This window comes from Diospyros lotus, chromosome 10 (genome assembly GCF_014633365.1).
Source record: "Diospyros lotus cultivar Yz01 chromosome 10, ASM1463336v1, whole genome shotgun sequence".
Classification (NCBI taxonomy): domain Eukaryota; kingdom Viridiplantae; phylum Streptophyta; class Magnoliopsida; order Ericales; family Ebenaceae; genus Diospyros; species Diospyros lotus.
In genome coordinates, this window is record NC_068347.1 from 17,499,364 (window position 1) to 17,571,452 (window position 72,089).

The 72,089-nt window shown below is 39.2% G+C and overlaps 1 protein-coding gene across 2 annotated transcripts; it reads right to left on the reverse strand.

Moving 5' to 3' along the window:
* Nucleotides 1-14,450: 14,450 nt before the first annotated feature.
* On the reverse strand, nt 14,451-57,829 carry LOC127812033 (proton pump-interactor 1-like). Of its 2 annotated transcripts, XM_052352296.1 has the most exons (8): nt 57,569-57,828; nt 56,403-56,828; nt 55,420-55,614; nt 55,106-55,285; nt 54,809-55,003; nt 15,790-15,888; nt 15,139-15,694; nt 14,451-15,046 (listed from the first exon to the last, which is right to left on the reverse strand). In XM_052352296.1, the coding sequence occupies exons 2-8, from the start codon at nt 56,787-56,789 to the stop codon at nt 14,721-14,723; spliced, it is 1,938 nt and encodes a 645-aa protein (XP_052208256.1). In that variant the 5' UTR covers nt 56,790-56,828; nt 57,569-57,828; the 3' UTR covers nt 14,451-14,720. The 2 variants fall into 2 exon arrangements, with proteins under 2 accessions (XP_052208256.1, XP_052208255.1); XM_052352295.1 differs by having other exon boundaries at nt 14,451-15,694; nt 57,357-57,829.
* Between the last annotated feature and the right edge of the window lie 14,260 nt (nt 57,830-72,089).

Here is a 72,089-nt window from a genome sequence, read left to right on the forward strand (position 1 = left end):
CTAGATTCCATCTCACACAACATAAAAAATAGTTAAGTGAGGCATAGGGAACTTGGCATACCTTAGTCAGTTAATTGTAAACGATCTGAGTTTGAGCTCAAAAAAGCTCTACTTGTTAAAGGTCGTGAACATGTTTGATTAGAAGTTTGTGGTTATTGATATTAATAGATTCGATTAAAGACTCGTAAACATGCTTGATTAGAAGTTTAAGAATAGCTCGTGAACAAGGTCATTTATAAATGCATTAATATATTTATTTATAATTTTATAAATATATTATTTAACATAAAGTTATAAAACTTTAAATTATTATAATAATATAATTAATTTGAATATATTTAAAATTATTATATATATTAATTTAATCATATAATATAATATAATATAATATAATATAATATAATATAATATAATATATGTATACATAATAAAGTAAAATATCAAATTAGGTTTAAGTAAAATAATAGATTCTGGCGAGCTCGACCTCAAGCTCGAGCTCGTGCTAGCCAGCAGGCGTTTGACTCCTGGCTTGAGCTCGACTCGTTAACCTTTTGATGAGCTGAGCCCGAATCGAGCTCGAGCTTGGTTTACATTAATTGAGCTCAAGCTCGAGCCGAGCTTTAAGACTCGAGTCGAGTTTGAGCTTAGAAACTAACTCGTTAGCTTAGCCTAAGCTTAGTAAAGCTTGGCTTGGCTTGGTTCGATTACAACCCTATCAATCATGGGTATTGGAAACTTGCCTATCAAGGTTTAAGCATTAAGAGCTTGGTAGTCCACATAAAAACGTGAAGTGCCATCATGTTTTTTTTAACCAAGAGTATAAGAGATGAGAACTGTGACTGGTGACTGCACTCTCACCCTGCAATTAAAACACAATAAAAACAAATCATAATAAAACTTTTATATATTTTTTATTTTAGTGAGAGGTTTATACTCGCCAGTGTACGAGTGCAGTTGTAGTCCAAATTTAAATTTATATTTTCTGGATGAATCCAGGTCGTCCACTGAGAGATTTATTTATGGCAAAAGAAAAAGAATGTCACACACACGCACACGCATTTGGACAAATTGGCAACAAGGTTTTTTATGGGTTTTTTTTAGACAACAGATACTAGAAAATAAAGTAAGGCAGAAATTGAAATAAACATTAAACGTAAAAATATGAATTTGGATAGTGCTTGAGTTAAGACAATTTCAGTGCCAACCCGTTGATTCCCAAATTTTAGCATAAAAGATTAGCAACATTAATTTAATTTCAGATATGAGGGTTTGTTATTAAATGCAATTAGAGATAATGATAGTTCTAGGTTAAGCAATCCCCATACATGATATGCGGGATTCTAATTTAAGCAACCACCATAAATTCAATTGCAATTAATACACAAAACAACTAAATTAATCATCCGGGTTTGGGTATGATAGCGTTTCCAGTTCTAGTAACTCTCATACATGGCATGAAAGCTCTAAGTTAGGCTTACGCTCCAATCCAAACCTAGTGATTTCTCAATAATTAAGATACACTCATACTGAAATTTAAATTAATGTTACTTATTTAAAGCGCAGCTTTCTTTGGGAATCATTGGCGTTGGACATTGTTCTTGCCTTAACCCAAGATTAGATTTAGCTACTCATTTCCATTTAAAAGTTGATTGACATGAATTTAAACGATGTAATTTAAATAACAGAATTTAAATGACAAGAAATTTAAAGGCACAAACTAACGGTCCATTTAGGCGGTGAATAATTAAATGACAAGAATTAAAATTGCAGAAATTTAAAGGCACAAATTAACCGACCATTTAGGCGGTGAATAATAAAGTAATAATAAATGACATAAGAATTTAAAAGAAGAAAGGAAAGAAGTAAGATCACAAGAGAGAATACTAAAGAAAAGGGGAAAGAACAAGAACAATTCTCAAAGAGAGAATTATAAGGAAACAACTAAACTTTGATTCAAGAATAATAATCACCCTTACAAATGCAATCAAGTGATCTATTTATAGGCCACAAGATGCAATACAAACCACACAATTTCAATTATTCAACTAGACATAATTATATCTAATGGGCACTCACACACTTAAAGTTAAATGGATTTTAGCTATAATACACACCTAATATTAAATGGATTTTAGCTAAAATACATACCTAATAAAGCACTCATAAAGTTAAATGGATTTTAGCTATAATATCCACCTAATAGTTAAATGGATTTTAGCTAAAAAACACACCTAATAAACCTCTCACATAAAAAATAAAAATAGATTTCTATAAATTGGTTTTTAATCTTTATTAGGATTAAAAATAATCCTTGGGCCTTCTCCAAATAATATCTTCCATGGGTTGCTCAAATTGGGCCTTAATTCTTCATGGGCTTGAATTCTTCATGGACTTTAATTTTTCATGGGTTTGATTTCTTCATGGATTTGAATTCTTCATGGACTTGATTTCTTCATGGATTTGAATTCTTCATAGGCTTGAATTCTTCATGCCTAAAAAAAAATAAAAATAATTTAATGTTATTAATAAATTATATATTATATATATGTATTACACATGGCACATATATATATTAGATTATATTATATATATATATATTACATGCATGCATATAATGATGTATATGTATTATATATAATTTTATATATTATTATTATTTACTTTAGAACTTCATTTCATTCATCTTTCAATTTAAACTTGCATATAACCATAAAATATATATTAATATCTAATTTAAACCATTTTTAAGATCAAAAGAAGGGTATAATTATAACAAATTTTTTATAAAATTAACCACTAATCAACTGGCTGGGCTAAATAATCCCTTGTTTCAACATGAGCTAACACTGTCATGAAATTTCTTCCTTTTGCAAATACGTATACCCATATGGTAGCACAACTAACGACTTTATTCCAAGAAGTAAGTTGATGCGGTGATGCAACGAACATAGGTTCGAGGTGGTGGTAACCCATGGGGTTTAATGAAAAGGTCTGTTTACTCCACCAATAATCTGTCAACCATGTTACCTTCCAATCCAAGGTGGCCCATAGCCTTACAAACAACCCCATCCGAAACTAAATCCACTAATCCCTATAACCACACAATTTGGTCCCTTTAGTGAAATACCATGGTTATGTGCTTGAAATCCCATTAAATCTTACCTAGCGTGCTCATGCAATCCACCTTTAAAACCACATTAAACCCTTATAACTAGAGGACAAACAAATCAACTTGAAAGGTTCACTGTCCCACTATAAACTCAACTTTTTTGCACAACCTGGTGCTTTGCACCTCTTTGTCATTAGCCACCATGATTGAAAATTCATGTTTGCCATCCATGAATGCAATCAAGTGTGTTGCTAATGTGAGACTCACAAACTATGGATACTACTTGAATCGATTAGGATAAAGACTGGAATTCCTATTACCTTTTCCCTGACCTGTATAGTTTTGGACATCCTGATGTTTGCAATTGCATGTAAGGATATGGCAGGTTCTGGTAAAAAGTCCCCTTCCTCCTCCACAACCAAATCAATACAAAACAACTACTTACCATAATAGGTTGGTGTAAATACCTCATTGCAATTAAAGTACATGCCTTTGGAGTGACATGATGCTATTTTTGCTCACATCAACCTCATCCAAGAAGGGGTTTTTGATCAGGTGCCACCAACTAGTTACTTGGTTGTGGTCTCCCTAGTGGATACTCGATAACCAATTTGGATTAAACATTCTTTTGTTCATAAATCTTGGACAATCACATCTCCATTTCGAAACTCTAAGGCTCCTGTACTTTGACATTCGATTGTATGGATCCATGCAAGCTACTAACATACAATTCGACCTCTTGGGTTTTGGTCATCTTCTTCATTCGTGCTAACAATTGCTCAAATCTCTTATGATAATTTGCTATTGATCCAATTTATTTCAATTTTGATAATTCCCCAAATCTACTTCCTTGAATTAGGAGACATAAATGATCACGATAAAGTTTCTTGAACTCAACCCAAGTTAGTGTTGAGGCCTTATCTTCAAAGTTTAGGAACCAAATTTGTGTCTCTCTTTCCATGTGAAAGGTCGCTAAGCTTACTTTTTCTTCTTTTGCAATTTGCTGGTATCAGAGAAGTGCCCATATCGATTAAGCTAGGGTAGCGGATCTATCTCACCATTATAACAAGAAAAATTTGGTTTCGTGTAATGGCCCACGAATTCTTTTCTTGCTCTAATGCCCCAAATAGGTTATTGCTGCTATTGTCTTAGTTGGTGCACACTTTAATTCCATACACCTGACGTTGTAGAACCCCCTTAATGGCTTCCACATCATGCATAAGAGTTTGGATCTGAGCTGACATGCACTTTCGTTTTACTATATCAATCGCTTGGTACTCTTCTTACCTCTGTACGTTCTTTCCATACTTCTTCATAAAGTCCTCAAAAGTTTGTCAAAAACTATTGTTACCCATGGCTAGGTCTAATACCAATTTGTTAATGGATCAAGTCCATGAGCAATTAGCTAAATTTACAGCTAATTCCTTCAAAGACTTTTGTCCTTGTTGACCTATGTTGAAGTTAGGGCTCGTTAGAGAGAACCCTTCAATCTCTTACAAACAAAGTATGAAAAAAAAGGTTAATTATTTTGATAACCCTTCATTTCTTATAAGAGAATATTTATAAGCAATCCCTAGAAGACTTCTACTAGAACACCGCTAGTAATCAATTTGAAGTATGATGTGATGTCTCCGGCAAGATCACCGGTGTGCCATTAGCATCGGTGAAGCATGTTGGCACGAGGGGGGCGTGTCAAGGCGGGATGCTGGTGGCAGATGGTTCAAGTGTTGGATGGCACATGGCTACCATGCCAATGGGGATAGCAAGCATGTGGGAGAATAGGCCACGAGAGCTGAGGCACTCGCAGACAAGTTAGTGTCTGACATGGCTATGGTGCACAGATGCGACCAAGTATGGACGAATGGTCGAGGAATGCAAAAGCCATGAGGTAGGCCGCGTAGGTCAAGAAACACGGGACATGGAGGCTAGTTAAGTAGGTTGACACGTGTGGGACACGGGGGAAATCTGGGTAGCCTTGACGGGGTCAAAGGCAGCAGGCGAGGACGATTGTAGTACCTATTAGGGTGCAACCTATGCAGTCTCGTAATATATAGTGCAGGTCCCCACGATGCGCCTCCATGAAGCCCATGCGCGTGCATGGTCGAGGTAGTTAGGCCAGGTGGCGGCCTGGCAAGCCATGTGACCCACAATGATAATTTTCGCAAGAGATGTATGCTGTCCAACTGAGTCTGATGCGAAGGTTATGTGTGATAACCTCTTATATTTTTGTAGCCTATATATATATGGCTAGAGGGGCATTTTTAGTAGCTTAGAGAGCATAACCCAAGACATTATATTTGTATTCTTGGATCTAAATATAAAGTTGGGAATTTTCTCGTATTTCCTTGTGTGTGCTTCCGTTTTTACTATGCTGAACCCCGTAGGGTTGTTAACTGACCTATGGAGAGAACTTAGGGCCATCACAAGTTGACCAGCTGGATTTAGGGAAGGATAGTCTTGTGACAAGTTAGTATCAGAGCACAAGGTTGGATGTTGTGCAAAGAAGCAGGTAAAACAAATAGTTGGAGGAAACAAAATTGTTCCTGATCGTGTCTCTCTTCTGGAAGCTTGTGGGGGAGAGGGACCCCACTGATGAAGTCTCGTTGACCTAGAAGGTGATAGAAGCATCCTCATCTATAAAGGATCTGTAGGCCCTTATGGATGATTTGTGCACTTCCTTGAAGAACAAGGGCATGGCCTAGGAGGAGACGTTTGCGGCCAAGATGATTGAGCTTGAGGCAGACTTGAGCTTGTAGGTAGAGGTACGCAAGGTAGCCTTAAAGGATCAGATTACCTCGTTGGAAGGTGGCATTGCCTTGCTCAAGCGCGCCATGCTGAGTGCACCCTTTGGTGGGGGTGAAACGGGCCGAAAGTTGAAGGTGCTTGAGCCCAAGGCCTTCATAGGAGTGCGTGAATTGAAGACCTTCAAGAATTTCTTATGAGATATGGAGCAGTATTTCAAGATTGCTCGCATTCCTAATGGCGAGAAGGTGGATCTCGCAAGTATGTTCCTTACTGGGGATGCCAAGTTATGGTGGCGCACCAGAGTGTTTCCAGATGATAAGGATAAGATCTAGACGTGGGAAGAACTAAAAGAAGAATTGAAGGCTCAATTCTTTCCTTCACACAGCTCATGGTTGGCTTGTGAGGCACTGAAACGGTTGAGGCAAACTTGGTCAGTGCGGGACTACGTCAAGCAGTTTAGCTCATTGATGCTAGATATTGAGAAAATGAATGAGAAGGATCACCTCTTCAACTTCATGTCGGGTCTCTAAGCTTGGGCCCAAATAGAGCTTAGAAGGTAAGAGGTGAAGGATCTTCCATCTGTTATGGCTGCTGCGGACACCCTAGTAGACCTTCTGGCCTTGAAGGCCACTGATGGTGCTGGTAGTAAGGCGAATGACAAGGGGAAAAGAAGCGACGACCACAAGTTTGAGTAAAGAGGTAGCTATAAAGGGAAGGGTAAGGCTGTAATGGGCAACTCAAGTAAACCCAAGACAGGGGTTGCTTCATCTGTGATGGGCCACACAAGGCACGTGATTACCTAAGGAGGGAACGACTGAATGCCTTAGTTGCTGGTGAAAAATAGGGCCCTGATGGTAAGGGTGAGGAGGAGCAGGTTCGAGTGAACCCCTTCTAAGTGTTAGTTGGTGCAATACAAGCCTCTGCTCTTGTCGGGGGCTTGATCTGTGTACAAATAGTTGTTAATAGAGAAGACTACTGTGCGTTGGTGAACAGTGGAGCCTCGCACAACTTCATGGCAAGACGAATGGTGGTGGCACTGGGGTTGCAAGTTGAGTTGTGCTAGAACCACACAAAAGTAGTGAACTCTGTGGCTTAGAGTGTGCTGGGTGTGGCCTCACATGTTGCTGTCTCTATTGGTCCATGGAGGGAGATGTTACCCTTCATGGTGGTGCAACTGGACGATTTTGATGTCATCCTTGGTGTGGACTTTTTGATGAGAGCTAAGGCAGCATCGATGATACATCTGGGAGGTATTTTCATTTTTTATGAAGGAGAAACCAAGTTTTGTTAGAGAGACTGTGTTTAGCAAGTTGCAGGACAAAGGCAAGGGCAACATGTTCTCTACCATACAAGTGGAGCAAGGCCTTAAGCGGGGTGAGTCGACTTATTTGGAAACACTGGTCGAGATGAAGCCAAACCAGTAGGTGGAAGTCCCAAATGTGGTGGCAAATGTGCTGGCTGAGTTTGTAGACATGATGTTGCCCGAGCTGCCAAGGGCCTTATCGCTTAGATGCGTGATTGATTATCACATCGAGTTACAGCTTGGTGCACAAGCCTAGTGAAGGCCCCTTATAGGATGACATCGCCCAGGTTGGCAGAGTTGAGGAAACAGTTAACTAAGCTACTAGATGCAGGATTGATCTAGCCATCGAAGACATCATATAGAGCATCAATGCTTTTTCAGAATAAGCAAGATGGGTCCCTTTGAATGTGTGTTGACTACAGTGCCCTAAACAAAGTGACCATCAAGAACAAGTGCTCGATTCCATTGATTGCAGACCTATTTGATAAGGTCTTGCCACCTACTTCACCAAGCTGGATTTGAGTTCAGGGTATTGGCAGGTTAGGATTGCTGAGGGGGATGAGGGGAAAACCACATGTGTAACTAGGTATGGGGCTTATGAGTTTTTAGTGATGCCATTCAGCTTAACTAATGCCCCTACTACATTTTGTAACCTAATGAATGATGTTTTAAATGAATACATCAATCAGTTCATTGTTGTGTATCTTGATGATATTGTGATCTATAGTAATACCTCGAAAGACCATTTGGTGGACTTGAGAAAGGTGTTCTCTCGATTAAAAGAGCACTAGCTCTTTGTAAAGAAGGAGAAATGCAAGTTTTCCCGTGAAAAGATCATGTTCTTGGGGGCATCGTATTAGCTAAGGGCGAGTTCGAACGGATGAGAAGAAGGTGAATTCGATAATCAATTGGTCTGCTCTTATGAAGGTTTCGGAACTTAGATCATTCCTTGGATTGGCGAACTACTACCGAAAGTTCATCCAAGGCTACTCGAAGAAGGTTGGTTCCTTGACTGATCTGTTAAAGGACAAGGCATGGCAGTGGACTGCCGAATGTCCAGAAGAGTTTGACGAGTTGGAGGTAGCAATTTCTTCAGAACCTGTGCTGAAATTGCATGACTTTGAACGGCCATTCGAGGTACATACTGATGCTTCTGACAGGGTTATTGATGGCTTCTTGATGTAGGATAGGCATCTTATGGTATTTGAGAGTTGATAATTAAATAAAACTGAGTAGCGGTACTCAACTAAAGAGAAGGAAATGTTGGCTATAGTGCATTGGCTGCAACTGTGGCGGGTATATTTGCTGGGGACAACGTTTATGGTATGCACTGATAACGTGGCTAATACATACTTCTCAACACATAAAAATTTGACAGCTAAGCAGGCGCGTTGGCAACAACTGTTGTCCAAGTATGTATTGGTGTGGCAGCACAAGGCAGGGGCCATCAATCGGGTAGCTAATTCTTTGAGTAGGAAGCATGCGCAGATTGTTGTGGCAGCCATTAGCAAAATCCATACTCAGTTCTTGGACTGGGTTCGAGAATAGGTGAAGGTTGACAATCACTATCAAAAACTGGTGCAACAAGTAGTTGAGGGCGTAGCGCGGTGCTATTGGCTTAGTGAAGACTTGTTGTGTGTCAAAGGAGACTAACTGTATCTATCTTGTGGCGTAGGTTTGCGATATATGCTATTGCGTAAGACCCATAACATGGTATGGGTTGGCCATCCGAGGATAGCACGAATGAAGGCATTGCTTGCATGGTGTTCCAGTAGGATAAAGTCGAAAGGAGAAGGGAATTAGGTTTATTGTATCCTCTTTCAACCCCTGAGAGACCGTGGGTGTCAATTTTGATGGATTTCATAACAGGTTTTTCTAAGATGGTGATGGTAGTAGATCGGTTCTCCAAGTATGCAGTGTTTGTGGCTACACAGAAGGCATGCAAGACCGAGACCACTATCGAATTATTTCTCAAGCACGTGGTAAAGTATTTTGGGCTGCCTGAAGACATTGTCAGTGATCAGGATGCGAGATTTACAAGCCGATTTTGGATTTCGTTGTTCAACATGATGTGCTCTAAGCTGAAGTTTTCAACAACAAACCATCCTCAAACTGATGGTCAGACAGAGAGGGTGAATGCATTGTTGGAAGAGTATCTTAGGCATTATGTGATAGCAAGCCAGAGGAATTGGATATATATCTTGGACATCGCTCGGTTTTGCTATTATTTTTTCATAAGTCTTCAGTAAAGGGTCGGAGTCTATCGACCCTTGGAGTTTGAAGTGGGAGATAAGGTGTGGTTGAAGCTTACTACTCAAATTTGAAAGCAAATCGCCAATAAAATGATGCATTGTGGGTTGATTTCGAGATTTGATGGACCCTTTGAGGTACTGCAGTGAGTTGGTGCTATGGCATATAAATTGCAATTGCCTAAACAATTGAAAATTCATCCAACTTTCCATGTGAGTTTCTTAAAGCCTTACTAATGAGGACAATACACTTGGTTAGATATAGGCCAAGAAGGCTCCCTCCACTATTCGAGTACAACATGATTGTGAGATTGAGGCAATCTTGGACCATCACACATTGGGGGCAAGCAAGAAGAACAGGTGTATTCAATATTTGGTAAGATGGAAGGGAGCTCCAAAGGGGGAAGAAAGTTGGGAGAGGGCTACAACTCTATGGCAGTTTGAAGACATCATACAACAGTATTTATCTTCACTTCCAATGGGTTTGTCAAAACCTTCTAGTGGGGGTGGTTTGTGATGTCTCCGTCAAGCTCATCGGTGCAGGAGAAGCATGTTAGCACGAAGAGGGCGTGTCAAGGCAGGATGCTAGTGGCAGATGGCTCAAGTGTTGGATGACACAAGGCTGCCATGCTAATGGGGCAACAAGCATGTGGGAGAATGGGCCACGAGAGCTGAGGCATTTGCAGACAAGTCAGTGTTTGGGATGGCTATAGCCCACAGATGTGGCCAGGAGTGGGCGGATGGCCGAGGAATGCGAAAGCCATGGGGTAGACTACGTAGGCCAAGATATGTGGGACATGGAAGTGAGCTAAGTAGGTTGACATGTGTAGGACATGAGGGCAATCCGTGTAGCCTTGATGGGGTCAAGGGTAGCAGGTGGGAATGGTTGTATCACCTACGTGGGCGTAGCCCACGCACTCTCGCAATGTGTGGCGCATGTCCGCACTATGCTCGCCCACGAAGCCCATGCGCATGCACAACGGAGACAGTTAAGCCAGGTGGTGGCCTGACGAGCCATGTGACCCACAAAGATAGTTTTCCCACGAGATGTATGCGGCCTAATTGAGTTTGATGCAACGATTATGTATGATATCCGCTTGTATTTTTGTTGCCTATATATATGTGGCTAGAGGGGCATGCTTCTGTTTTTACTGTGCTTAACCCCGTAAGGTTGTTGGTTGACCTAAGGAGAGAACTTAGGGCCATCACAAGTTTGCCAATCGGATTTAGGGAAAGATAGTCTTGTGACATATCCTATAATACAAGGACTCCTAGTAGTAATGAAAAATTGACAAAATAGGAATAAGAATAACTCTAATCAAAACCTGAATAGGAATAAGCCTATTTAGTTTTGGGCTTAGTGGTCTTACGCATATAAATTTTATGAATTTGGGGTATAGGAGTCTTGGTCATAACAATTTACCTCATGAAAACCAAAGGGGAAACACTTATTCTCTTCGATAATTTTGTCAAAATGGTTAAAACCCAATTCAATAAACCAAGTGTAGGAAGTTAGATTAGATAATGTAGCCGAGTTTCTCTCCAAAAGCTTCCAAAAATTCATCTTAGGACAAAGGTATGCTCCACCAAACTTCTTGCCCACAACTGTAATATCCAGTATTTAATATCAAGAGTATTTTCAAAAATTATGGGTCAAAATGGAATTTACTATAGTTTTGGGCCAATGTGTAATATCCAAAACTTTAACAAAAAGGAAAGCGACCAAACAAAGACGAAACTTGGAGGGTAAAAATGTTCAAAGAGTCATGGGATGTCAAAAACAAGAGATTTACAAAGGTTTTGGGTCAAAATTACGCGATTAGGGGCATTCGGGCCAAAGTGCAGAATCTAGAAATTAACGGAGGGTGGTCAAAATGAGGTTTTTTTTTCTAGATTTTCAAGGGTGTAGTGACACATCCTAAACTTGAGGGTTTTAATAGTATTAATGAAAAACTAAGGGTTTGAGTGAAATGGGCAGAATCTTGAAATATCAAAGTTTGGGGGGGAGAAAGTGTAAATTCTGAAAATCAGGTGTGAAACCTGCAAACCATCGGCCAACTTTGCAGCCTTCATCGAAACTACCAAAGGGCATCAGAATGATCTCCAGGCCATGATGGTTCGATTGAACCTAGCCATAGGTCGAGATCTACGGTATGTCAACGGGAATTGATTTTTAAAGAAATTTGAATCTGGCTGAAAATTTCGAAGCAATTTGTTCGTCATTTAGCTTGATTTTGAGGCTTGTAATGATCATATTCAAGGCTTAGGAGGTAGGAAAGCTTCTGATTGGTTGAAGAACCGGTCGAAATCGAGTATAAATAAGGCTTTTGAGGTCGAGGGTTTCAAAACAAATCGAAGTAGATTGGTTGTGTTTAAGCAAGAATCGAGCCTTAAGAATAAGGGGCTTTTGTTCCTTGAGTGCTAGGGAATGTTTCTGGAAAATTTGGGAGCATTTGGTATAGGTTTCAAAAGGTTTTGAGAGTTGGCTGGAAAATCGAGCCTCGCCGGAGCCGAGACCTGCAACTACCCGTTTAAGGCTTTTTTGGTGGCTTTTTCTGACAATTGAAGGTACCCCTAGGATCGCCTTTTCAAGTACTTCAAGACCCTGTAGCTTGTTTGGCTGTTGGAGGTCGTTGCCGATGGCCATTGTCGGAGAAGACGATCGAAAAAGACAGGGTGCGTGTGCTCACCTGTGGACTTCACTCCTAGCCACTCTCTTGGCGCGTGAAGGCGTGTGAGGTACAGGAAAAATCCAAAATTAATTTTATTGTTTTGGTAAAACTATTTTATGAATATTTATGTAAAAATATTTGGAGAAACTAGGTGTTTGATATTTATTATGGATTTCCGAAGGAAAGAAAGGTTTGGAAAAATAGAGAAAAATAAGAAAAATTAAGGAAATTATGGGAAAAATAAAAAAATTGATTTTTATAATCATAATGGTAATTAGGAGACGACTTGACTGTTAGAAGGAATGATTACACGATTTTCAAGAGGTGACATGTTTTTCGAGGCAAAAATCAAATTTTTCCGAATTAAAGTGAGAGGTTCGAATCCAGTCTTACCGTTGTTTTGAAAGTGTCTTGATGTGTGTGTAGTGAGTTTAGGTGAACGGTTATACCCTCCAGAACTTGAGATATATCGTATAGGTGTTTTACTTATGTACTTGTGGCATCATATGCATATTGTTTATTTGGAATATTGCATCAACTATTTTATTTATGAAAAATCGATGCATGGTATGCATTTTTCTTATATCATCAGGGTCTTGATTTTGTGTTGTTGTTATCGGGGTGGGGTCTTCTTGAGAATGAGGCAAGGTTAATCCCAGTGATCGGGTGACAAAGTAGGGCACTCGGGGATTAAGTATGTCGCGACAAGGTTAACTGCAAAGGTGTGTGGAATAAATTTTCCACGGGAGGTTGAGTATGCCAGGGAGATTTCCCAGGTTAGACGTGTTGCATGTGGTATTTGTTTATATATGTCATGTTTATGCATTCAGTAAATTGTATCATGCCATCACTTAGATATTTTATCATCTAATCTAAGTTATACCCCTGAACATTCAACGTTCCAGCCAGGGACTGCTGCAAGGGTAGGAACGTGGCCGATTGAGGGCCAATAGAGTTTGGTGTGATAGCTGATGTATCGTTTTGGGTCATTAGTATTTATTTTGATATATGTGTGGATGGGCGCATGATAGCGTTATTATCATTTTGTAGCATTGTAATACGTATCTTGCTATGTATGAACCTCGTGGTAGGCCACGGTAATTGATGTTATGATATTATTTTTCGTTGCGTATGTTATGACTCGTTTAGTTTGAGACTATGGATCTTATTAGCTAAATGAGCAAGATTGGGGTTTTCGAGATTTTATCTGCATGTGAAGATTATTCTTGAAACCACCGTGGGTGTTGGCCTGTGTAAGCATGTGAGATTGTTTGTTGGACCGTAGTATGTGTCAGGCATGTTGAAGGTTGTTTTTGCTGCACCACGAGTGATAATCAGGAAAAAAAAATTTTTCTCAAGAATTCTCTTATAGTAGCACGTCTGACGAGGCAAGATGTTACAACAACATTGCAGCAAAATAACATAGTAGAGAGAAAACACAATTACCTTCTTGAAATAGCGCGTGCAGTTAGGTTCTAGTCCAATTTACCTCTAAGATATTAGAGTGAATGCATCTTAATAGTAGCCTATCTTATTAATTTGCTCCCAATCCCTAGGTTAAACGGAAAGTCCCCCTAAAGGTCATGTTCAAAGAAAAACCTATTGGCTATACCTAACTATGGGCTTTTACACATTTTTGGATCCCTATGTCATGTCTTCACCAAACCTAAACCCTTGGACAAGTTTTGCTAGGCCTAGAAGGTGCGCTTTTCTTGAGGCATAGCATGGGAAAGAGAGGGTATATGGTGTTAAAAATGGAAAGTAGGAGAATATATGAATCCAGGGACGTGCTATTCTATGAAGACATCTTTCCATTTCAAGAACAAAAGCATGGATGACAGAGGAGAGAGCCGAATATTAGAACAGCTGTGCCAATGGAACAAAGAATGTAGGATCAACCCATTAACGATGATTTGAATGGCAATGAGAATGGAATTTAGATAGGAATTGAGGAAGATTCTGATTAGGAGATGGTTTTGGAAAGCAATGAACCTGAAGATATTGTAGGGCATGAAATCTGTAAAGAAATGGTTGAAGAATCAAGCATCGATCAAGGGAAAGAAGAATTCCCAAGAGATTTGATGCCTATGTCTTGAATCATGACAACATAATCTCGGCTCCCATCCGCAAGAAAACCCACCCTCCAGTCGATGACACTGGTACTGAATTCACATCTGAAAAGGTATTATACTCACAAAATCGATGGGTTCCCGACGTTTTCCATCTCGAATCACCGACCGACGTTTATTGAAAATGCTGGAAAGGACCCGTTTCTTGCAGTGAAAAAAGTCAAAATTTGCATAACTTAAGAAAATCAGAATAAGAATAGGTAAGAGGAGCATGATTTATCAATTATGATTTGGTGCTGAGTATTCAAGCAAACATCAAAACATTTATTTGTGTAGTTTGTCTAAAATTACCAAAAGAACATCTTGTAGAGACAAAGGTTCTCAAGCCTTCAATTCACTCAGGAAAAAGTTCGAGTTTGAAGCTAAACCACCGGACGCCGGAGCAAAAGCAAAATGTAATGCAAGTATCTAGGACTGCCTGTTTCTACCAACAATATGATTTTTTGAGAGAATGAAAAAAATAAATAGAACAAACGAATAAACGCGCTGGCTTAGTTGTTGTACTTCTTCTTCTTAATTACTTGAGGAAAAATGCTTGTATCCGATCACTAAGAGCATCAGAAGTAGAGACAGACCAGCAGGAGCAGCCCATGTCCAGTAGTTAGTTGTTTTTTTCCGCTTGAGTATAAGTTTGGCAACTGAATCGGGGGCTTTTGTTCGATTCCTGTACCTGATTCCATTCTCTTTCCGATCCTTATTTTTTGATGGAACTGGGGCTTCAACATCTTCATCACCCTCCTTTTCTGGTTCGTTAGCCTCCGCTTCTGCTTCAGTTGGTTGTTCCACGTCTTCAGAAGCGGCTGCAGAAGCTGCAGCCTTCTTCTTTGCCGTCTTCTTCTCACGTTCCTGTGGATTGAAAACAAATCCTATCCATTAGTTGAACATTTTCCAACCCCTACAAAATATGAAATATGAAGATACTCGAGAATAATTTCCTTCATTTTCTTTTCAGCCTCCTTCTGAGCTTTGATCGCTGCTTTTGCAGCCGCTTTCTCTGCCAATCTCTTCTTCCTCTCCAAGGCCTGCTTCGCTTTTGCAATCTGCTCTTCTCTTTTCATCTCCTTCAGCTTTGCTTCATCCACTTTATTCTGATTAGAGTTCAAATCTTTCTGGGTTTTTTCAGACTCCGAGGTTCTCCCTTTGCCTTCCGAGTCAGCAGGCTCCAAAATGGTTCCCGAATCTGTTGGATTATTCTTTGCTTCTTTCTGGGGTTTACTTTTTGTTTCTTTCTGGACCTTATCGGCAAGTGCAGTATCATGTTTTAGAGAAGAAATAGAATTTTCTTTCGGTTGCTTTACATTGATTTTTGTGACAGTCCCAGTTTCAGAGAAAGTTGTTGGCTCTGGTAATACCAATGGCTTCTCATCCGGGTTCCTCATCCGTCCATCCCTGCTCAACTGCCGAATGTCCAATGATGGCAAAATTCTTTGCTCATAATCATGTCTAAAAGCCTTGTTACTGTTCCAAAGGGACAGAAATTTCTCAACCTATCAATATAAGATAAGAGGATAAGTAAATAGGTTACTAAAACAACAGAATGGCAATCTTATAAATTCCCGAGGACAGCTAGGTTCCAACTAACCTCCACATTTCTGATTTCTTCAAGGGCTTCAATATCCTTCTTTGTGGCAAGTTCTCTGACCCGGTTCAAGAGTGCACGATTTTGATAATAGCAAGAATTCTGAGAAAAAAAGAAGCAACACAGTAAATAAAAGATCAGAACTAATTCAAGGTTTTGGATAATGATCTCGTGAAGAAGCAAACTTGAATCTTAAATTGTGAAGTGCAGAGATGGAATAGAATAAACTGGGAAACCACCGAATAGATTCAAATTATGACAGGAGTCACAGGACTGACAATAGTCAACCAAATGAACCTTCTGCTTTACAAGTTCATGGTCTTAAGCAACACAATGCTAAATGCCAGTTGTTATGGAATCTGATAAAAATCACAAAAGAATTGGTTTTCGTATCAGAGATGATGGTGCACAGTGATTCAATAATTGAAACTTCTCTTTCAAAATTTATTTCCACTACTGTATACTACGGTTATAATCTTGAAATTTATTGTCTCTAAACAAGTAGGCAACCCACGGGACTAATAAATATTTACAAATCAAATGTTAATTGAATTATTCCTTCCAGAACTAGAAAAACATCTGTTAATTGAAATAGCTAAACTGCGCAAGTGACCTCTCTCTGAATGAAAGGATGTTGGAAATGCATTCAAATTGATCATAAATCATTTGGTATATCAAAGAGAATTTATTGTTGGTGCTGGAACATAACAGAGGCATCAGACATCAATTCTGTTTCCTATTATCTGAAATTCTTTGGTGTACAACTCCTTGGTAGCCATTTCTGGATTTATATGGGGTACTAATGAACAATACTCTTAGTAGGCATTTTGAGAGGGTTTTGAGATTAAAAGCCTCTTCAATTAAGGGGAAAATCTTCATTACTCTTATAGAAGGGAGGGAACAAGGATTTTCATCTGATTATCTTAGTTAGGAGCATTTACAAAATTCTGCTAAGTTTTTATCTAGGAATTAAGATTGGTAATTCGGTCTTTGAACTCCAAAATGTATTTCTGCTAGGTGGCCAAAATTCTTGTCTCTACATTGATATCTAACAAGCATTGGACTCCCGCAAGATGCATAATATTGCGAGTGCAATTTACAAGTTGGATATTGAAAGGCTTTATGACCATGTTATTAATCCTTACTTTATATTATGGAGGGAATGGTTTGCAATCAGTGTAGGTCATGGATCTAAGTCGTGTTTCCTTTGTTAGATTCTCTGTGCTTGTCAAAGGTGTCCCTGGAAGTTAGTATTCTTTTTCCTTTTTTAATACTTTTAGAGGTTTAAGACATGAGACCCCTCCCTTCCTTCTTGTTTATCTTGCTTATTTAAGGCTGAGTATAGATTAGATTAGTGTTTTCAAACCTTGAAATAAAGCACATTCCATCACTAGGGTGTCCTTACCATATCATTAACCTTTTGTGAGCTTGATGTTAGGGTTTTGAGGTTTTTTAAGAGTATCCTTACATGTTTGAGCAAGTGTATGATTTAGGATTAAATGTGCATGAGCAAAAATTATCCCTTCACAGTTTACCTGAGGTCCTCGGGCACAAGGTAGGTCCTTACCAACCATGTATGTTGGTCTCCTACTTTTATCTACTTAACAAAGCCAAAGAGCTCTAAGATGGGCGATTCCAAACGTGTGTCCTAGTATCATGGAAAATTTATTTCAATAAAATTGGAGGGTTACCTGTATTAAAAGCACTATTCTTGTATCACAATTATGTCCCTTTTCAGATCCCCACTCCTGTGGTGAATAGATTGGAAAAATTGCAGAGAGAGTTCGTTCACGATGGCCTCAACTCAATAATAAATTCTAGTACCCTTTGGTGTGAGTTGGAACAAGGTGTGTCTTCCCAAGGGTTTTCATTTATTTCGGAACTTTAGAGAATTACAAATGTTAAGCATAAAAGCTTTTGTTTACTAAATCTATTTGGATTCTTAATTTGGTAGGGTTATGAGAGTATTAAACACCTCACAAGTGTTAGGATTATTTAGATGTGTATTATTGCTTTGGATACAAAGATTTTGGTTTCTTTGGCACTTTCTTCTCCTTTCATGTTCTTCCTTTCTTTCTTCTCCTCTTGGTCCTTCATCGTAGGTGGTGGTATAGGAATTAGAAAGTCAAGGTTGTTCTACAAAGCCCTCTTAGGAAAATGGTTATAGAGGTTTGTGACTGTTAGAAATTGTTTTTGGAAGGAGGTTATTTTGTGTAGTATAGGTTTGTCAGGACCCTAGCCCTAACTTGATGTTTCCTTTTAAGATAGAATTAGAATGGAGGGAGAAAATTGACAGAAATTCAGGAGAACAGACAAAACAATAGGGAGAACAAACATAAATGAGGGAGGGAAATCGAACATAAATTAGGGAGAAGTCGAGAGAAATGGGAGAGGAAATAGATAGAATTGAGGGAGAATAGAGAGACATTAATAATCTTCTTGATAATTCATATATAATGCCTCAACAATGTGGGTTTAGATTTATATATCAGCTATCCACAGATTCTACAAGATAGTTACCACTATACCACTCCTAGTAACTGCTCTTAAATCACTTCCACCACTTCCCCACTATTCCATATCCGTTACTTAACTGTTCTTAGAATATAACTGCAAATAACAATTAAATAAAGATATAACAACTAAGATAAAAAATAACTTCCTAATTCTAGTAGTCGTGACATTCCCTCACCCTTAAAAGATTTCTTGTCCCCATGAAATCATGGTAACTAGCTACTCCATCATCCAATCCCCGAAGCATCTTTTTCTTCCAATCCCTTCACCTACTTCAATTTCTTCATAAATTTCTTGCATATCAAAATAAAGGGGCTGACTTTCATGAGTTTCCATTGTGGCCAAGTTGGTACACTCTAGGCAGAACTTCCAACCATCTTCTAGGGCAACAAATATTGTTTCCCTAGGTTCCATTCACTCACAGTTGCAACAACAAGGAGTCCCATCAAATTCATGAAAAGGGCAGCACTTCTGGACCCAAATAGGATACTCTACATATTCAATTAACCCAGCTGCATTTGTCGGCAAGGAATGCTTGCAGACATCACATTTTGGGTGATAAAGCTCCTTGTAGCAAGACTCATGATAAGGATCAGTCCCAAGCATAGAAAACTCCTCATCACAAATTGGTTGATTGCAGGCATAACATCAGAAACATTCTAGATGCCAAACTGCACCCTAGCAGTTCAAGCTTTCATAGCCTATTTTAGTGTTGCAGCCCGCACATACCCTGAACCCTTGTATAGCTTTGGCTCGTTGTTCATCTCATTCCCATGGACACTCATTGTCTTCCAAAATTTGTTCCTCCTCCTCCTCTGACAAAAAGTCCTCCTACAAGTTGACTTGTGGAGTGCTAGGAATCAAGTCATTTCTTAGCAGGAATGGTTCATCGTCACAAGAACCAGACTATTTTGTTGAATACTAGAATTGAGTTACTCCAAAGAAAGTAATTCCGTTGGAAGACTAACCCGATACCTTTTCGCCATCAAGATCATGAGTTCGTCCAATTTCCTTTCAAATCTATCCATAGAAGCTCCAATCATCTGGTAACCTTCGGCCATGGAGAAAAATCCAAAAAGCTAGATTTGAGGCTGAGAATTGCTGCTCTAATACCAAATGTTAGGACCCTAGCCCTAACTTGATGTTTCCTTTGAAGATAGAATTGGAATAGAGGGAGAAAACTGACAGAAATGTGGGAGAACAGATAGAAATGAGGGGGGAAATCTGGTAAAAAGTAGGGAAAAATCGAGAGAAATGAGAGAGGAAATATATAGAATTGAGGAAGAACATAGAGACTTCTATAATCTTCTTAACAATTCATTCATAATGCCTCAGCAATGTGGGTTTAGCTTTATATATAAGCCATCCACAGATTCTACAACGCAGTTACCACCACTCTTCCACTACCGATGGCAACTCTTAAATCACTTTTACTACCTCCCCACTACTCCATATCTATTACTTACCTATTCCTAGAACATAATTGTAAATAAAAATTAAATAAAGATATAACAAGGGAAATGAAAAATAAATTCCTAATTCTAGGGGTCATGACATTCTAGTGGAGGGTTGGTCTATCAGCCTTGTTATGTCCTAGGGTTACGAAGAGGATTATGAAAATCTGGGTGATCTTTCAAGTCGTTTTGTTCTAAGGCAGAGAATGGGGCTACAGGTAAATTTTGGCTTCAAAATTGGTGTGGTCATAGATTGTTGTGTGATTCATTTCTCACCCTTTTCTAGATCAGTAGAGAAAGGAAAATGTTGTGATTAAGTGTTTTCCTCCTTGGTAACATTATTTGGTCACCGTAATTCAGGCACAATCTCCACAATTTGGCCCTTATGAGCTTATCTTGATATGATTCATGCTCATTTAAGTATGGGGAAGAGATAGGATAGATGGGTTTGTCATTTGTCAGGTTTGCTTGTTCCACAAAGCCTTGTGTGACAAAGTAAGAGTTCTCTTTCCTTGAAAAATGTTTGAGGAGGTTTTGAAACTTCACCTAAGGTTACCTTTGTGATAAAGCCCTAATAACAACAACAACAACATATCCAACCTTTATCCCACTATGTGGGGTCGGCTACATGAATTCTAGACTTCCATGTATTTCTGTCTTTTGTCATATCTTCATTTAGGCCCATACACTATATCAAACTTTAATGTCTCTCCCAAAGTCTTATTGGGTCTGCCTCTACCTCTTTTCTTGACTAATTGTTCCATTTCATCAACTCTTCTCACAGAAGCGTCTCTTGCTCTTCTTCTCACATGACTAAACCATCTTAGTCTCGTATCTCTCATCTCCTCCTTGATTGCCACTATTCTTACCTTATTACGAATAACCTCATTTCTAATTTTATCTTTTTTTGTATGGCCACACATCCATCTTAGCATCCTCATCTCCGCTATGCTCGTCTTTTGTTCATGCTGGTATTTGACTGCTCAGCATTCTGAGCCATACAACAAAACTGGTCTTATAACTGTCCTATAGAATTTTTCTTTCAGTTTTAATGGGATTTTACCATCACATAACACCCCGATGCATTTCTCTATTTTAGCCAACCTGCCTTAATTCTATGCTTCACATCCTCGTGAATTTCTCCATCTTTTTGAATCACTGATACCAAATATCGAAAATGATTTTTTCTTTGTATGATTTGGTATTTCAATTTTATTATAACATCATTCATTCTTGCATTCTTACTAAATTTACATTCCATATATTCCGTTTTCCTTCTACTTAATTAAATCCCTTAGATTCTAAATTGTTTCTCCACAACTCAAGTTTAGTGTTCACTCCCTCTTTTGTTTCATCCACCAACACTATGTCATTTGCAAATAGCATGTACCATGGCACCTCTGTCTAAATATGTTTAGTGAGTTCATCAATTACTAAAACAAATAAGTATGGACTTAGTGCAGAACCTTGATGCAGTCCCATTGTAATTTTAAACGGTTCAGTATCCTCTCCGCATGTCCTGACCCTTGTCTCTGTTCTTAAGGGCTTTTATATCGACTATTCAGACTCATTTCTTCTCTAAAACCCTCCATAATACTTCAATAGGGACCATGTCATAGGCCTTTTCTAGATCTATAAACACAATATGCAAGTCCTTCTGATGATCTCGATACCTTTCCATTAAGTGCCTCAGTAGGTATATAGATTCCATTGTTAATCTACCAGGCATGAAACCAAACTGATTTTTCGAGACGTCTGTTTCTTTTCTAAGCCTCTGCTCTATTACTCTCTCCCAGAGTTTCATGGTATGGCTCATTAACTCCTTTGTAATTTTCACAGTTTTGAACATCTCCTTTGTTCTTGTATATAAGAACCAAAGTACTTTTCCTCCACTCATTTGGCATCTTTTTTTATTTAAGGATTGCGTTAAGTAATTTCGTTAGCCAGAAGATGCCATCTTCTCCAATGCATTTCCATGCTTCTATTGGTATATTATTTGGTCTCACCGCCTTATGATTTTTCATCTTTTTTAATGCTTGTCTTATTTCTTTTGAACTTATGTGTCGATAAAATGTATAGCTTACGTTCCCTTCAAAGTTATTAAGATATCCCAACCTAACTCTTGTGTCCCCACCATCATTGAATAATTTTATGAAATACTGCTTCTATCTCTCCTTAATCACTCCCTCATTCACTAATATATTTTAGTTTTCATCTTTTATGCATTTCACTTAGTTTAGATCCCTTGTTTTTCTTTCTATAGCTAATTTATATATATCTCTTTCTCCATCTTTTGTATCAACTCATTTATATAGATTCTCATATGCTTTTGACTTTGCTTCACTAACAGCTATTTTTGCTGTCTTTTTCGCTTATTTATAATTTTTTAGGTTTTTTTTATCACTGCACTGATATATAGCCTTATAGCAAGTTTTCTTATTTCTAATTTTCAATTGTACCTCTTCATTCCACCACCAAGACTCTTTAACGTTTGGGGCTCTACCATTTGTCTCTCCAAGGACTACCTTTGACGTGCTTCTCAGGGCAGTAGCCATTTCCCTCCACATTTGGTTTGCATGTCCTTCTCCATTCCATTCTCTTCTACCCCTTAATTTTTAAATCCCACCACTTAATTCTTGGATTTTGTTTTATGTGATTTTTTTCTCTTCCAATTTCTTACTTGGACGTTAAATACCAAAAGTCTATGTTGAGTAATCAAACACTCCCCCGGTATCACCTTACAATCCCTACAACATAACCGATCCTCTTGTCTCGTGAGGAAATAATCTATTTGGGTGCTTGATGTGACATTTTTATATGTGATTAAGTGTTTGTCCCGCTATTATTGGTTATGATGAGCCCATATGCCATAGCAAAATCTAGAATATACTTACCCTCTTTATTAATTTCCCCGAATCCATACCTTCCATGTACCTCTCTATAGCCGTTTCCGTCTCTACCCATATGACCATTTAAGTCACTTCCTATAATCACTTTCTCTCATTTTGGTATCATTTGTATGAGTCCCTCTAGGTCCCCCCAGAATTTTGCTTTTATCTTCTCACCTAACCCCGCTTGTGGTGCATATGTACTAAAGATATTCATAGTCATTCTTCCTAGACCAACCTTCACCATAATAATCCTATCCCCTATTCTCTTTACATCCACTACCTCATCTACTAAGCTTTTATCCATAATAATCCCCACTCCATTTTTCGCTCAATCATTTCCTGTGTACCATATTTTATATCCAGTTTCTGATAAAGTTTTTGCTTTTTTCCCTACCCATCTCGTCTCTTGAAGGCACATAATATTAATCTTTCTCCTAATCATCACATCTACCACTTCCATAGCTTTGCTTGTTAATGTTCCTGTGTTCCATGATCCAATTCTTAATCTATGATTTTGATTTTTGTTTTGACTTTGAATTTGATTTTGTTTTTTATTTTGGTTTTGATTTTGGACTAGTTTCTTTACTTGCATCCGTCCAAGCAAATGCGAAGACCCTTGCTCATTTGTCACTACATTCGGGTGCCGATGCAACGGCCCTAGCTCACTTGACACTACACGTGGGCAGTGTAGCGCGTCGCTATGAAGGGTTATTTTTCCTTGATTAACAAAAATTAATGACCATGTTTCAAAAATATGTTCTTCTACAATTAATTGGATAAATAATAGAGTACATGTGTTATTTCATTAAACATCTACAACAATATATTAAAGCCTTAATCCCACTATTTTTTTACCATTTTCCACGCACAACAGGTGATGCATTTCTATAATTATTTTTCTAGGCACAAGTGCAATTCCTTATATGTAAGTGACATGTTTGGCATGAGAAATATAAGACTTTTGGGGGTGTAGATATTCTTTTTTGTGTTTGTGTGTGTGTGTGGGGGGGGGGGGGGGGGGGGGGTGTCTTAAAGGAATCCCATTTTCCTTGTTTTGTGGTTTGGGGTGAAATTCTCTTTCTTTCCTAAACATTTTTGCATTTTGTTGATGAGCTCTCTATATAAGTAGGTTTTAGTTGTCTTTGCTGAAAAAATTGGACTGGTGCCTATGGAAAATTAGAGATTTGAATATGTGAGAAGAAACCACCCTTGAGAAGAGTGGATGGAGTGGACAAAGTTTGAAATAGAAGAGATACAAAGAAAGATTGAAAAAAGGCTAGGTGGGAAACTCTTTAGCATGGCAAGGAATATAATAGTCTTACACAAGATATGGTCTTCCATAGAGGATGATTGGTGAGTTTAATACTCTATTTAACCAACCCCACCTCATAAGATTAAGATTTGGTGGTGGCATTGTATTATGCTAATTCCACTTGCTTTTAGTGGTTTCACTATATATATAATAATTCATTCCTTCTAAATATCAGTTCACTTATCATTTTTGTTTCAGTTGGATGTTTTTAAAATCCTATGGGAAAATTACTGGCAATAAGACTTATTTCAGAAAGAATGAACCGTTCCTTAAAGTTGAATGTAAATAACCCATAGCCTTGAAGTCTGAAGTCCTCGCTTCATTAAGTATTGTAAAGAAGCTAGTTTTATTCAAAGTTAACTTTATCTTCCATTTGTGTGATGAAAACAGCAATAGGGTAATGCCCAACAAAATAATCAAAATAGGCAATAAGCCCACAAGACTGGCCAAACATTTCCATGATGGTCAACCAATCAAAATCTATGGATGGATCAATGATTATGATTTAAAGTGAATAAAATTATACAAATGAGGTCTTCAGTAGTAGCATGTCAGACATGAAGTACTTACAGCTATACAATGAAGTTGATAATGCATGAAGTATACTCTTATAAAGTCTAATGTGCAGAGAGAGAGAGAGAGATCTGCACGTGTTTATTGCTCAACGGGAAAGAGATGTTAAGTACTTCTTTCTTGCATCAGTGTAGTGATCCCATGGTAATATGAGATTAAAGACACGCAGTCCATTCCAAAAGCTATGCCCTGCTTTTTTGGCCAGTGGGAATTGGAATATCAACTTCTCTGTCACAGTTGAGTGTATGAGTGTGCCAATGGTATTTTTCTAAAGAAAGTGTGCAGAGGTATCCTAACACAAACTGCCTGCTCCCCAAAATATATATAGCATTCTGATGATCATTAGTATCAATTGTTAGTGCATAGGATTCTGAACAAAAGACAAAAACCTTCACTTAACCTTATTAAATGTGAGGCTTTCAAGTTGATGCCTCCCCACAAGTAGGCATTTTATTAGCCTTCACAACAGTCCTTATCTAAATGCTTTTTTCCAAAAAGTAAAAAGAAAAAAAATATATATATTGAAGAAGAGCACAAAAAGTGAAATTCCATAAAATAACAATCCATTGCAGGTTTATCAACTAACTTTCTTATTAGTTGAAAAAACCAGAAAAACAATAAATAAAGGCATAAAATTACTTAAAAATAGGGACAGTTTTTGGTTGAAATAAGACTCAGCCATGTGGTAATAGTAACAATTATGGTCGGACTTCTTATTGCATCAAAAACGTCTCCTAAACCCCCAAAATCTTGAAGTTTAAGTCCAAAAATTTTCTTAGATAACAGTCATTTCAAGTGGCTGGCATACTGGTAAGTCCTATCCTTTCACCCTACTGATTTTTGGTGAATCTAGGAAAGAAAACACAAAAGCGTGAAGGGAAACCCCTCAGGGTAGCGCAAATGGTCCATCGCACATGTTTGGGAGCTTGGGTTACCGTAAGGTTGTGGGTTCGAGTTTGTCTCTATGCGGTTGTCGATAATCTATTCTATTTGAGGGGCCAAGCCTGGGGCTTTGGCTCACAACTCACTTATTTGTTTGCTCAGGCCGAGGGTGTGGCAGGCTGTGGGTTTTAGAGAGGGTGGGACATTGTATATTGATCAGGAACCCCTCGAGTTTCTCACGCTAAAAAAAAGAAAAAAAAAATCATGAAGGGAAACCTGTTAAGGCATTACACCAGTGCAGGGGGCCTGCATTTTCTTCTTCTTTTTTTTTTTTGACACATAAAGGGTTGTAAAAACTAAAGATTGCCTTGAGGAGGTGACTCATCTACAAAGGAAGCAAAAGAGAAAATACAAAAAGATGAGTTCTCTTCAGATCACAGAAAGAAAAAAAAAAACGAACTCTTCAAAAGATGTAAAGAGATATTCTGATCTTCAAAGGCTCTATTGTTTCTTTCTCTCCAAATGCAGTACATAACATAAAAAGGCACCATGTTGCTCGTCAAGTACAAGCTACTTTTTTTTACCAACCCTTCATCCAGACCAAAAATCATTTCACCATGGATTTGAAGTGACCAATTAATAAAAAATAAAGAAAGATTAAATACCCACAGCTGGTGGGCGACTGGACAATGTAATAGGAGCTGGTCCACTGTTTTCTCACTTTTTTTGCACGTGCAACACCCGATGCTACAACCTGCCTTTTTTTTCATCAAGTTATCATGGTGAGATAGAGCTGTGAGAATCTGTCCAAGCATAGAAATATACTTTGCGAAGCACTTTACCGCACTTTACCCCTCCAAATGGCTTTGCAACAAAAGTTGGTCACTATCTCTGCCTCAAGTGCTTAGCAGAAAGACTTGACAATAAAAGTTCCTCTCTTCAATGGGTGCCACAGCCACACCCAGCTTTCTTACTCCAAACCAAAAATGGGATGGCCAGTGAACAAACTAAAGAAGGCAGACACAAGAGCCAAGTTCCCAATCTTGAATCTTGGAGGTTTTGCAAAAACCACCATGACAGGGCCAACCCTGCCTGAAAGAGAGGTGGTCCTTTGCAGAAGCATCTCCGTATCACGAGGTAACTGAAAGGTCTATGGTGCACCAACTACAAAACTCCACTGCAGATTCAGAAACCAATTAGATGTGATGTTTCTGAAAACGGATCCCACTCTTGGACATGCCCCTCCAAACAATGGCATTAGAGTTGGTATTGCTTGTGAGCCAACTGCCCCCCCCCCCCCCCCCCCCAACTGCCCCGCGCCCCCCCCCCCCCCCCCCCCCCCCCCCAACCACCCTCCTCCAAGGTAGTCGAATTTGGCAGCAAATCTCCACAACAATGTTCCTGGTAACTCTTTAATGAAAAGGCCCAGGTTCCTAATCGGTATTCAACCACCTCTAGGGGTTGACCAACTTTTCCCCAATTTACTAAATGGTACTAAAATTTGTCATCTATTCCAGCCCATAGGAAACTTCTTTGGATTCTTTTGAGCCTTTTGGTAATCAAACCTGCTACAAGGATGGACACAGTTAACTCAGGCTACTAGCAAGGTACTCTTAATTAAGGTTAGCCTACCCAATTTGAAAGATATTTCCTCTTTTGTGCAGCAAGTTTTTTCTCATACTTAGTCATGCCAACCCAAACAACCTTATATTTAAACTTGAAATCTGTTGGAACCCCTAAATAGACAGGCAGAAAATATCAAATGCTACAATCCCAGAAGTATTCCAATTCTCCCACATTATTACAACAACAACAACATATCTAGCCTTTATCCCACTATGTGGGGTCGGCTACATGAATTCTAGACTTCCATGTATTTCTATCTTTTGTCAATTCTCCCACATTATTAACCCACAAAATTGTAATAAGCTTCTTGTTGCTAAGCCCCAAAACAGCCTTAAAGAAAAGCAACACGCACCTTAATAAACTCAATAGGATGACATTGGTGCCACAGAACAAGATGGTATCATAAGTGAACTAGAAGTGTGAAAACCTGCACCACCCCAACTGCGCTTCCAACTGAGGATTCTAGCCCATCCTAAGCACTCAACTCTCCTTACTATCAGGCTACGGTCTTCCATGACCGAGATAAAAATGGACAGAGTAGATCCCCTTGATGCAATCCTCTAGATGCCTCAAAGAAACCTTTGTGCTCGACATTCACCAAGATGTGAAACTTAACCTTAGAGATGGAAAAAATATCCATTCTCTGAACCTCAACACAAAACCCATTCTTTCTAAAACTATTGGCAACTAGGTCCCTTGGTAATAGGTGACGGCAGCTAGGGTTTGGTTCCTAACTTGGGAAAGACGTTGGCTAGTATTGATGGAAGGTTTCAATCAGTGTTAATTGATTGGTTGTATATACTTTCAAAAAGTAGAATTATATCTTCTAGATTAGTATATGTTTCCTAATTTGGTTGCATCTTAAAATTGTATAGTTCCTAATCTAGATTTAGAATTCTTTCTTAAGCTAATTTCAGTAACTTCCTAATCTTGTAAAGAGTCTTGTATAAATCAAGCTCTACCCATGAGTAAGAAATAAGACGGAAGGATTATTTTTTCCTAATTCTTGACATGGTATCAGAGCCCCAAGGATTGTTTTTCCACAACTTCCTTGGGACATATGGAGCCTATCCTTACCAGTCTTCCCCACCTTTTCTTTGATGTCCAAACCTTGGTTTAAAAATGTCCTCCATCTAAGATCCTACACTCGATACAGCAGACTCTAGCCATACCTCAGAAGTTTCGGTTGCTAGAACTCAAAATGGGGCCTCGAAAGGAGAATTACAGAATCTCCAAGCAGCCTACCGTTTGAACGGCAAGAATTACCTAAAGTGGTCACAGCTAATCCGAACCTTTTTTAAAGGAAAGGGGAAGCTTAGCCACTTGTTAGGAACAAGCCCAAAGGAGGACGACCTGGCATTTGCAGCATGGGACGAGAAAGATTCCTTGATGATGTTCTAGCTTTGGAATTTCATGGTTCCAAAAATCAGTGACATTGTCATGTTTTTTACCATAACCAAGGATATTTGGGAGGCCATAAACTTGACTTATTCAAAGGTTAAAGATGTAGCTCAAATTTATGAAATACGGGTAAGGGTGGCAGCAACCAAACAAGGCTTGAAGACCATCATAGAGTATGCAAATATGTTGCAAACTCTATGGCAGGAGCTGGACCACTACCAGTGCTTGAAGATGAAGTGTAGCGAGGATGCTGCACTCCATAAGAGGTTTGTTGAAAAGGAGCAGATATATGATTTCTTGGTTGGTCTCAACATAGAATTTGATACAGTCAAAGTGCAGATTCTTGGTAAGGAAGATTTGCCTTCCTTAAATGAGGTAATCTCTTTAATAAGAGAAGAAGAAGGGAGAAGGGGTGTAATGCTAGAATCTATCCCTGGTGAGAGTTTTGCCCTAGTGTCTTTGAAAGCTCATTATCAAAACTAAGACATAAGGGATGAAAATAAACCAGTGTATAGGGAGTCTCTATGGTATACCTTTTGTAAAAGACCTAGGCACACCATAGAGAAGTGTTGGAAGCTCCATGGAAAGCCACCCAAAGGAGAACCATCAAGGAGTCAAGTGCATGTGGTAGTCAGTGGCCAATAGTCTAAACTGAGAGATTCAATGCATGGAGGAAAGCCCCTTGAGCTCAACAGTGCAGAGATTGAAAGACTCAAGAACTTTCTAGGATCTCCAGAAAAAAAAGTAGAGAAAGGTACCTGCTCTCTTGCTCCCACAGGTAATTCTTCCTTCTCTTTTTCCCTACATGTTTCAGAAACTTTACACCAAAATTGTTGGATCCTAGACTCAGGTGCTTCTGACCACATGACCTCCAACCCACACTTGTTTATTTCCTATAATCCTTGTCCTAGCTCAAGAAAAATCACAATGGCAAATGGCTCACTCATTACCGTTGCGGGCCAAGGAGATATTCTCCTCAATGATCACCTAACCCTGAAGAATGTCCTTCATGTCCCCAAGTTATTTGCTAATCTTATATCTATCCAAAAACTTATTGAGGATACTAATTGCAGTGTATCTTTCTATTCTAATGTTTGTGAGATACAGGAGTAGGGTAAGAAGAGGATGATTGGACTTGCTAGGGCTAGAGAGGGACTTTATTACCTCGAGGAACCAAGAGGACAGGACAAGAAGGAATTTTCTCCCCTCGTGTCATGCCTAGCCTAATCCAACGAGGACAAGATGTGGTTACAGCATTATAGAATGGGCCATCCCTCTTTTCTTACTCTCAAATTAATGTTTTCTAATCTAGCCAAAGGTCTTGATTTTAGTCACTTTCATTGTGTTGTTTGTGAACTTGCCAAATATAAAAGAATGTCTTTCCCTCCTCCTAATAAAAGGACTGATTTTCCTTTCTCTTTAATTCATGGTGACATCATTTGGGGTCCATCAAGTGTTCCCAATATTTCTAGGGCAAGATGGTTTGTTTTATTTGTTGATGATTATACTAGGGTGGTTTGGATATATTTATTGAAAAAAAAGTTAGAAGTAAGCCATGTGTTTCCTAATTTTTACAACATGGTTATGTTGTTTTCATGTGTTTTGTCTTATGTGATTCTTTCCTGCCTCATGTGTTTGAGGTGGTGTTTTTCGTCCTTATTTTTGCCTTGCGTTGGCTTGTGATGTAGTTATGTTCTCTGCTCGGGGTATGCCCCAACTGTGTTTGTAGTCGCTCTTGCGCTTGTTGTTTGTTCTTTATAATTCATATTTACAGAAAAAAAAAAGAATATAAAGCAATTTAGGTATGACAATACTAGAGATTTTTTTAATCAATCTCTATCTATTTTCTTTCAACAAAAAGGATTTATTCATGATACTTCTTGTCCCTACACTCCTCAACAGAATGGGGTGGCCGAGAGGAAAAATGGTCATCTTCTGGCTGTTATTTGAGCGCTTCTTTTTCACCATAATGTCCCTCAACATCATTGGGGAGAAACAACTCTAACAACCACCTTTCTTATCAACAGATTGCCATCTAAAACACTAGAATATCATAGTCCTATTCAACTATTGATAAGTCATTTTCCTGACTTTCATGTGGCTAGTAATTGGCAGCCCAAGATATTTGAGTGCACGGCCTATGTTCATGTTCCAACAACCAATAAAGGGAAGCTAGATCCTCCTACCTTAAAGTGTGTTTATTGGATATTCACCTACATAAAAAGGTTATCAATGTTATCACCCTCCTTCAAAGAAATTTTTTGCATCTACCGATGTTACCTTTGCTGAAAATGAATCCTACTTTAGATCATCAAATATTCAAGAACAAAATCAAACCTTAGCTAACAGGGATTCTTCTTTTATTCTTTCTGACCCTAATCTGTTATCCTTGAACCCATCTTATAAATGGAAGGACTAGGCAAGCATGACACCTGAGGAAGTTTCACCATCTACTCCTTGGCCTCTACAGGTATACTCAAGGAGAAAGAAACTCGAATCTGACCTTATGCAAGCCCCAACATCCACTACAAGTCCCATAAGTCCTAAAGTCTCTACAGGTAACACTGACAATTCTGCCACCATTTCAGAGCCATCACTAGGTATCTCCTCAACCAACTCTCTTGATATGAGCCCTATAAAACCTACTAAACCCACCGTTCAGTTAGATACCTATGATCTTGATTGGCCCATTGCACTTAGAAAAGAAACCAGAACTTGTACCAAACATCCGTTACACCTATTTCTTTCCTTTTCTAAGCTATCACCTACCCATAAAGCCTTTCGTACCAGCTTGCATACTATTCCTATTCAATTTTTTTTTTCTAAAACCATAGGGAATAAGAATTGGAAGGATGCCATGGAAACTGAGATGGCAGCCCTAGAAAAAAACCAGACTTGGGATTTGGTAAAATTGCCTAAAGGAAAGCATCCAATGGGTTGTAAATGAGTTTATACTGTGAAATATAAGTTTGATGGATCTCTAGATCGGTACAAAGCAAGGTTGCTGTCATAGACCAAGGGTATAGCTGTAATTAGAAGGTATAATGGCAGAATTGTAATAATCCAGTAGGGGATCATTCAAATGGTGCGCGCCTGGTTTCCTAACTGCTGCGCCAAGCTGTGTAATCCTTCTATAAATACAGATAAGTTGAGGATGGGGAGGCATGTGAGGATTATTCCATGGTTTCCTTTCCCTCTCATTTCTCCATTCACACTTCTCTCGCCCAATTCTTAATCTCTCTCTCTCAATCTCTCCCTCTAAATTCTTCCCGCCTAAACCATTCCCTTCCAAAATTACGGAAGGCAACCCCTCTTTAGATCTGAGCCTGACAATTGGTATCAGAGTCAGCGACCTGGCAGTAGTGATGATCGACGGAACGCGAGCGAAGCAGATGGAAATTAGACTGGACGCAATCGAGTTGGGATTGCAACAACACCAAGAGCAAGTGGATGATAGATTGGAGACGATGGAGTTAGGAATTTGGAACACTCAGGAAGAGATCCACCGAAGTAGATCAAAATACACGACCGCCTTAGATCGTGCCATGAATGAAATTCGAGAAGAATTCTCCAGACTCAGTCAGCAACTGACGGCAGCTTTGAGCATGTTTGCTTGGCAGCCGAATGTCAGTTTACCAACGGATTTTCCCCCAAGGTCAACGTCGGCACCAATCCTGACTGCACCGGTGACTAGATTGCGACCTCAAGAACCAACGGAAGTGGAAGAGGGTGCACATTAGAGGTGTTATGGGGGTATCAATTCAGCTCAACCGAGTTTGAGGATGGAGATTTCGGCCTTCGATCGGGACAGACCGAGGTGGTGGATACGCCGATGTGAACGTGTGTTTTATCAACATCGAATCGCAGAAGGTGATAAGGTATGTATGGCTACTTCCTGCTTAGATGATGTGGCGGATGCGTGGTTCCAAAATTGGAGTCATGGAAGGTTGGATTTGAGTTGGCCGGAGTTTGTTAACCAATTGTGCAGAAGGTTTGGAGAGAAGACCAGATCTGATGTAATTGAGGAGTTTAACAAATTGAAACAGAATGGAACAGTAGAGGAATACCAAACCAGATTTGAAGAATTGAGGTCCTTACTCTCATTGTCTCAACCTTACCTAGATGAGGAGTATTTTGTTTCGAGTTTTATCAGTGGGCTAGAAGAGTTAATTAGACCGACTGTTAAGATGTTGTACCCCACCACGGTGGCACAAGCAGCTGAACAAGCTCGATTACATGAGCTATCGATGGAAACTTTTGCTAGGAGACATAGGTTGTCGTCCAAAAATAGCAGGGAGGATCACACCTACAGGGGGTATCACAGGGGAAATAATTTCCAAGGGCCGAGAGGAGGACCTACCAATAAAGTTCCCCAACCTATGGTACAACCAAGAAACCTAATGGTGGACTAAAAGCGACAATTAGGCCTATGTTTTTGTTGTGGTGAAAAGTATGGACAAGGTCACCAGTGTAAGAAACTCCTCCTTACTATGGAAGGTCAGGAGGAAGTAGAGGAGGAGGAAGCTGGTATTGGCGGAAATGAAGATGTGCCTGAGGAAAACAAAGGGGGTGAGATCTCAATGCATGCCTTGCAGGGCCAAGCAGCGGGAAAGGTCATTAAGGTGAAAGGGGTGGCCCGGAAAAGGAAGATAGTAGTGTTGATAGACAATGGCAACACACATAGTTTCCTAGATGAGACAACAGCCCACAATCTACAGTGCGACCTACAAGAGACTCCCCCTCTGTCAGTCCTAATAGCTGATGGGACCAAAATGGTAAGCCAACTCAGATGTTTGGGTTTCAAGTGGCTAATGAGTGGGCGAGAATTCTTGGCAGATTTGAGAATACTCAAGTTGGGAGGGTGCCATGTTGTGTTGGGGGTAGACTGGATGAAGACAACAAGCCCCTTAGTGTTGATTTTAATACTCTGGAAGTGACCTTTAACTTGGAGGGCCAACAAGTTACTCTACATGGAAGTCAAGAAACGGGGGAGTGTAGGGTTGTTTCAGGGAAACGAATTCAGAAGTTGCTGGAACAGGGAAGTACCACCATGGGACAGTTGCACTCAATTTATGCTATGGACGTGGGGTTAATGACAAGTGGAGAATAGAAGTTTGCTGCACCGAGGAACACTTCCTTGGTAATAAAGGACAGTAAGGTACACCTTCCTTTACCCATTCACAATTTGCCAATGGAATTTGAGGATCTGTTCGCCACCCCCCAAACCCTGCCACCCCATTAAATCCTTGATCATTCCATTCACCTTAAACCCAACAGTGAACCAGTCAATTTAAAGGCCTATCGATATTCTCCTATACAAAAGGCAGAAATAGAAAAACTTATAAGAGAAATGTTGTCCAAAAACTTGATACAACCAAGCCAAAGCCCATATGCCTCACCAGTCCTCCTAGTAAAAAAAAAAGATGGCACTTGGAGGTTTTGTGTGGATTATAGGCAACTCAACTCACTAACCATCAAGAACCAATTCCCTATACCCATTATTAAAGACCTCTTAGATGAATTAACAGGCGCATCCATTTTTTCTAAGCTTGACTTGACCTTCGGATACCATCAAATCCGAATGAACCCAGCCGATTGCCCTAAAACCGCTTTTAGAACCCATCAAGGGCATTATGAATTCTTGGTAATGCCCTTTGGCCTCACCAATGCGCCTGCAACCTTCCAAGTATTGATGAACCACATTTTTGCTCCCTATTTGCACAAATTCGTTTTGGTTTTTTTCAATGACATCCTCATTTATAGTACTACCTTAGACCAGCATTTATCCCACCTCAAACTGGCATTTCAGATCCTTAGATTCCATAAGCTGTATGTGAAAAGGTCTAAATGCTCATTCGCAGAAGGGAAGGTTGAATACTTGGGTCATATCATATCTGGCCAAGGAGTTAGTACTGATCCTCACAAAATTAAAGCTATGAAGGCCTGGCCCCGGCCAAAAACCCTAAAGGAACTAAGAGGCTTTCTAGGCCTTATTGGGTATTATAGGCGCTTCATAAAAGGGTATGGTATGATTAGCAAGCCAATGACCACGCTGCTTAAGAAAAATAATTTCGGTTGGGGACCGGGAGCAGAGGAAGCGTTTGAATCCCTTAAAGCAGCCATGTCGCAAGACCCAACACTGGCTCCACCCGATTTTTCCAAGGAGTTTATTCTGGAAACGGATGCGTGTGACACTGGTATAGGGGCAGTGCTTAGCCAAGAAGGGCGACCAGTGGCCTATCTAAGTCAAACATTGGCCCCCAGACACCTGGGCCTAAGTATATATGACAACGAGTTGTTGGCAATTTTAATGGCTGTGGAGAAATGGAGATATTACTTAGAGGGTAAGAAATTCACCATTAAGACAGACCATGAGAGTCTCAAATTCTTATCCCAACAAAGGGTACATAACCAGTTACAGAGAAAGGGGATTACCAAACTCGTGGGATTTGACTTCATCATTTTATACCGCCAAGGGAAGGAAAACAGGGCAGTCGATGCTCTGTCACGGAGAGATGTGCCAGCCGCTTGTCAGGCCATTTCGGCCTTGGTTTCAGATTGGGTGTAAGACATTACCCACAGCTATGACCAGACTCCTTAGATCGAAGAGCTACTCACCAAGCTTTCTGTACAGGCCACTAATGATCCTAACTACCAATTAAAAGGGGGATTATTGAGGTTCCAAAACAGAGAGGTGATTAGGGAAGACGAACTGTTGAAAAAGAAGATACTTCAAAGCTTGCATGACTCCCCCATCGGTGGGCATTCAGGGCTTAATGTGACCTATCGGCGGGTACAACAACTTTTTTACTGGAAGGGGTTAAAAAAGGATGTAACCAAATTTGTCATGGAATGCACTACCTGTCAAAGGTGCAAACATGAGAAAATTCCTTATCCAAGCCTCCTTCAACCTTTGGAAATACCTTCACAAGCCTGGGAACTGATTTCAATGGACTTTATTGAAGACTTACCAAAATTTGAAGGTGTTGACACTCTTTTGGTGGTAGTAGACAAGTTGACTAAATTCAGCTACTTCCTCATGTTGGCTCACCCGTTCACAGCCACTGAAGTCACGAGGAAACTAATGGATTCAGTATTCAAAATACATGGGTTGCCTAAGGCGGTAATTTCTGATCGTGATAAGGTATTTACAAGCCAGTTTTGGAAGTCATTATTTCAAGGGCTCGGCATTAAGCTTCATCTCTCTTCTGCCTACCATCCTGAGACAGATGGACAGACCAAAAGAGTCAACTAATGTCTCGAGACTTATCTTAGATGCTTGTGTGTTTCCAAACCAAGAAGTTGGAGTCGATGGGTAGCTCTTGCCCAATGGTGGTATAACACCAACTACCATACAGCACATAAAAGAACTCCTTTCGAAGCTTTGTTTGGGTATCTGCCACCCATCATTCTTGCTGTAATGCACTATTCTCCTCAGGAAACATCCGCCAATCAGTACCTAAAGGACAAACAAGAAGCCCTACTAACTATTAAGCAGGAATTGACCCTAGCCAAACAACAGATGAAATAGTTGGCGGATAAGCATCGAACAGAGAGACAATTTGAGGAAGGAACTGAGGTCTACTTAAAGGTAAAACGGTTCCAACAACACCTTTTCCACAAGGGACCAATCTCTAAACTCAGTCCTAAATTCTATGGGCCATTCAAGATTGTGGCAAAGGTGGGTCCTGTCGCCTATCGTCTCCAGTTGCCTGAGGGCGTGGGCCTTCATCCAGTGTTCCACGTTTCCCTTCTGAAGAGATCCATTGGACCAGCTGACAGCTCCAGCAGTACACTGCCCACTCCCCTTGAAGACATCGAGACTGAAAGAAAACCAGTGGCAGTGCTGGACAAACAAGTGGTTTACCATGACAAGGCTCCATTGACTCAAGTCCTAGTGCAATGGTCTCACCTACATCCGGATAACGCCTCATGAGAATATCTCCCTGAACTTCTGCAACGTTTTCCTAGAATGACAAGTCTACTGTAATTTCTTGGGGACAAGAAAGGTTTTAAGGGGAGGGAATTGTCATAGACCAAAGGTATAGCTGTAATTAGAAGGTATAATGGTAGAATTGTAATAATCCGGTAGGGGATAATTCAAATGGTGCGCGCATGGGCTGGTTTCCTAACTGTCACGCCAAGCTGTGTAATCCTTCTATAAATACAGATAAGTTGAGGATGAGGAGGCATGTGAGGATTATTCCACGGTTTCCTTTCCCTCTCATTTCTCCATTCACACTTCTCTCGCCCAATTCTTAATCTCTCCCTCTAAATTCTTCCCGCCTAAACCATTCCCTTCCAGAATTATGGAAGGCAACCCCTCTTCAGATCCGAGCCTGACAGTTGCTTGCCAAGGGATATACACAAGTGTATGGGGTAGACTATTTGGACACATTTGCATCGGTGGCTAAACTAAATACCGTTAGAGTCCTCCTTTTTTTGGCTGCTAACCTAGGTTGGCCATTGCACCAATTTGACAAAAAAAAATGCATTTTTGCATGGTAGCCTAGAGGAAGAGGTATATATGGAAAAGTCATTAAGTTATGGGACAGCCACACAAGGGTCGGTTGTATGCAAACTAAAAAAAGCCCCGTATGGATTGAAATAGTCCCTATGGGCTTGGTTTGGGAGATTTACGAGTGTTATGTTTGGCATGGGGTATAGACAAAGCCAAGGAGACCATACACTTTTTATTCAACACTTGGCCACAGGGGGAGTAACTATATTAATTGTGTATGTAGATGATATTGTTGTTATTGGCAAAAATAAAGAAGGTATGGCTCAATTAAAAGAGTGTCTGTTAAAGGAGTTCGAAATCAAAGATTTGAGGAGATTAAAATATTTCTTGGGAATAGAGGTGGCTCATTCTAAAGAAGGCATATTCATATCCCAGCAAAAATATGTGGTGGATCTCTTAAAAGAAATTGGATTGCTAGGCTGCAAAGTAAGTGACACACCCATTTAACTAAATCATAAATTGGGAGAAGCACTAGAAGAAAATATGGTTGACAAGGCAGCTTATCAGAGGCTGGTTGGGAAGCTAATATATCTAGCCCATACTTTGCCAGATATAGCCCATGTTGTAGGAGTGGTTAGTCAATTTATGCACAACCCAATAGAAGTCCATCTTAAAGTTGTGTATCAGATACTCCATTATCTAAAAGGGGCACCTGGGAGAGGTATTTTGTTCAAAAAGGGAGAAGCTATGACCCTTGAAGCCCATGCAGATGTTGACTATGCAGGCTCTGTTGTAGATAAAAGATCCACTTCTGGCTATTGTACTATGTTGGGAGGCAATTTGGTGACATAGAGGAACAAAAAGCAAAACATTGTGGCTAGGTCAAGTGCCGAGCCATAATTTCGATCCATAGCTCTAAGTGTGTGTGATTTGTTATGGCTAAAAATTCTTCTAAATGATCTCAGGATTGAGTGGACCATGCCTATGAAGCTCTATTGTGACAAGAAGTCAGAAATCAAAATCACTCATAACCCTGTTCAACACAATAGGACAAAGCACATTGAAGTAGATAGGCACTTTATCAAGGAGAAATTGGACAGCGGGCTAATATGCACACTACCATACATCTCATCACAAGATTAGTTAGCAGATATGCTAACTAAGGGCCTGCCTACACTAGTGTTTAACTAGATGATGAGCAAGATTGGGATGCAAGACATACACGCCTAATCTTGAGGGGGAGTGTTGGCAACTAGGATTTCCCTTGGTAACAGGTGATGACAGCTAGGGTTTGGTTCCTAACTTGGGAAAGATGACGGCTGGTATTGATGGAAGGTTTCAATCAGTGTTAATTGATTGACGATTAATTGATTGTATATACTTTCTAAAAGTAGAATTGTATCTTCTAGATTAGTATATGTTTCCTAATTTGGTTGTATCCTAAAATTGTATAGTTCCTAATCTAGATTTAGAATTCTTTCCAAAGCTAATTTTAGTAACTTCCTAATCTTGTAAAGAGTCTTGTATAAATCAAGCTTTACCCATGTATCCTAAAAGGGTTGTAGTATCCCAGGCTTAGCTTAGTTATTTGTTCATCTGTCATGGCCTTAATCTGAGAGGGTCTGAGCTTTAGGTACACTTTTTCTCCCATTGAAAACTCCCTTTCACTCCTTCCCTTGTCCGCCTGTTGCTTCATTTTGTTCTGCTCCATGGCCAGATCTCTTTTTAGTTGTTGGAGAACCTCCTGCCTTTGCTGGAGGTGGTCATCCATTGCTACAACATTAGTAAACTCCTGGGGCACTGGTAGTAGGGGGGTTTTGTATCCAAAGAGGGCCTCAAACAGTGACATCCGGATGGAGCTGTGGTGGTTGGAGTTGTACCACCACTGGGCTAAAGCCAACCACTTATGCCAATTCTTAGGTTGTTGGAAACTTAGGCACCTTAGGTAATTCTCTAGGCATTGGTTAACTCTCTTGGTCTGCCCATCTGTTTAAGGGTGGTAGGCAAACGACATGCTAAGCTTGGTCCTACAGACTTCTGTAATGTCTACCAAAAAAGACTGGTGAATACCTTGTCTCGGTCTAAGATGATAGTTCTAGGAACCCCATGCAGCTTGATCAAGGAACACCCTAGCAACCTCCTGGGTGGTGTAAGGATGAGATAGGCCGAGGAAGTGGGCAAACTTCGTGAACCTATCGACCACCACCAATATGCAGTCTCTACCCTCTAACTTGGGCATCCCTTTAATAAATCCATGGACACACTCTCCCAAGCTTGTCCTGGAATGCCTAAGGGTTGTAATAACCCAGGTGCGACCATAGTTTCAAACTTGCACCTTCTGCAAGTGTCACAAGTCATTACAAATTTGATCACTGCCTCCTTCAATTTGGGCCAAAAGAAGAGTTGCCTTACCTTGTGGTAAGTATTTTGAATCCTCGAGTGTCCTCCCAAGGGAAACCCATGTAGGGCCTGGAGGATCTTCTCCTTAGCCTACGGGCAGTCTCCAATCACTATCCTCCCCTTATACCGTAGCACCCCATTCTATAGTGTGTATCCCCTTTTGCTATTAGGATCTAACACCAACTGCTCCAGAGTCCCTCTGATCTGCTCATCTGAGTCATAACTACTGGCCACCTCTTGGTACCACTCTGGTATTAATGCAGTAATGGATGCTACCTCTCCTTTTCCTGAAACCGAGATAGGGCATCTGCCACCACATTGTCCTTCTCTTTCTTATATTGTATAATGTAATCAAGACCCATCAACTTAGCCATACCTTTCTTTTGTAGTTGTGTTTGGAGTTTCTATTACAGTAGGTACTTTAAACTCTGGTGGTCAGTCTCGATCACGAATTGGCCACCCTCTAGATAGTGTCTCCACTTCTCTACCGCCATTAAGAGTACCACAAACTCCTTCTCATAGATAAAAAATCCCTCATGCCTTGGAGCCAATGCTTGGCTAAGGAAGGTTATGGGCCTACCTTCCTGTGTTAATACACCCCCCACACCATTATCACACGTATCAGTCTCTACCACAAAAGTCTTGTTGAAGTCTGGTTGCCCCAAAACCGAGGCCTCGCTCATGGCTTGCTTCAACTGCCCAAAGGCTACCTCAGCTTCCAGTTCCCATCTAAACCCTTCCTTCTTCAACAACTGTGTTAGTGGCCTACTTATCACTCCATATCCCTTCACAAACCTCATGTAGTACTATGTCAAGCCTAGGAATCCCCTTAAGGCTTTGAGAGTGGTAGGTCTTGGCCATGCCTGCATGGCTGCCACTTTGTTTGGGTCAGTGCTAACCCCTACACTAGAGATAACATATCCTAGGTATTCGACATGCCTTTGAGCAAATGAACACTTTGACTTCTTAATGTACAACTAGTTGACTCTAAGGATCACAAAAGTAGCCTTTAAGTGTGTAAGGTGTTGGTCAAAAGTGCGGCTATACACCAGTATGTCATCAAAAAACACAAGGATAAAGCTTCTTAGGTGCGGTTCAAATATTTGGTTCATTAGGAATTGGAAAGTGGCTGGGGCGTTGGTAAGGCCCAAGGGCATTACTAAGAATTCGTAATGACCTTGGTGGGTTTGAAATGTAGTCTTATGGATGTCTTGTGGGCTCATTCTAATCTGGTGATAGCCTGCTTTGAGATCGAGTTTGGAAAAGATAGTAGCATCCCTTAGTTCATCTAGGAGATCTTCAATGAAGGGAATAGGAAATTTTTCTTTGACAGTCATGGCATTCAACTGTCAGTAATCCACACTGAAGCGCCATGAGCCGTCCTTCTTTTTGACTAATAGCACAAGGGATGCAAAGGGGCTGTGGCTGGGCTGAATTAGAGAGTGTTACAACATTTCTTTGACCATCCTCTCTATTTCTATTTTCTGTGTTGGGGGGTAACAATAGGCTCGGGCATTACAAGGTTCAGATTGAGGCTTTAGGCTAATGGAGTGGTGTGGGATCAGGGTGGAGGTAAGGTTTTAGGCTTTTTAAATAGATCATCATATTCAACCAAGAGTAAATTGAGCAAGTCAAGTTGGTTTACCTCCCATGTCTACTAGGGTGGACTGCTGACAACCAGCATCAGCTCACTCCTTACTCCTCCTCTTCTTCTTCCAATGCTTGGATAGAGAAGAGCTGGGCCACCATGTTCATCTTTTGCTTGAGGATCCTCTATAGCCGTCTCCTGTAATCATCTTACACATTCCCACTTCCTTGTTGCCCACCAATGCCATCCTTCTCCCTTCCTTTCCAAATGTCACCTCCATTCTATTGAAATCAAAGCATATGGGACTCACATGCTTCATCCAATTCATGCCCAAAACTATATCACATCCCCCCAAGTTGAGCAGCTTGAGATTTGCCTTGAAGTTTTCTCCCTGTATTGCCTAACAGCAGGCCGATTTACTCACCACTTTGCTTTTGTTTGCCACAGTCACCGTGAGAGGTTGTGTGTTGATCAGGGGACACTTCAACCTCTTGGCAATCCCTTCATCTAAAAAACTATGGGTGATCCTACTATCTATGAGGATTATCAACTTGTATTCCTCCACTCTCCCTTCCACCTTAATAATCTTATTATTGTCTAACCCTCTCAAAGCATGCAATGAAATCTCACCATTATCTTCCTCTCCTTCTTCAGGTGCCTCAATTATTTCTTCCTCCTCCACATTCTCCTCTTCACATTCCAGTAGAAGTAATTACTTCTTACATTGGTGCCCGGGGAAATACCTATCCCCACATTTGAAGCAAAGGTTAGCCAGCCTCCTATGCTCTATCAACCTATCCCCATGTGTTTTAGGGGCCGGGAGGGGTAAGCTCTTCATCCCCTACACTCCTCTGAAAACCTCCCTTCCTTGATTCTTCCAAATGGGGTCAACACATTGTGTGTTCCTCCTCTGTTCATCAGCCTCTGCTTCTTCATAAGCGCTTCCACTATTAGCTCATGTAACCTTACACTGTCGGTGGCATGCTTGAGGGTCTTTGGTTGTAGGACTTTCACCATAGGCCTTAACTCTTCATTCAGTTCACTTATAAAGCTAGAGATAAAATAAGCCTCCGTGAGGTAAGGATTATGGCTGAGCATCAATGCCTTTAACTCCTCAAACCTTCTCTGATAATCTGCCATTGATCCCCCTTGTCAAATCTTGTTAAACTCTTCCACAACATCGGCCATCCCTCTTTCTCCAAACCTCTCACATAATTCCTCTGCGAACTCAGCCCAATGGCATTCCTCCTTCACCTTGGCCCATCCTTGGTACCAATCATCCCCGACATCATTGAGATAAGCTACAGCTAGAGCCACCGTTTGCTACTCAAGAACCCCATACCACTCAAGGGCTCTCTCACACCTCCTAATCCACCATCTAGGGGTGTTACCATCAAGCATGAGGATATCCAATTTTGGCATAGGAATCCCCGAGTGGCCTTGGCCTCCAATTACCCCCTGCCTCCTTCCTACTGCATTTTCTCCCATTTCCACCGGCTCCTCTTCAATTTTAGAGGCCCTCGGCCTCCTTTGACTCATCCCCTGTCCAGGAAGAATCAGATCCACCCTTTCTCTAGGAGGGAAGTCTAGGGATAGACTTACCGAATGTTACCTAGCAAACATTACCATAAACCCCTGCACCTGCTCCCTAATCTGCACTCCCACTTCATCATGTATGTGAGTAACCTCTTCTCGAATCTAATTGACCGCTCCATCCAACTTGCGATCAATGGAGATGATTGCCTTGTGATTGCGATTGGATCCGAGATCCAATTGATCCACTCTCGCTTGCAGCTCCTACACCATAGAACCAAATTGTTGTAGTTGCATCTCCATGTTCTTCATCCGCGTACCTCCGCTATCTTTCAGAATTCACCATGATCGGAATTGGCCAGGACCAGCTCTGATACCAAATTGTTAGAGCTTAATGATTTGACGTAGGAATTCTCAAGATTTTCTTGAGAGTTATGGGAAATAGAACGGAGAGCAAGAGATAGAATTAGGGGGAAAGAACGAGAGAATTGAGGGGGAGAGATAACAAAGAATTGGAGGGAGAGAATTCCAAATTGGAAGTGATTTCATTCATGCCTCTCATCAGGTGAGATCAGTCTTATTTATACTGATCTCCCCACAATCAAATGGGAAATCTCCCACCCAAATGAACAACTTGCATCCTAACTACCCAGCGCCACTTGCAACAAGCATGTGTGCGTTTCCCTTTTCCCTCCTAATTTCTCAAATTACAATCAATTATTTAGGTAGTACATGACATAAACCTGTAAGGAATTAGATGATGAAGCTTGTAAATGATCAAAACTATAGGTTCTGAATTCACATTAATCTTCTCATAAACTTGATTAAGCAGATGGTTTGAGAAAATGTCCCAACCACTAAATGATGAAGTATCAAAGATTCTTGTTAAAACTAAAGCACTGTCGGTACCCAATAACTCACTCAAATACTCACCGAATCAACCACAATATATACACAAATTAAAAAGTAAAAGAAAGATAGAATTGAAATAAAAAAGATTAAACCACAAGTCTTGCACACCAATTTTACCCTGGTTCATGCCACGAAAATGGCACTACATCCAACAACTCCACAGAGAGAACAATCCCCTAAGAATGAAAGAAATCAGTACAATGAATCACTCGCCCTCTTTTACAACCCGAGTACAATTCTCTCAAAAGACTCCAAGAACTATCCTTCTCACAGCTCTCTCTCTTTATCACAGCACTCGTACAAGAGAATGAAATGATTTCTGATTGATGATCACAACTAATCCCTTGCCCTCATATTTATAAACTATGGGGCGGACCAACCTAGGGACATAATCGACTCTACAAAGTCTAAACTATTCCTAGTATATTTAGTTAATTACAAAAACATCTTGCACATTAATTGCCACTCAATCATCATCATAAACTCCTCTAATTTCTTCCGAGCTTCCAGCACACTTAACTCAAGCAAAACATCAACAAATCTCCACCATTTTGCCTCGAGTAAAACCTGGAACTTTTTCATTCTTGTTTTGCTCTCCCTGGAAACTTGAAAAATGATCAATCAAACAACATAAAATTGTAACAACCTTAAACAATGATACAGTTTGTACATGGGAACAACTTTAGTGAATATGTCAGGTGTATTATCATTACCTGCAACTTTAATCAGATCAATCTCCTTCTTCTCAAGAATTTCTCTTATAAAATGGTACCTAATGTCAATATGTTTAGTCCTCTCATGGTGGCTTTGATTTTTAGCCATGTGTATAGCACTTTGATTGTCACACTTTAGAATAACCTTCACATTATTTCCTAGGAGCTCACTAACTAAACCTTTCAACCACAATGACTCTTTAATAGCCTTGATCACTGCTGTATACTCTGATTCAGTAGTTGAAAGTGCCACAACTGGTTGAAGATTAGTCTTCCAACTAATTGTTGAGTTCTGTGAAACTTAATTAAATTCATTGACTATACACCTATATATATATATATATACAAATACAATGGGCCATGGGCCATGGGCTCTAACATAGGATTAACCCTAGACTATAACCACATAACTCAACACTCCCCCTCAAGCTGGAGCATATATATCATATGCACCAAGTTTGCTACAAATATACTCAATTCAAGGACCCTTGAGAGACTTAGTGAAGACATCTGCTAACTGATCATTGGAATTGACAAAATCTGTGGTAATACAGCCAGATAAAATCTTCTCTCGAATAAAGTGACAATCTATCTCGATATGTTTGGTCCTCTCATGAAAGACTGGATTGGAAGCAATATGTAATGCAGCTTGATTGTTGCAAATTAATCTCATCTGTGATATCTCCCTAAACTTGAGCTCCTGAAGCAATTGTTTTAACCAAATAAATTCACACGTTGCCAAAGCCATAGCACGATATTCTACTTTTGCACTCGACCTAGCAACAACCTCCTGCTTCTTACTTTTCCAAGATACTAGGTTTCTTCCAACCAGAACACAATATCCTGAAGTAGACCGTTTATCAAAAAGAGAAATTACCCAATCAGCATCAGAATATCCGACCACTTGAGTATGACCTTGTCCTCATACAATAGTCCTCTACCTAGAGCTCCCTTAATATACCTGAGAATCCGGACTACCGCATCCCAGTGGCTATCGCAAGGAGACTGTAAAAATTGACTGACAACACTGACTGAGAAAGAAATATCTGGGCGAGTGATAGTGAGATAATTAAGTTTTTCGACTAGCTTGCGGTATCTTCCAGGATCAGCAAGAGGCTCCCCCTGTCCTGGTAAGAGCTTTACATCAGGGTCCATAGGAGAATCTATAGGTTTACAATCAAGCATCCCAGTTTCTTCCAAAATGTCAAACACATACTTTTGTTGAGAGATAACAATACCAGAACTGGACCGAGTAACTTCTATGCCAAGAAAGTATTTAAGTAACCCCAAGTCCTTAGTCTGAAAATGATGGAAAAGATGTTTCTTCAACTAAATAATACCATCCTGATCATCACCTGTAATAACAATATCATCCACATAGACAACCAAGTATATACACCTCCCTTGTGATGTGTGTTTATAAAAAACCGAATGATCAGACTCACAACGAGTCATACCAAAGTCTTGAATGACAGCACTGAAACGACCAAACCAGGCTTGAGGAGACTACTTCAACCCATATAGTGAGCGACAAGTTTACAAAACTGCCCAGACTCCCCCTGAGCAACAAACCCAGGAGGTTGCTCCATATAAATCTCTTCCTGAAGCTCATCATGTAAGAAGGCATTCTTAATGCCCAATTGATACAACGGCTAGTGGCGCATAGCTGCTATAGAGAGAAACAAACGCATAGAGGACATCTTAGCAAGAGGGGAAAAAATGTCACCATAGTCAAGACTATAAACTTGAGTATACCCTTTGGCAACCATACGAGCCTTAAGGCGATTAACCTGCCCATCAGGACCCACCTTGACAGTATAGATCCACCGACATCCGACAAGAGATTTCCCTAGGGGTAAAGGAACCAAATCCCAAATACCATTGGAATGCAAAGAAGTCATCTCATCCACCATTGCTTATCGCCACCCTATATCAGAAAGTGCCTCACTAACAGTCTTAGGTACTGAAACAGATGATAAGGAAGACACAAAAGCACAAACAAGCGACGAGAGACGGTGATAGCTAAGAAAATTATAAATGAAGTGAGGATTGCGAGAAGAACAAGTACCTTTCCGAAGGGCAATAGGAAGCAGATCCTTAGAAGGCAGGATCACAACAGGTGGAGAGACTGGAGCAGGATGTGAGGCAGCAGGAGTCGCTGAAGTAGTAGGAGATATGGGAGAAGGCACAAGAACAACATCTCCACCGGGAGGAGACTGAAGCTGATGACGCCGATGATAAACCTGCAACGGGGTAGAAGAAGGAACAGGGAGAATAGGAGCAGGAGGACTCGCGGGAAGAGGGATTGCCTCAGAAATGGGTTGACACTCGAAATGGGGCGAAGAGTAGAAAGCAGACGACTCAAAGAAGGTAACATTCGCCGAAAGAAAATAGTGGCGGGTGTCGGGAGAATAACACCGATAACCCTTCTGAAGGCGAGAGTAACCACGAAAAATGCACTTGATGGACCGAGCAAACAATTTATCTTGACTAGGAGAGAGGTTATGGACAAAGCAAGTGCAACCAAAGACACGGGGAGGAAGAATATATAATGGTTGATCAGGAAACAAGAGAGAGTGAGGAATTTGATGCTGAAGAACCGATGAGGGCATCCTGTTAATGAGATAGCAAGCAGCAACAAGAGCTTCAGCCCAAAAGCGAAAGGGGACATGATGATGTAAAAAAAGAGTGCGAGCAGTTTCAATCAAATGTCTGTTTTTACGCTCAACAACCCCATTCTACTGTGGTGTATATGTACAAGACGACTGATGCAAGATCCCCTGAGAAGACATAAATGTAGCAAAGGGAATAGAAAAATACTCGGGGACATTGTGATTGCGCAATACTTGGACAGAGATATAAAATTGCGTTTTGATTTCAGCACAAAAGGATTCAAAAATTGAGAATAACTTAGAACGATTATTCATTAAATATAACCATGTGCAACAAGAATAATCGTTGATAAACATTACAAAATATTGAAAACCCAAAACAGACACAATACGACTAGGACCCTAGACATCGGAATGAACTAAAGCAAACGGGGACACAGCCCGATTATTGACACGCTTTGGAAAAGAAATGCGAGACTGTTTTCCAAGTTGACAAGACTCACAATGAAAAGACGACAAACTAGATAAACTGGAGACCATCTTTTGAAACTTAGCCAAACTAGGATGTCCCAAATGATTGTGGAGAAGAGCAGGAGACTCAGTCACCGAGCAAGCAACAGGCGATGTAGGAAGGTTGAGATGATAGAGACCCTGCGACTCACATCCGACGCCAATCATCTGTCCCGTACCGCGATCCTGGATAGTAACAGAATGATCATCAAAGGTGATAGAACAATTTAAGGCACGCGTAAGTTTACTAACAGAGACAAGATTAAAGGAACAATGAGGAAGATAAAGAATAGAATCTAAAGGCAAAGAAAGTAAGGGTTTGGCAGTGCCAACAGCTTGGGCAACTGCTTTGGACCCCATTGGCTAATGTTACAGAAGGTAAAGAAATAGAATTAGTAAAATGAGAGAATAAATTGGGATTACTAGAGATATGGTAAGAAGCATCCGAGTCCAGGACCCATGGTCCCAAAGAGGATGTCTGAGCGAGACAGGCAGTGGAATCACCAGAGTGGGCGACAGAAGCAACTGTGGATGAGGTTTGCTGGGACGTCTTATACTTGAGATACTCATCATAGTAAGCCCTAGTGAGAAGGACAGATTGCGGTGGATGACCATCAAAGGACTTAGATCAAGAACCATCAGCATGAGCAATATTAACACAAGGAGGGCGGCCATGCAACTTATAACATTGTTCCTTAGTATGCCCCCACTTGTGACAATAGTTACACTTGGGGCGTTTGCCCCGATTACCACGATCTCCTCCATGTTCGCCATTACTCTGAACTTGTGAAGCCATGACTGAATGATCACCTGCAGAAGAGGGAGGCATTGTAGGAACAGATGAAACCCGAAGAAAACGAAAATACACTTCATCCATAGTAGGTACAGTAGGACTAGCAAGAATCTGATCACAAACAGGAGCAAGCTCAGGACCAATAGCAGCAAGAGTACACACCATGAAGAACTTATCCCGCTGAGCTAGATCCTCTACAGGAGTCTTACTAGCAGGTAACAAGGAGTTAAATTCAGCTTTAATAGAGGCCATCCGACCAAGAAAATCAGGAAGAGTCAAACCCTGTTGTTGTAAACTGAGCAGATTAGACACCATTGAATACAGGCATTGAATGTCATTAGTGTATAATGCCTTGGCTTGAGCCCACAATTCACAGCACGTGGTATAGTTAGTATAGATCGGATGAAGAGAGGGATCAATTGACTGTCATAGGAGACTGCATAACAGAGCATCAGCTCTCTGCCACTCAGGTTTATTTGTGGTCACATTCTCGGCCTTTGTAGTTAGATGATCCTGTGAACTTTGAGCCATACACCATAGTTCAACCGCCTTGGACCAAGAGATATAATTGGAATTGCACATCAATTTCTCAGGCTGGAGAAGGAGACAAAATACCAAAGAAGGAGCCAGAGAAGGAGACAAAATACCAGAGAAGTAGCAATTTCTCAGTGTACCAGCCATGTTGGACAAAAAAGAGCCCTACAAGATCAACAAATCTGGAACAAAAGGGTTAAATAAGCCAAAAACTAAATGCTAGATGATCCAGCACAGAGAATGAGGTGTGGAGGCGCACTGGAGTGACGGCAGATGGCGGATGCCGATGACCGGCAACCGTGGATGGCGATGAAACCACTGGGGCTGGGATGGACTGAAGGAGGCGAGTCTAATGGTGAAGACGACGTCGCGATCAGAGCACTGGTGAGAGAGATCGGAGCAAAAACGTCTTCGTGAACAATGTGAGAGAGACGGCGCATGGCGGCACTGCGACAGCAATGGTGACGTTCCTCCGGGGATCAACAGATCGGAGGTCGACGAACGCAACGACGGTGGTGGTGTGCATGATCGGTAGCCGGATAGTGAAGACTCGCTGCTAACCAGTAGCGCGAGCGGCGGAAATGCAGTGGGCTGCGACGACGGTGGCACGACAGGCTATGGCAGTCGGTGGCGACACGACCGACGATGGTTGTCGGGGATGTGGGCAGCGACGGCGGCGGCTAGGGTTTGTATTGAAATCTAGGGTTTGTATTTTGGCTCTAATACCATGTGAAACTTAATTAAATTCACTGACTATACACCTATATATATATATATATACAAATACAATGGGCCATGGGTTCTAACATAGGATTAACCCTAAACTATAACCATATAACTCAACAAGTTCCATAATTGAAACACAAGTCGGTGGAAGACCTTCTCCTATCTATGTTTGATGCATAATATGAATCTGTATAACCTATAATATTCAATTCTTCTAATTCCTTAGCTCCACCATAGACTAAGACCTTATTAATTGACCCCTTTAGTTATCTAAACACACACTTTACAACTTTCCAATGTTCCTTCCCTGGATTAGCTATGAATCTACTTACCACACTCATGGCATGGGCTAAGTCCGGCCTAGAACACACCATAGCATACATAAGGTTGCCAACAACATTAGAATAGGGAATTCTTTCCATTTCTCTTAGGCTCTCTTCATCTGTTGGAGATTCGGCATGCGATAACTTAAAATGTTGAGCAAAGGGTACATTTACCACTTTTGAATCCAACATGTGAAATTTCCTTATGATTTTCTCTAGATAGGCTTTTTAGGATAGCTGGAGGATTCGGTTATGTCTATCCCTAGTAATTTCTATCCCTAAAATTTTCTTAGCCTCACCTAACTCTTTCATCTCAAAGGCTGACCTAAGTTTCAGCTTTAAACTTTGGATTTCAGCTGGTGAAATAAGCATGTCATCTGCATATAACAGGAGGCAGATTGCTACTTTAGAGGAAATATGCCTAAGGTAGACACAACAATCAAATGAGCTTCTTTTAAACCTTTGACTTATTATAAAAGAATCAAATTTCTTGTACCACTACCTAGGAGACTGATTTAGTCCAAATAAGGACCTCTTCAACAAGCAAACATTGTCCTCTTTTTCCCTAATTTCAAATCCTCTAGGCCGATCCATTACAATTCCCTCTTCTAACTCGCCATGGAGGAATGTGGTGGTAACATCCATTTGCTCTAGGCATAGGTCTAGATGGGCAGTCATAGCTAGAAAGGTTCTTATGAAAGTGTGTCTCGCAACTGGAGAAAACACTTCGTTGAAATCTACCCCTGCTACTTGGGTAAAACCCCTTGCTACTAGCCTAGCTTTATACCTAGGCTTAAGGCTATCTCCAGCTCCTTCTTTCACTTGAAATAACCACCTACAACCTACAATTCTTTTTCCCAAGGGTCTATCTACCAACACCCAAGTCTCATTCTTTTTCAAGGATTCCATCTCAGCTTTCATGGCAGCCAGCCATTTCTGAGATTCCTTTGAGTTTATAGCCTCTTCATAGGACTAAGGCTCTTCTCCAGCAATCTCATCAGCACTTAGCAGTGCATATGCCACCAAATTAGAAAAACCATATCTCACCGGTGGCCTACTAACTCTTCTTTGCCTATCTTGGCTTACATTATACTTTTCTTCAATTAAATCTCCTATTGTACTTGATGAACCAGCATTGTCCATGTGCTGGTCTTCATCAGAACTCGATGAATCCCTCACATCTATAGATCTGTCAAGGCTATTTCGGCTTGAGGATCCTTCACCGGTATTTGGCTGGTCCTGAATAGGTTCTAAGGGAGTATCATATGCAACAACATCATCCTGTTGTTGTTGTTCAAAATTTACAACTTTTGCCTTCCCTTTCTTATCCTTGTACTCCTTATCTTGATTAATAAAGGAATTCTCATCAAAAGTTACATCTCTACTTACCATGGTTCTAGCATTTATTCTTCTAAGTTCCACAACTTATACCTTTTAACCCTGATGGATAACCAATAAACACACACTTCTTGGCCCTAGGTTCTAATTTACCTTGTTTTATATGAGCATAAGCTATACACCCTAAGAAAATCTAGGTTTGGCTTATAATTATTCCACATTTCATAAGGTGTCTTAAAACCTATGGCTGATGAAGGTGACCGATTTGTCACATAGGCTACTGTAGCAACAATCTCTCCCCAAAATGCTTTTGGAAGCCTAGCATGAAACAACATACATCTCACCCTCTCTAGAAGGGTTCTGTTTATGCGCTCAGCTAACCCACTTTGCCTAGGGTTACCGAGGGCAGTAAAGTGTCCTAGAATGCCATTCTCTTTACATATATGGGTGAATTCCTTATTACAAAATTCTAGGCCATTATCAGTCATAATGACCTTCAATTTTACACCCATTTGGTTTTCAGTCATAGTTTTGCAGGTCTTAAATGCATCAAAGGTATTATCTTTGGATTTCAAAACAAAGACCCAAGCCATTCTAGAGTAGTTATCTATTATAGAAAAGAAATACTTAGCTCCACCATGAGTTAGGGTTTGACTAGAGCCCCATTAGTCCGAATGAACATATTCAAGTGGGCCTTTAGAGGTATGGAGTGCCTTCTTAGGGAACTTTACCTTCACAAATTTTCCACAGATACATGATTCACATGTCTAAATCTGTCACTTTACTGGAGCCTAAAATCCCTTGACTAACTAGTTCTCTAAGCCCTTGGACACTCATATGAGCCATCCTAAAATGCCATAGCTTTGTGTTCTCATAGGTCTTATTTTCCCCTACAGCCACATCCCCACATAATGCGGAAGCTATCACAACAAATATCCCATTTTTCAGGACTACCTTCATACATACAAGTGATCCCTTAGCTACCTTGAGAACATCACCATGGCCACTGTAACTATAGCCACTCTTAGCTAGCTCTCCTAAGGAAATCAGGTTCCTCTTTAAGTCCAGGACATATCTTACTAATGACAGGGTCTTGACTGACCCATCAAACATCTTAAGCTTAATGTCCCCAATTCCCTTTATGCTACACTCTTGGTTATTCCCTAACAAAACCTTCCTCCCATCAATGTCTTTATAATTCAAGAACCATTCTATATGGGGTGACATATGGAATGAACAACCGAAATCTAATACCCACACCTCTCTATCCGAATGACTTGATACCACAAGTGCATTCGAGCTATCATAGTCAAATTCATATGTAGAGTTTGAGAATTCTAGTTTGCCTTCATCTAAAAAATCCTACCTTTTCTTTGGGTAATTTTTCTTTATGTGCCCTTCCTCATGGCAGTGAAAACATCTAAAGTTTTTTCTACCACTTCTTAACTCTGATCGAGCATTCCCCTTTGCCTTAGGGTCTCTCTTTTCAGATCTATATCTAGTTGTAAGGGCATCCCCAGCAGATTTCTTCATTTCTACTTTCCTCTTAAGGATATGGTGTCCCTACCATGCTTTAAAATGTCCACAAAATGCTCATATGACTTAGGTAATGAATGCAACAGAATTAGGGCCTTATCCTCCTCTTCATATGATATATTTAGGTTTTCCAAATCAAGGCATAATTTGTTAAAATCATCAATATGGTTTTGGAGCTTTTGCCCTTCTTGCATTTTGAAAGTAAAGAACTTAGCTTTCAAATATAACCTACTCGAGAGAGACTTAGTCATATATAGATTTTCTAACTTAGATCACAATGCCTTGGCAGTTTCCATCTTGGACACTTCCGTTAGGACTTTGTCCCCTAGACTCAAGATTAGGGTATTAAAGGCATTTTCATAGATTTCTTGCCTGCGACTATTTGCTTTTAATTTATGTTCATTAGTAGCAGTTTCAGGCAATGGTTTTTGGGGTTCTAAGGCTTCTTTTAACCCTAGGTTTCCCATCAAGGCTTTCATCTTTATCCTCTAAAGTCCAAAATCGTTAATGCCATCAAACTTTTCAATATCATACCAAGCAGCAGGGGCCGCAGAAGCCATGGTAGAAAATTATTCTATAGGTTTCTAAGGGTTCTTGGTGGTTCTTAATTAAGTGGTCTGGCTCTGATGCCAAATTGTTAAAACTAAAACACTATCGGTACACAATAACTCACTCAAATACTCACTAAATCAACCACAATACATACACAAATTAGAAAGTAAAAGAAAGACAGAATTGAAATAGAAAAGAAGATCAAACCACAAGTCTTGCATGCCGATTTTACCCTGGTTCATGCCATGGAAATGGCACTACATCCAGCAACTCCACTGAGAGAACAATCCACTAAGAATGAAAGAAATCAGTACAATGAATCACTCGCCATCTCTTACAACCCAAGTACAGTTCTCTCAAAAGACTCCAAGAACTATCCTTCTCACAGCTCTCTCTCTTTATCACTACACTCGTACAAGAGAATGAAATGATTTCTGATTGATAATCACAACTGATCCCATGCCCTCATATTTATAAACTATGGGGCGGACCAACCTAGGGACATAACCAACTCTACAAAGTCTAAACTACCCCTAATATATTTAGTTAATTATAGAAACATCCTGCACTCTAACTGCCACTCAATCATCATCATAGACTCCTCTAATTTCTTCTAAGCTTCCAGCACACTTAACTCGAGCAAAACATCAACAATTCTCATTAATTTCCAAGTTATCTAGTGAACCAGCATCATACCACTTCCATTATTTTTGTACTCTCATTTCTCCACTGTTGAAAAAGTCATAATAACATCAATCCCCATGTTCCCCAAACAAATCAATCTTATTAACATGTATAAAATTCTCTTTAAATGTATATAATGTTATCTAAATGGAAAACAAGCAACATACTATTTAATACATAATTAAAATAACTTAATATAACATTAGAAATGTCACTGGTTAGCGGGTAAAAGTGGAGAAATTTTTTTTTGTTGAGAGCAAAAAGAGTAATATAAAGGATAACGTCAACCCTCTATCTACAAGTTTATACTTTTAGATTAGATAGTAGTTAACAATTTAATATAGTATTAGAGTAGGCAAAGGTACTGAGTTTAAATCTCACTGCTAACCCAATATTTAAATTGTTGCATGTGTTCAGACCAATTTTATAGTGAATCCTGACCACACACAAGAGGGCTTGTTAATAGTAAAAATAGTAATATAAAAGATAAAGTTAACTCTCAATGTACAAGGTTAAGCTTTTAGATTAGATGGTGGTTAACAATTCAATAATTTTGTCTCAATCTCAGCCAAATCGTAAAAACCCAACAATAGTAATTACATATAAATTATACAACAGAAACTAGATTTTGCATGGAGTGCTTTTATAGGAGCTTCAAGTGACAACTAAGAAACCACCAGACCACATCTTAAGTCTTGCCTAGCAAGTAGCAACCTAGAAGGAAAGAAAAATAAATCCTTCCATTTGTACCAAACGCATGGAAGTGTATAATATCTTGAAAACACCAATCCATATGCCAGGGAACTGTACTAAACTATTTGCAGATTGCCTAACACAAAAGTGCCATAGAGTCCATGGTCATTTCAAAAATCACCACAAAGCCTCCACAACATGTAAGGTAGTCCAAAAATACAATGCTAACCCTGACCATCCAGAAGAAATAATTTTACTACACATTGTCATATTAATCAATCAAATTAATCCCCTCCCCTACCAATCACATCAGGAAAAGTTATATTAACAGAACAGATATCCCTCCAACATAAATTTAACAAAGCAAATATTCATGAGTAAATCAAAAACTAAACATAAATGAAAAGCAGTTCTGTGTCTCTAAAGTAAAGGCCAGGAGTTCCAAATGGAAATGAGCATACCCCCTCCTCGCGTTGTTTCCTCAATTCTTGAAAACTTTCATAAGCTTTTTCCCGCTTCCCTGTCAGATCTGTCAGCTCCACTTCTAGGGATTTAGTTTCTTTTTCTATGGCCTCCTTTTCATCAGTAAGTTGTTTAAGCTTGGATTGAACTACCTGGTGTTCCTTTCTGACTCCATCCAGATCGACTCCCATGAGCTACAATGACAAACAAATTTACATTTAACAACAAATAACTACATGGGCACTATTAACAGTAGCAGATATTCATTTAGTAACATATGTAGGGAATCATCTTACTTTAACCTGGTCCTGAATGGCTTCTTTCTCACCCATTGAATCCTGAATCTTTGCCCTCAAAGAATCATTAGCAACTACTCTTTCCCTAGTCCCATCAAGCTGTTTAATTTCCCTCAGGAGTTGCTTCTCCTCAGCAAGTGGGATACTTTCATGTTGTATACGATAATGCAAGCTTTTGATCTATTTTTAGCATTATTCAGAAAGGATAAAATCAATGCTGCTTCATGTATGTAATAGAAAAATTCTAGTTAACATAAGAATAGGCAAGGAGTCCATGCAGCCAGAACTTGCAAATCACATGTTAAGAAGCTTACAAGATTATTTAGCTCTTCCTCAGAAGAACATAGAGCAACATTCTTGTCTCGGTTAACACTGTTTGTGCCACGCAACTTGCCTAGCGCCTGCTGCAGGGGTTCAATCTCTTTTCTCTTCTCATTCACGACTGTCCAGAACTGCTTATTCTCGATGCTTAGAGGCTTCAATTGTGCAATCACCTCAGCTCGATCTGACTGCAGAGATAGAAGTAGAGGATGCAGTAATTCAAACATTTAGCCAGTAAGCATTGTTTGACCAAATTACCTGTCTGATGCTTCAATGAATAGCTTCTTTGCGATCAATAGTTCTTCATTAACTAATTTGCTCATGCTTTGTCAAGTGTCAAAGTAGATATAAATGAAATAATGTAACAATAGATATAGTAAAATCTACTTAAGCTTTACTAAAAGCTCCTTTAGAGTTATTTTATAAAAGAACCAAGTTCAGATTTACTTTGACTAAATTACCCTGGCAAATATTTTTAAATGAAAAAACAAAAATTTATTCTAAAAGCAGAATTAACATGCAAGACATTCAGGGATTTTATGTTTCAGAAAGAAAAATTATTTAACAAGAATAATTTTCCTTTGTGATATCTGGGTATGTGTTTTATTGTAAGACATTCAATATACATAACCTGGTAGTTAGACGATTAGACTACAAAAGGTAAAAGAGCTCTAGTTTGAGCACCTATTCATGAAGATTAGATAGCTTACTCTCACCTAATCATCTATTACAATGATCTCTTTTGTATTAAAAATTCTGAATTATTATTATTTAAATATACTTTAATCATACAGACCAAAATTTGTTTAGTCATGAAATGATGATACTTTTTGAGTTCAGCACATCATTCCAATTAATCCAATGGTAAGTTCAAGAGTTTGTTTAATTGCACAAGTAAAAGGTCATGTTTTTCTACAAACAATTTGATTGTCAATGCAGGCATATGTATCAGAAAAAGAAATATAATTCTTCTTACCCTTTTTGCTCTTAGTTTCTCAATAAGCTGAGACCTTGCTTCAGTTTTCTTTTGAATGTCTTTATCAGCCTGATCCAACTTGGCTTTCAGTTTTGGGTCCTCATATGATCGATACTTGATAAAATAAAAAGAATGGATCTGATTAGGTGCAGGCCATTCATCAGCTGCATCTTTAGGTAAATTTGCCTCAGAAGCATTGTTTCCTTCTTGAGTTTTTTGTTCATCGATACCTTGAGAGCCAACCTTCATTGGTTCACTAGGCCTAGATCCCTCATGCACTGTCCCGTTTTCTTTATCATGTGCCAAGGAGTTGCTATCTTCATTCCCAGATTCCAGGGAAACTGGGGCCAACTCTGATTTGACAGTCTCGACATCCATATTTTCCATAGGAAGTTAACAGGAAAACACCCTTACAGGATCCAAATCCTTTGGGAAAACCAAAACATCACAATATCAAATAAACAGGAAAAAGAATCTGAGAAACTAATATCATAAGTCAGAAAAGGCCTTTTTCCCGTGGTCTTGACAACAAACTATAAACTATTAGGAAAATTTGAACTCGGATACTAAGTTCTCTGACTGAATTATTGATCAAGAAATATCCATGGCCATGGTCTTCAAACTAATATAGATCAAGAACAGGTCAATTCTTGTCATCTAATCAAAGATCTTTGATCAAAAGACGAAGTCAAGGCAACTGAAAGGAAAGAAAAAACACCATGGCTTGAACAACTAGAATAAAAAAGATGGTGCTAGTTCAAATCAATAACAAAATCGTTCACAAGATTTGAAGAATCACTGCAATTAGATGTCTATGCAACTGCAACTGCACATGCATTGCATACGTCTCTTAAACATATTACCCAACAAGGTATTTAGCTTATCTGAGTCATTCAACCAAATTAAAATCCAAAACAACCCATCAAAAAGATCAAATTTTCAACAGAAAATTACCAGAATTTCAAATACCCAACACGCATAACTGAATTACAAATTGAAGCTTCCTCAAATAGGATCAAGATCCGGCACCGATCAAACGAACACGAATGCAGCAAATGCAAAAGGCGAAAGGGGGAGAATAATAAAAAAGTGGCAGAGAAACAGCAAAAAGAGAAAAATGGACGAGAATTACGGATGATAAAGGGGGCAGAAGGGCGGAGACTCACGGTTATGGCAAAAACAGAGGCAGAGAGATCTTCACGAGGTCTCCCCTTTTGGCTGATCAGAGGCAACTACAAAGCAAGTTAGATCTTCTGAAAGATCAACAGTTTTACCAATGAAGAAGATACATGGAGAGAGAAAATCAATGTAGAATATACTCTATGTTTGTATTTTGGAGAGAGAGAGAGAAAGAGAGAGAGATCCCGCTACGATTACGAAGAGGAAAACAAACGAAATGCCTAAATAGAGCAGTAAACGGGGACAGTTTTGATCCCGGTTCTCAAAATCGGAATGGGTCGGCCGATCCAATCAGTTAAAAGTTGGAAATTGGTTCGGCTTACTATTTAAAAAAAAAAAAATAGTCGGAACCGATGAATTGGGATGGTCCAACCAACTTAACTGGTAAAGCTTTTGTTTTTTTTATTTTATTTTTATTCTAAAATATAATAATAATTACATATAACATTAATTACCAAAATAATCCCGGTATAACACTTATAAATAGAAATGCCAAATGAGAAGGTGACTCGTGAACCTACTTGACTTTACTCATCATTTATATAGGGTTAGGTCAAATTTAACATTTTTGGGTTTATAATTTAATTTATTGAGTTGGGTCAAATTTTAATTATTAATATTTATTTTAATAATTATAATAATATTTTAAAAATTATATAGGTAATGTCATGTATTCACAATGACATTTGTTATGTCCAAAAAAGTGGCCACAACCCCAAGATAGGCCCAAGAAAAAAAGCCTAAGGAAGGAAGCCAAGAGACTTTCCCAACATAATAGTCTCTAGGAGACACTCCCGAAGGCCACAACCATCTTTTAAGGGCCTTTCTCAAGTACCTTACAAGTCTCTCTTAAGTTCAAAAATATGTTAACTTACTTCTAATATCTTTGTTTAAAAATCTAGAATAAATGATCATGAAAGTTATGGATATTTTTTCACCTGTCAATTTCAATTTCTATAAATAAAAGAGTGATTCATTCAGTCAAGAAATAACTAGAACTTTACTCGAACTATATTTATCTTTTTTTTTTTATACTTTTTCGTAGAAACTAACTAGGAGGATTGTAAAACAAGACATCATCTATATGTTCCATAGTGAGCATTATCTCAAGGTTATGGAACCAATTAGTAAAGTTTGGGCCAGTTAGCCTATTTGTATCTAGAATACGAGACAATAGATTAAAACTTGCCATTTTATATGCAGAAAATAAATATAAATATTAGTATTGTATTGTTGTAAAAACATCATTTAATTAAGGACTTTCAACTAAATGAGTATTCCCACTATTTTTTTTTAAATCCTGCTCTTCCTAAACAAAAAACGTAATCCTTCTAAAAGATCCAATAGCAAGTGGTCGAATTGTCTTTTATATAAATACTCCTCACATTTTAATTTTTGGAATACTTACATAATTGAATAGGCAATACTTGTCACCACATCATATGTGGAGCTCGAACTTTGCCTTCTAATCCACTATAAACCTCACATTTTAGTTATTGGCCTAATGGATAAGTTACATCCCACCCATTATCTAGTTAAGGACAATAAGTTAACATCACCATCCCTTACATTTTAGTTTTTGGTTAGGTGAGACCCGTTGAACACTACCCATCACATGGTAAATAAGAGAAATTAAATAATTTTTTATGAAATGCACCCTCACATTTTAACTATTGGACACATCCAATTAGACTAATGAACCTCTACGACAGTGAAAAGGCACGATGAATCAGATTCACTGCTTAAATCTAATATTGGTTTTGCACATAGGAAGATTTTTGAAGCTTCTATCATATCAGTCTCATCATTAAACATTCATCTCATTATACATCCAATGCATAATAAAATGAACAACATGGATATAAACATAAAAATAAACAATATAAAAATTAGAATGACCATAAGCTTATGCATAGAATAAACTTGAGTCTCTGAGGTTTAAACTATGCCACACATCACATCCAACTTGATATGACAAACTACGTGGCTTCACCGCTTCTTTCTTGAGGAACTGTTAACTCCTTAATGTCAAGACCCAAAATTCGAGGCCGTGACCGACACCATCCCCTAAGAAGCCACAACTACAACAAGGAATAGTAAGCCTTACAAAACACATAATCTTTCAAACACTTAAACACCTCATATACAATACAAAATAATTCCATTGCCTTTAATTGATATTGAAGTGCCCACTGATCTATAAATTCATTACATGCTTACAGTATTCAAAATTTTTCCAATTCATATACAAAAGGAACATTAAACCTCCCTATACTCAACCCGTGAGATGAAATATATGTGTTATAGCCGGAGCGTGACTAGGGTAAATGAATTAGAATCGTTTACCATGACTCCTACCGTCAAAAATGATGCCAACCTACAAAATCTGAAATATTAAAGGGTAAACCTGACACTGGCTTAGTGAGGACTGAAAACATTATAATGGGGGAAAGCATAATCGATGCAACAATTTATAAATCATCTTTCCGTGATATTTCCAAGTAATAATTAATACTGAATAAATATGCACATTGAGAGTAAACAATTTAGAACCAAATTTCACATATTCCATTTTTTTTCTAGGGTGGACCGTACTCTCACTCCCAATATTACTTTGGCAGACCATAGTCTCACCAGATATAAATATGGATGGCGGATCGTACTCTTTCCAACAAAGGGTGGACCGTACTCTCACCCACATGTATACGTGGTGCACCAATGACTAACTCTTACTATGGTTAGCTATACAGGGTTCTAATAGTTACTCCATTTAGAATGCATCCTATGCTATCATTTAGCAATAATATGTGCCACATGCAATATATATTCCATATAAGTATCAACATTCACAGTCCACAATATCATGAGTCATAGTCTTTCCAAATGAAATCTTAAGGGAATGCAATCAACCATACATGTCAATATGCACAAATCGGACAAGATGAACTATACTTTCCCAAATGTAGATAAAGAATGAAATCAGGCATAGTATATAGAATACCAGGATAATGAAAGATATGAATGCACCAATTACCACCATAATACAATTCACCCACTCACCGTGTTATAGAAAATACGGGATTCCCTCAAACGCCTCTCAGTTGGGGTGCGTCAAAATCACCTAACAAAATTATCAAATTACATAAGAATTAAATAAATACAAAATTTAAATCCCCTAGGATTTGGACCGACGCAAGTGTTGCCCCAATGGCCCAAAACCCCAAAATAAACCCAACCTGGGCTAGCCACACTACCGTCGTCACCAACATCCATCGCCAGCTATTGCCGGCGTCCACTTCCGGCCATCACCGATCGAATATTTTGATGATTAGAACCTACCATTAGAAACGCCTAGCTAAGAGCGTTAATATATCCAAAAATAGGCTAAATCTAAAGACTAGATTTTCGTAGATCTAACTTTTAATTTTTGGCCAGATTTACAAAGCATGCTGTCAATCGCCACTAGCCATCGTGGCCGACGTTTTTCAACAATCTGAGGCATCAACTCAACACCCTTAACCCCATTGGCTAACATGTCCAGAAACCATCAAGATCTAACGGTTAGATCTTTGTAGATCTAAATTCAAAGTCTCGGCCAACCCAACCTATGCATATATACATATATATATCATGATTTTTATGCTAAAAATAGGGTTGATGAAGTTAAAGGACTTACCTTCTTGTAGATCGGGGTTGCTTTCATTGTGAGAATGTGATCGGATCTAAGATCGGATGGTTGTGTAACATCCCATCTCCCAAGCTACTTTAATCCTTAGGCAACCTAGAAGAGAGCGCGTCATGAATTCAGAAAAGATCCGACAACCACCAACAACCATATAATATATATACACCACGTGTATGTTACAAGACCTAAAATGTAAAAAGAAAATTTTAGGGGTTACAATCCAATTCTAAGTTAGGTTACATGTTACAAGGTAAAACCTATATAATCTTTAACCACACATTTTCCCAAGACCTTTGATTTGAGAGTAGACCCGCGCACACATCTTACTGCCCATCCATCCTGCTTGACCCCTCGCCAACTATTGCTTTACTTTACTTTACTTGGAATGGTGAAGAGTACAAGGTGAGCTACAAAGCTCAGCAAGTATAAGAAATAGGAAGGAAAAACATAGCAGATAGTAATATGACAGGGGTAAGGTGAGTGGTATCTAAAAAGCATCTAGATGTGGAGGATATATTACAACACATGGACCACACACCCACCCATGATAATAATGTCATGCATAACACACAGGAAAACCGGTAAGCACATAACTGGCCAACGGCCTCACATAACAATATAAAATGTATCAAAATACATACCGGCCTATAACTAATACCTGCAACCAGAGAATCTGTGATAATCTATGGACCATAGGTCCTATCTCATATACTCAACTATAGCCATACATATATATAATCTCGCCCAGGGTCGTCACCTCTGGGTGCGTCCCTCAGTCGTCACCGCAGGAGCGTAACCCCAGTCAGGCTAGTGCTTACTGGTTTTGGGGGATATATCCCGGCGATACACAACCGCAGCGCGCATCATCTGCCCATAGCTTCCATGCAAATGCAATGCAACAACTTGGTGGCCATACTCAATGCTCATGCAACAGTAAATATCTGTGCTTCATGAGAACACATGTAATGAGAAGTTAATGTTCACACATAATAACATGCCCATGATGCACAATTACCACACCTTCAAAGCATGTCATGACAGGGAGTAACATTCTCAATGGCCATTATTCTCATCTCATAATCATGGATATCATAGTGATTGAATAGCACCAGAAGTAAGGAAAATTCACACTCAACTCACAAGAATACGAAAAGTAAAGAAGAATATCTTTGGACGTGCGAAGCAGCAAAAGGGCTACAAATATACAGGCCACAGCTATGAGTAATATTTGAATTTAAACATTATTCCTATTTCATGTCATGATCATTATTGATAGTAAATCACTCTGAGAATATGGAAGACTTTACTCTTAGGCTTCAGGAGTAAAATAGAGTAAATTGTTAAATGTCTGAAGTGTTGGCAGGGCATGGGGAAGGGACAAGCTTCCCATGTAAAATCTTAACAAATTCACCATTCCTTAAGAAAAGTGGAGAAGAACAAGCCCCACATAGCTGTTAAAACATTCCCCCAAGTTATAATCCATTTACCTATAAAAAACAACCGTATGACTTACCCCTCTGTTTATGTAGTTGCTTTTATTTAGTTCCCCTATATTCAACCTCAACAATACCTTTAAGTTCCTAAACCACTCTCATAATTCTCCTCTCATCACTATCAAGTGCTTATATCAAGGTTCTATTAAAATTTCCCAGAACCCAATACCACGTTTACAGTCAGTTATATTTCAAAGAATAAGAAAGAAGAAAGAGAACTTGCCTTCTCAAGCTTGCTATGATGCTCGATGGCAACCAAAAACTCCTTACATGGTGATATTTGGCTTGGGATTGGAGAAGAGGATGAGGGTTTGCAAAGAAGAAGAAACTTTCGAGAGAAGTTTCGGGTTGCTGGTGTGAGACATTAATATTTTTCCCAAATTTTCCCTTTTTTTAAATTTTCTCCAAAAGTGATACTTATCCATCCGATTATTTTCATAATTTCTTTAAAATTTATTTCTTATGTCATAATTCTAGAATTTTCTATGACTTTCTAGAGTTAACGATGACTCAGAATGTATATATATATATATGTATCGCTGTGAGGGATATCTAAATGTGTTATGAGGCATTCGAATGTCAAGGAGTTAAAATTCAAAAGTTGAGAGAGTCATTCAAATGTATCCTAGGACATTCGGATGTCTTTCTTAAAGATATAAGGTTCCATGCAAAGAGATTCAGATGATATGGCTTGTATTCGAATGAATTTGAGAAAGATTTCAAGTTATGAGAGTGACATTAGAATGAGGCAGGGGGACATTCGAATGAATTTTAAATAGTAACTTGAATTATTGAAGGAATTGGAAGCTCATTCGAATGTAACAGTGCCCTCATTCGGATGAATTTTGCAATTTTTGCTGGGCTCATTTGAATGTGAAGGCAGCTCATTCGAATGTGAGGCTTTAATTTACAAAATCGGATTTTGGACAGCTTCGACACCTGTTCGAACTTTTGCCATAACTCTCTTGTCCGAACTCCGATTGAGGTGATTCAAAATGATATAGAATCAAAAAAGAAAGATCTACAACTTTTATGTTTTAAGTTTTGAGAGATTCGAACTTAAACGTGGTTGAAATCAGGTTGCAAAGAGAACACATACACAGGAACATAGGCCATTCGAATTGTTTAGCTCCTCATTCGAATGCTCCACTCCCCATTCGAATGGCTCCCTATAGCATTCGAATCTCTTCACTAAAACTCAAAAAACTCATCTGAATGAAACCCAAGACTCACACATTCGAATGCCTAAGCTCTCATTCGAATATCCTAGTTTACATTTGGATATCTAAGCTACAATTTCACACATATTTAGCTACAACACCAAAAATCTAGCTTAATCACTTAATTTACACACTTAACCCTTATTAAAAACTTAGAAAATTGTCACCAAACAACATATTAAACATCAAGGCTTACCAACGAAATCCTTCGAACATGAAACAAGAATAACTAATTCGGGTCGTTACAGGTTGGATTGCACAAAATAGGTGTTCTTGGAAGAAGAGAGAGAGAGAGAAAGTGAGCTACAATGGGAAGAACAGTAAAAGAAGAGTGAAATGAGTTGGGAACCCTAGGGCTTTTATATGGCCATAAGGGCTTGGTTTTCTCTTCTTGGGCCTTCTCACAATAAGGCCCAAAAGTTAGGCCTTACACTTAAGGTCTTTAGCATCAACTCTTTGATGTTGTCTTTATTTACAACATTTGTAAAACAAAGACTAAAAGAAGTTATTTAAGGTTTATGCCTCAATACATAAATGAATGAATAAATTATTACATATTGACTAAATCAATACGAAGCTCCTGTAACATGCATTCATTCCACTGCATATGTCAAATAATACAACCGAGCATTCATACAATCAAACTTAACACCCATGTGTCGATGTTCAATGCGAATAACCACACAACCATCTTCATCATGGAATGTAGAACATGTTGTCTAGGCGTTACAGTCAGCGAGAGTCGACTGTCGTTGCCTGTATGCAGAGTCAACTATACTCTTTCGGGAGTCGACTCCTTTCATGGGGTAGTTGACTCTCCTAATACGTATAGCTAAAATTAATAACCTTGCAACCATTAAATGCCAAGAAAATCACTATTTTTGACATATACAATCACGTATATGCATTAAATACTAAGCTGAGGCTCTAATACCACTAAATGAATTCACATATGGTTGGTGCGGGTAAAATTAAAAATTTTATGTGCATAAGACATACACAACGGAAGCAATAAATGCACACACCATACACAATTTGGACGTTTAAGCAACACATTATTTCATTATATGAAATACAATAAACGAATACTTGAAATCCGATGTTAGGTTGGATACAGAAATCGTTTCTGTATCGAAACTGAATCCACCTCAAGTCATGGTGGTTCTAGTTTATCCACACCTAGCGTGTAGTCTGGTATTACTCCATGCACCTCTTCCCATGATAGCTCGAGGATTCCGTACCACCAATACCCATGTGTTTTTTAGGTGTGACAATCACGCACCTATAATTTGGAGATAGAAGCAGAAAAGGACAGAAGAAGCAGAGGAAGCAAAAAATAGAACAAAAGAGCCAAGCATAAGCTCTCCTTTTTATTTCCAAAAGCCTCTTACATCCAATTTCAGCTTCACCGTCACCACCACTTGCTTATCCAATTTGTTGCCACATGGACTGTACCAAGAGAGGTTGAGGCTACATCGGGAGTCAACTACCATTCACTGGGTAGGTAGTCGACTCCCAAACATGAGGCAGTTAACTCTTAGTGCTCTAAGACGTTAACAATTATCGCACAGCCACCATTAACACTTAATGACATATCTGAGACACAATGAGAACATAGTGTTGATACCAAATACAACACTATATGGTCTATGACTTTCTAGATTCATTGCCCGTTAGCAAACAAATAGCACAAAACCCATTTGGCACCAGTTAACACCTTGACCCATCACAAGAATCTCTCCATATCCTGGTGATAATCAGAGAGGTCTTAAGAAGCTCTTAGCAATGGTTCAGGATAATATAGAAGACAGTGAAGTCTCACTTCAAGTGAACCTATTACAGTTGACGATTATTGTGTGCTATAATCCTTCCATCACCTAACGTCCCGACTGAGCAAGAGTCATGAAATGATAAACTCATAGACTCAATAGCTATGTGGCAAATCTTATTAAAGTGACTAGATGACACCTCAGAAAACACTTTTTTTGATAATCAATTTGCCCTGGCCAGGGACTGTCATGTCACACTAACAGTTGACCACATAGGACGTTCACCCCATTAATAACAATGAGGGTGACAAATCTTATCCTTGAACACCTAGCTCCATATACCAGCAATACGAAACCATATAAATGAACCTCTCCACCTCGCAATTGGATGGTTAAGCCTATTAGCAAATCTCACACACTAATACTTAAGATAACCGTGTTAATTCAAGTCTAAGGATTAGTTACATTATCGCAATTAGATAACATGGCCAATATCTATAATTCCATGTTGTCATTTATCAATGTCACATTTAATGCATTATTCTCCAACAACCACCCACGAGTTTTCTTGAGACATCCCCATGTCATATGCTATGTGACTTACCACCCTTACAATTAGTAACTCATACTAATCAAGGTAGTAAACTTTGTACCAGTCCATACTTGACTAATCAAAGTCCCCATCCAATTAATCTAAGGACCAGGAATCATTAAAGAAGTCATGTCACTAGAGAATCTCTCACGTAGTCTTAACACTTAAGAGTAAGACTCAAACATGAGATCTAGGGATTCATTCATATATAAAACTAGAGAGTTTATGAATGAAGATAAATTTATCTTTTATTAACATATACAAAGATACAACAAATGTATTTATTACAAGCCCACTAGACGTCATCTAAATCTAGCATTAGGGCATACTACATTAACAACTATTTCTACTTTTCTAGCGATCAGAGAGTCTTGATCAGTAGAGACGTATTCCTACAAAAAATATTTATTTAGGAAGGTGGCGTCTGAAGGAGAATAGAATTGGAATAAGTGTCTTTTGAGCCTCAGGTCACACCTAGTCTGGAGATTAATCTCGATCCCGTTGGTCTTAGTAATCCCATCCCACAAGGTCTTCATAGGTCTGGTAGAGTGTCTTATCCTTTAGAACGATATGGATTGCTTATGGAGGAGATACAAGAAGTGTTCTTATATGGAGATAATGATCAAGTTGTTGATCCTACTATATATGAGGAGATGATATCAAATTCAATTCCAAGAAACGGTAAGAGGCTATGTAGTCGAAAATGAAATTTATGTATGCCAATAATGTTTGGACTCTAGTAGATCCACTTGAAGGCATTGTAGATCCATTTGAAGGAATTGTTTCGATAGGGTGTAAATGGATCTATAAAAGGAAGATCGGGGCTAATGGGAAGGTACAAACCTTCAAGGTGTGACTAGTGGCGAAAGGGTATCATCAGAGGTAAGGTGTTGACTATGAGAAGACTTTTTCATCGTTTGCTATGCTCAAATCTATTAGGTTGATACTAGCTATTGGTGCACACTATGATTATGAGATTTAACAAATGGATGTTAAGGCTGCATTCTTGAATGGTTGTCTTGAGGAAGATATATTCATAAAATAGTTGCGGGACTTTGAATCCTTAGATTATAGTAAGGTGTGCAAGCTTAAGAAATCTATTTATGGTCTTAAGTAGGCTTCTCATTCTTGGAATATCTGGTTTGACAATGAGATCAAAGAGTTTTGTTTCATTAAAAATCTGGACGAGTCTCGTGTGTACAAGAAAGTTAGTGGGAGTGCGCGACCGTTCCTCATCTTATACGTGGATGATATTCTTCTTATGGGGAATGATGTTAGCATGTTGATGTCGACGAAAATTTGGTTGTCCAATAAGTTCTCCATGAAAAATTTGGGAGAGGTGACCTATATCTTGGGAAATTCATGTCTATAGAGATAGAGCGAGGAGATTGATAGGTCTCTCCCAAAGCTTGCACATATAAAAAATGATAAAGAAGTTTAGCATGGAGAATTCCAAGAAGGGCTTCGTGCCCGTTCGACATGGAATTCATCTCTCTAAGATTATGTCTCCCAAGACTCTTGAAGAGAGAGAAAGAGAGAACATGCATAAGATTCCCTATGCTTCAGTAATTGGGAGTCTGATGTACGTTATGCTATGTATGAGGCCTGATATCGCTTATGCAGTTAATGTCACTAGCAGATATCAGTCTGACCCATGTTCAGAACATTGGGTGGCTGTGAAAAATCTCTTAAAGTACTTGAGAAGTGTTGGAAATGTATGCCCTAAAGACACGTTTTGTTTAATTTATGGTAATGATGTTTCTTTTAGTCAGTTTATGGCACATATATTATTTGCATTTAATTGTTGGAAAAGTGTCCATGCTATTAAGTAAGTGATTCATGTGATGGGTCGTTCTTCACAGTTAGGCATGAATCATGGGTACTTAATAAGCAAGAAAATATTACTCTTAATCTTTTGATAGAACTGGGCATTCTATCATGATAAGATCATTGTGCAATAGATCCTAATGGAGGATGGCTTGCCTTAGCCAGTAAACAGTCCGTTTACTCTAATTGTACAAGCGCATTTGGAATGCGTAGAGTGGACCTGTGATAGAAGCTAATGACAAAGTACTAATTATCATGGAGCTAGTCTATCACTGCTACTACGTGGACGAGTACTCTAATACTTGAGTATTAGTTGGTGGTCTAGTGAACCTAGAGCTATATTCTTAGATTCACTGTAGGTGAGGTCTATCAAAGATCAATAACCTTTTGAGTTGGGAGTATGGTTTCTAATTAGCTAAGACAGACTAATACAAGATAGTTTCTGTGATTCACCCCCTTGTGATTGTCCAAGAATAATCAAATAATCCAGGGCCCTAGGAACGTGACTTAAGAGTGTGTGCTTCTGGGTAGCTCCCAGTGAGAAGCAAGTACATTCGAGTAGTCACAGATTATTGGACTAGTGATCTAAGGATGGTAGAAATCATTTAGAGAGGTGTTAGTACATTATTCCTTTCTAAATGATAGGTGTTACGCAGAGGGGTATTTTCGTCATTACACTAGTAGGTCAAAGACATGGCATATGCAAAATTATTCGTGGGGTCAGTATTACCATATGGTGATAGTTGGAACACTTAGAATGACAAAATATAGCTACTAGGTAGCAGGGATATTTTGGTCATTTTGGTGGCCGTGAATAATTTGTCTTTTGGTCCCCGGGGTAGCTCGATATAACTCATGTATTTTTTAATACATTTGGCTTGTTGAGTGAATTACATTGAGAGAGAATTATTTTATTCAGAATGGTCCATAATTAATTGGGCTAGAATAAAATAATAGTTCATTAGTTTTTAATTAATTAATTGGGCTAACCCAATTAGAAAATTAATTAAATGAACTTGGCCCACTAGGGTTTTAACCCTAGGGTTCTCCCTATATATATTCTCTCTTTGATTATTTTTCATCTAAGGTTTTTTTACTCTTCTTCACCAAAAGAGAGGCCACGAGTTTTGAGTCATACCTTGGAAGATCAAGAGAACGTTCAAGTTCTGATGCAAAGGAGCCGAAGGATTGCAGGACAGCCGTCGTCTCCACCACGAGAAGAAGCTCCCGCCCATCCTCCTCCTATCGCTTCATTCCTTCGGGTAATCCGAAGGAAAAGTAAGTTTCCTAGATTCTAATCAATACGAGGAAAGTTTTTTTTTTAAAAACGCTTCCGTTGCATGCTATGTATCCTCGTCATGATCCTTCAAGAAGAACTAAGGATATAATTCTAGTCTATGGAGGAGGTGAACTCCGTGTTGACGGGTTCACAGATTCAGACTTTCAATCTAATGTCGATGATAGAAAGTCTATATTGGGGTTTATTTTTTTTTCCTGCAATGATAGAGCAATTAGCTAGAAGAGTTTCAAACAAGTGATTATTGCTAATTCCACCACATAAGTGGAGTATGTTGCATCATGTGATGCAACAAAAGAGGTTGTTTGGATCACAAAATTCCTTGTTGAACTGAAAGTGGTTCCATCTGTTGAGTCGCTGATGCTGTTGATTCCACCACATAAGCGAAGTACATTGAGACATGTGATGCAACAAAAGAAGTTATTTAGATAAAAAAGTTCCTCGCTAAACTGGAAGTAGTTCTGTCTGTTGAGTTGTTGATACCTCTATATTGCGATAACAATGGTGTAACACCCCACCTTCCCAAGGCGTTTGGTAACGTAAGATTCCGGGGATATATTTTTTTCTTCCAACGGAAACTTAACACAAAAACCGTTCCCCAGAGATCTCGTTACACTTTCTCAGTATATCAACTTAGAATCGTTAATAAACTAAGACAGGTAAATCACCTCAAATGCGAAAACTAGATTGAAACCTCAATAGAACATAACCAGAACCACTTTATTCATAACATAAAGCCGAACCAACGTTTTACATGAAGTCGTCAAAAGGTAAAACATAATTGAAAGCGACATACAATAAACTATCTACCAGTTGTTGTCACTCCTTAACAATCCCTTTTCCTTTCGCACTGCTGTCTTCGCCTGGAATGTTTGAATATTCTAGGGACAAAGTCCATATTAGATGATGAATAATCTAAATGAGAGTTCAAAACACATTTTCATGAATATATGTTTCATATGGAAAAACATATACATAAGAGCATGTCATGTTGTAAAGTATAACATGGGCATGATTGCATGTGATATGAGACGTGGTATGGAAGCATAATGAAAGGGTCATTACATGATGTGATATAAATGGGTATGGGTTTACGATGGGGTATAATATGTCATGGATGAGTCAAAATAATGAGCAAATCATATTATTTCTCTTCTTGTTGCTTCTCTTATGTTAAATGAGTTCTTCGTTATTGCCTTATCATTTTTGATTTTTTCAGTTTTACGAATCTTATTATTTTTGTTTATTGAATATATATACACTTGCTGGATCTTATGGCTCATATTTACTTCACATCATTCCAGGTAAGGGAAAAGTCATGGATGTGAGTGATGTGTGATTTATGCACAATTAATTCGAACAAGTATACCTTAGTCAAATATGTATATAATGATGAAAGGAGTGTCGATCCCACGAGAACTAGATCATAATACCAAAACAATTTTAACTTAGCCTAAGTTGTACTTAATTAATTAATTGGATGAGTAAAAAGAAGAATAAAAAACTAACAATAAGAAATTAATGCAAAACTAAATTGTTTATTGAGAAAAATTAATAAGTGAATGCAACTACGGTTTAGATTTCATTTAATTTTGGTTATATAATTATCTCTGAAGGATCATAAACGAGGATTCATAGCATGCAACGGAAGCGTTTTAATCAAAAAAACGTTCCTCGTATTGATTAGAATCTAGGAGACTTACTTTTTCGGCGGATTACCGGACGGAATGGAGCGATAGGAGCAGGATGAGCGGGAGCTTCTTCGCGTGGTGGAGACAACGGCTGTCCTGCAATCCTTCGGCTCCTTCGCATTAGAACTCAAAGGCACTCTTTCGATCTTCCGGAGTATGACTCGAACTCGTGGCCTCTCTTTCGGTGAAGAAGAGTCAAAAAACGACCTTGGATAAAAAACAACCATAAAGAGATATATATAAAGGGAGAACCCTAGGGTTAAAACCCTAGTGGGCCAAACCCTAATGGGCCAAGTCCATTTAATTAATTTTCTAATTGGGTTAACCCAATTAATTAATTAAACTAATGAACTATTATTTTATTCTAGCCCAATTAATTATGGCCCATCCTGAATAAAATAATTCTCTCTCAATGTAATTCACCCAACAAGCCAAATGTATTAAAAAATACATGAGTTACATCGAGTTACCCCGGGGACCAAAAAACAAATTATTCACGGCTACTAAAATGACCAAAATATCCCTGCTACCTAGTAGCTATATTTTGTCATTCTAAGTGTTCCAACTATCACCATATGGTAACACTGACCCCACGAATAATTTTGCATATGCCATGTCTTTGACCTACTAATGTAATGACGAAAATACCCCTCTGCGTAACACCCATCATTTAGAAAGGAATAATGTACTAACACCTCTCTAAATGATTTCTACCATCCTTAGATCACTAGTCCAATAATCCGTGACTACTCGAATGTACTTGCTTATCACTGGGAGCTACCCAGAAGCACACACTCTTAAGTCACGTTCCCAGGGCCCTGAATTATTTGATTATTCTTGGACAATCACAAGGGGGTGAATCACAGAAACTATCTTGTATTAGTCTGTCTTAGCTAATTAGAAACCATACTCCCAACTCAAAAGGCTATTGATC

What these genes read in the sequence shown, in the direction of transcription:
- LOC127812033 (XM_052352296.1), bottom strand. Translation starts at nt 56,789, where the DNA reads ATGGAAAATATGGATGTCGAGACTGTCAAATCAGAGTTGGCCCCAGTT. An exon ending in AGAAACTAAGAGCAAAAAGG is followed by an intron (nt 55,615 to 56,402) that starts GTAAGAAGAATT and finishes CTATCTCTGCAG; the next exon opens with TCAGATCGAGCTGAGGTGAT. An exon ending in CCATTCAGGACCAGGTTAAA is followed by an intron (nt 55,004 to 55,105) that starts GTAAGATGATTC and finishes TTGTCATTGTAG; the next exon opens with CTCATGGGAGTCGATCTGGA.